Source organism: Cucurbita moschata, unplaced genomic scaffold (assembly GCF_002738365.1).
Source record: "Cucurbita moschata cultivar Rifu unplaced genomic scaffold, Cmos_1.0 Cmo_Scf00030, whole genome shotgun sequence".
In the NCBI taxonomy this organism is placed as follows: Eukaryota; Viridiplantae; Streptophyta; class Magnoliopsida; order Cucurbitales; family Cucurbitaceae; genus Cucurbita; species Cucurbita moschata.
The window spans coordinates 1856633-1913292 of record NW_019268546.1 but is presented as its reverse complement, the minus strand read 5'-3'; the positions used below and the strand labels follow the sequence as shown (position 1 = coordinate 1913292).

The window sequence follows — 56660 nt, the reverse complement described above, 5'->3', positions numbered from 1 at the left end:
CAGTTTTTTTTTTCTTCTTTTAATTAAATTCAATTTCTAAAGCATTTTGTAGTATTAGTCAAGTTTCTGATAGAAAATATATGTTTTTCGTTCCCCCTTTTGTCTGACATTTGACCCATTTTGGGCTTTGAACTTGGGAGGATGTTTTGATCTACTTATTCAACTTTTGTTTCAATCCTAAAAATGTGTACATTTGTAAATTTCGTTTCGATGGAATACCGCTCGAAAATTGGTCGAAAGTGAAATCATTTTTTGGTGTTGGGCTATTGAATCATTAAATTTGCACAATCTTCGTGACAGCAACTCAATTCTTTAGTTGGATGCTTTATATGGCCCGATTAGGGTTTCTAAATTAGGGATTCGGTTTTAAGTCTATGTATATATAGTGTTAGAGGTGTTTTTTCTTCAATAATGAAAGTCTTTGATACTGTTTGAATATCAAAAGTAGCTTTTCTTGCAGTCAAATGCAAATACGCCTCGGTGAAAATATTCGCAGAAGAATCACCATTTTTTGGTGTTGGTTATCTTATCGATGATTCTATCCAAATCATTTTTTTTTTTTGCTAGAGTTTTCAAATTATAGATTTTTTTTTTTTTTTTTTTTTTGTAATCTAAAATTGATAGTGATTGATTGTGTGGATATTAGGTGGCTGTTTTAGAATGGTCGGAAATATAATATAATATATCTATATATATATATATATATATATATATATTATTTGTTTGTTTCACATGTTTATTTTTTAAAATTTAACAATATTGTTCCATTGTCATAAATTCAATCACCACATTATTATTTCTTTACATAATACAATATAGTCCTTATACTAAAAATTATGTGGCTACCATTCTTCAATAAAATTATTATACGTTGTTCTAGGTGCTGCCTGCATTAAAAGATATGAATATCTAACCATGCTACTTTATTATTTTTTATTCTCATTTTTCACTTACAGTATAGTTTTGTGTTTAATTAAGACAAACATTTTTATTTTCTTTTTCATATTTTTTGAACTGATTTAAATTTTATTTCAAAAATAATATTAGTTTTTAATCTCAAATAATTTTAAAAAATAATATATATATATATATATATATATATATATATATATATATATATATTATATTTAGTTTCATACTAATCCAAACAATATTATCTTTACTTTTAAAAAAAAAGAATAAAAGGGCAATTTTGGTATTAAAATTAGTCATGATTGTAAGCTTGACAAGAATGCACTGAATTGTTTATTAGAAGTACTTTTTCATTTTAATTTCTGTAATATATATATATTAAAAAAAAATTCCCTATTTTATGAGTGTTTTTTACCAAACCAATTAAAAATCTTTCTTAATAATCTTAAAAATAATTGAATTTGTGTTGAGAGGGTTGCGCGTTGAGAAACTTGAATCTTAATAATCTTAAAAATAATTGAATTTGTGTTGCGAGGGTTGCGCGTTGAGAAACTTGAAGGGATTAGGAACGTTTCTATTAAGAAATAAATGACTCGGTAAAATCACGTGATTTTCGGCGAGATTAAATGTTATCTTTTTTTTTTTTTTTTTTTTTTATTCTCGAAGCGAATTGTTACATACTCGGTTTACGGGTTCTCCCTGCAGTCGCATGGCTTTGCACGCCCTTGTAGTCAAACATTGGTCTACAATCCATGTATAACACAAATAATAACAATAATGAGTGTTAAAGAAGCAACCTATAGGCTCTTATCGAAATTTCTCCTATTTAATGATTCTTAAGCTATGTGCTCAATCAGGGTCCTAGGGTTGGTCAGTTCCACGGCTCGGATTCTTTTCTAGTTCTCTCAAGCTCTTAAAGTTTATATACCCTACTCACTTCTATTTCAACGGTGTAAGTCACTCATGGGTGCATTTAGTCTTTCATTTCCATACTCTCCATGGTCCATCTAGTCATTGTGCTTCCTGCGCGTAAGTCGGGGTGCCCTCATCTATCTCGGGCTCAAGAAGAATCTAATATGTACGGAGGAGTTGTCACTCGACATAAGTAACCTCTTAGTCTTCTTATATCTCCATGTCTACTGCTAAGTGCTAGCCGAAAGCTCCCTTAATGGTGCCAAACAGTCTCTTCAATCTCTGGCCATTTGTAATGACTTGCTTTTCAAGGTTACGTACTCATTGGAATTTCTCTTGTTTTCTAAGTCTCTTGAATTGCCTGTTAATCTATTTCATTATCATCCACACAATTCTAGACCTTTGTTGTAGGTCATCGAGGTACGACTTCATACACTCTAAAGTTCAACCAACTCTCAAGGTACTACTGTGGACCCTTGTTGCTTGTGACAAGTTCACTAAGAGGAAATTAATTGAAAATTTTTCTAATAATTCCCACCGAGTACCATCGTAAATCATAAGTCAGTTTAAGTTATCCGGTCCCTCGACAATCAAGTCAGGTTTACGTTTAGAGGCTAGTTGGCAAACACCTAACATCCTCGTATATTCGTATAAGTAATCACGTGCATTAATAAACTTCATGTCAACTCTCGAGGTACTATTACAGACCCCTGCCGCTCGTGACAGGTTCACTAAGAGGAAATTAATGGGCAAGCTTCCGAATAATCCCCCACAGGGTACAATCATAAATAATATGTCATATATAGTTGTCCGGACCCCCAATGATCGAGTAAGATTTACGATTAAAGGCTAGTCGGCGAACCCTTAATCGTCCATGTATAACTGCATAAAAAATCATATACATAGACAATTGAGAAACAACATAGTGACCTAGACATGAATATCTAGTCATGGTTTCAATTTTATTCGGTTCATAGTCAGTTCATTCATTCCTCGAGAACACATGAATCGTGAAGTTTATCATGCTTTTTCGTATATCAAACCAACTCCGTTCAAGCTCAAATTCCTATGACATGCTTCTATATATACTAAAAAAATAGCTTGAGGTTTTGATGTGTCACTCGGAAGTACTCAACACTTTTTAAGTTAGTTTTTGCCGCCAAAGACTCTAAATTGCTCCGAACTCCCTAAATAGGTCGTAAAATAAGAGAAAAGATGAGTACCATTGAAATCAGATCGGAAATCGAAGCAAAAACACTCAAATTGGGCAAGTGTCAATTCTTTTCGTATATGATCAGTGTCATGGACGGCACGATGAATGGTTCATGAACAGTACCTCGATTTTCATAATTTTGCATTTTTGCTTCTTGTTCTTTCTTAGTGTTTTTCTTGTATTTTAGGTTCGGATAACTCTTGATTTCTTTTACAAATATGTAGATCTCTTCAACACGAACCCTGTGATGTTCCACGTTAATTGGGGAGGAGAACAACCCACCATTTATAAGGGTGTGTGGAAACCTTCCCCTAGCAAACGTGTTTTAAAGCCTTGAGGGGAAGCCCGAGAGGGAAAACCCAAAGAGGACGATATCTGCTAGCGGTAGATCTGGGCCGTTACAAATGGTATCAGAGCTAGACATTGGACGATGTGCCAGCCTTCTCGCTGTTCCCCGAAGGGGGGTAGACACGAGGCGGTGTGCCAGTAAGGAAGTTGAGCCCCGAAGGGGGTGGATTTGGTGGCGGTAGTCTCACATCGATTGGAGGAAGGAAAAAGTGCCAGCGAGGACGCTGACCCTGAAGGGGGTGAATTGTGATGTCCCACATTGGTTAGGGAGGAGAACAACACACCATTTACGAGGGTGTGTGAAACCTTCTCCTAGCATACATGTTTTAAAGCCCAAAAAAAACAATATCTGCTGACAGTGGATCTCGGCCGTTACAAACCTGTTGAGATAGAATTTAATTAGAGACCGAGCAGCATATCAACTTAAAAAACCCTCGCAAAAACCCAGAAACTCCTTACCTCAAATTCCAACTCCTTCTCTCTCATGTGTGATTGTTAGCCCTCGATCTCTTTTTCAAGTTTGTATGGTGTATCCTCTCGAACCTACACGTCCAAGAATCCCCTAATTCCATTAAGATTTGATGTCACATTAGTGGAACGAAACTCAAAGTAAACCCACGAGAAAAACTCACCTCAATGGAAGTTGGTTCTTCGCCTCCTCAAGTTCCTCGATCTAATTTCCTCCACCATGCTCGTGCCGAACAATTCGCAAAGAAACCCCCAGATACCGGAGGCTCAAATAATATCATATTGTGTTCTCTACTCACATCGAGCCTCAACCACCTTAAATCGTCACACCCTACTCAAAAACCTCTTCCAATAACATTATATACACAATTATTTATTTATTTTTCAATTATTGAAAAAAAAAATGTTTTTATAAGGATTGTACTCAAAGTCAAGCTACCCACCCACCTTGCCAAACACGTGCTGTCAGTACATTTTAAAAGTTCCAAATTTAATTTATGGTCACCAGACACCGGGCAGGGTAGGGACACGGGCAGGGTAAAATAGTCTTTTAACTTACATTTTAATATTTATTTGAATTTAGGTATTTAATATTAATTTCCCATAAAAAAAAATAGAAAACGTAATTGAAAGAATATAAATTATTATTATTACATATAAATAATAAAACGTGTTAATAAAGCGGCTTTGTGTGTTTGGTGGGACCCACCTCTTTTATTTATTTATTTAGGGTTATGAGTAAAAATGGCACGTGTGTAATATTTTATATAGTATATAATTTTTTATTAAAAAATAATGTTTTTATTTACTTTTGCAAATTCACGTTTTTCTCGTACCGTTCGATTCTCGATCATCACCATTTTCAATGGGTTAGTCACTCGTGCTTACGTGTAACTTCTAGATGTACAACTCATAATTACGTCACAAAATTTATTTATTTAATTTGATAAAAAAAATTCGATGAATATTTAATTGTGTGTTTCTAAAACACGCCATGCCTTAAAAATAAACATATGTGTTGCTTAAACACGAAGATTAGTTAATATTATAATTTAATAATTAAGTTAATAAATTATTAAATTCATTATACCTCACTTTTAATTAATGAAGTTGTATTTCGACATTTTATTTAAATATAAATATATTTCATAATTGCACGGTACAATTATTATTATTATTATTTTTTATATATATATCTCAATTTTTGTTTATTTTTATCGTTTGAAAAGTCAATTTTAATTATTAAACTTTAAAAATAAAAATGGAAAAGATGAAAATAAAATTTATATTTTGAAATTTAGAAATTAAAATGAGATTTAAGTAATTAATTAATTATTTATAGTCTAATAAAAATTGTGATTTATAATTTGTAATTTAAGGAATATAAAAATGGCTGAAAAGGCTTTGGCCATCAAAATTCTGAAGGCCTCCTAAAGATTTCACGTGCTTCTCACGTGCTCTAATTTCTAAATAATTCATTTTATTTGCTATATATATATATATATATATATTTATTAATTTTGAGTTAAAAAGAAAAGAAAAGAAAAGAAAAAAACAAAATATTGACCCAATTTAATAAATAAAAAAAAAGAATATTATTGTGAATTAAAGACGCCCACATGTTTGTTATTTTCACACACGCAAACGGAGAGAGACCCCATGTGCTTACCAGAATGAACGTGAAATATGGCCCACCATAAATTATTTTTAAAATAATAATAATTCCCCAAATTATTTATAATTTTTAAAATATTTATCCAAAATTTATATTTATTTACCATATATAATACATCCGGTTACTAACATCTTTATAAAACTTAAATATATTTAATTATTATAATGGTTTTTAAAGCTGGCCTGGTAGAGTTATATTGGACTGTAATCTTTCAGTTTGAATTTTTAATTTTTTTTTTAAATTTAACTGTAGAAAAAAAATCAACACGGGTTCGGGTTGAATAATCTGGATTGATTAAGCTCTTGAATCACTATCTTCGATTAAATTCGTACACACGAGAAAATATAGATTTTAAGATTAGGTTAATTATGGGGTTGTTTTTTTAATTTGTTAAAGAGGGAATAATTTAATGAATCAAAATTTTATTTAAAAAAATAATTGAAGATTATGTAAGATATTTTTTTATGCCTTTAATAATAATAATAATTATAGAATTAATAATAGAAAAAAAAAACACAAATGGTCGTAGTCATAATTCTTTTTCTTTGGACTTTTATTCTGGCAAATTCCACCTTTAATATTTAAAAATTAAATTAATTTATTAAAAAAAGAGAGAATTTCTTATTTTTAATGCTTAAAAAAAACGTGCTTCAACTATTTTTTTTCTCAAATCAACACGGAGAGAGACCAAATTCCTTTCCCATTGGGAATGTGAAGAAACTTGAACGTTCATATTGCCTGTTTTCTCCATCTCCGCCGCCTACGACCACCGGAGCGCCGGTTATCTCTCGCCAGGGGAACTATCTTCACTGCTCCTTTCACTCCTGAAATTCTGCAACTATCTTGCGGATTTTGGGGATTTTGATTCATTTCTTGTTGTTCTTTTTTTTTTTTTTGGTTATGTCGAATCCATCGGACGCCGGCGGAGGTGCGAGATTTGTCGACCGAGAGCTGTTGGCGAAACGGCTAGGGAAATCGAACTTTGCTCAGACCTGTAGCCTGTTGAGCCAGTTCCTGAAGGAGAAACGAAGTCTCGCAGATTTGAACTCCGATAAGGCTCCGAGGAAGAAGCCGAGAGGTATTGGTTTCGTTTCGAAGAAACGAATTGATTCTGTTTTTCTTACGAATTTTGAAAACCCTAGGATTTTTTTAGATCTTATCTGAGATAATTGAATTCTACTCCTCCTGGACTTACCCGAGAATTTTCCCCTCCTTTCTTTTCGGATACGTTGTAGATGAACTGGAAAAGCCCGAGCCGTCACCGCCACCACCTCCTCCGCCGCCGTCTATGACGAATACGCCTAATTCTTCCGATGCGACACGGCAGCAGAAGGATAATCAGCCGAAGTTTGTCGGATTCTCCAATAACACCATGAACAAAGGGGAGTTCAGGTGCTTAGAAGCACTCGCACACTTTTAGGGCTAATTTCCTTTTCCAATTGTGTACGGATTTTTAATTTACTTCCTTACTGCTGTTGCTCTGCTGAAAATTGCCAAAATGGGAAGGAAATTAGGGTAAATAAATTACATCTCTATGAAATGGAGTTCTGATTTCTGATTATTTTCATGGCGAATTGAATCAGGAGATCGCCCTCACCGGAGCCTGCAACCGCTCAAATGACCATATTCTACGCCGGAAAAGTTCTGGTGTACGACGATTTTCCAAACGAAAGGGCCAAAGAGATCATGGCCTTGGCCGATAAGGGAAGCCGCAGCGCCACCACCATCACCGCTCCTACAGCCATCCCCACCAAATTCGGTTCTGATTTGGAAAAACCTAACAACAACAACTCTCCGGCCATCGAGCCAAATGTTGTGGCCAAAACTCAAGCTCCTGTACCGGCCAAGCCGGCGCCGGAGCAGCAACGGAAACCGCAACCGGAAGCAAAAAACTCTTCTGGTAATGAACCACCATGAACACAGAAATTCAAAAGATAGATTCTGGTTGATTATCTTAATCTGTTGTTCCTAATTTGATTTTGTGCCCTTTTAATTCATCAAACAGATTTGCCTATTGCTAGGAGGGCTTCACTCCACAGATTTCTTGAGAAAAGAAAGGACAGGTATAGCTTTTCTATAATTCTTTTGTGAAGAAAGCCCTCTGCTCAAGTTCTTCTCTTATAAATCCTGATTTGGGTTTTCTGTTCTTTTTTTATAGCAAAAATCTTGTAAATGGCAGAAATCATGACAATATTTTTGTTATTTTTATGAGTTCATCTTATTAGATATGATTGTAGGATGGGTTTTTTTTTCTTTGTTTTTGAGGTCAGTCGAGTCGTGTTGTTTATGATCAGGGCTGTTGCAAGAGCGCCATACCAAATGAACCAGCAGCTTGAGGCTACTTTTAAAGCAAGTGGAAGCAGCTCAGCCAATGAGCCCGGACCCGAGCCCGTTCCCGTGCTCGAGGCTGAAGCTGAAGAAGGCTTCCCAAGGCATTTGGATCTCAACTTATAACGTGGTTTTGCATATCTATCCCCTTGAAGATAGCTCTCCACAATTTAGTTGCTATTTTGTGTCATATATCACTGCTCTTCCAACAATTATGCCTTTCTAACAAATATTATCTCATGTATTTCTTTTCTCTTCTAAAGAAATTTTCAATGCCATAGTGGAAAAAATAGTTCTACTAATCATCCGAGTTATTATAATTATTATTTGTTCTTGAGATATTAACAAAGAAATATTCGATATCTTAATATTCGAGTAAGTAAATATGAGACGTAGAATCAAATTTCTTGTCAAAGTTATTCCATAGTTTGCGTGTGATTCTCCAATTTTATGAACATTTGAGAAACTTCAAATTAGTTAGGAACTTTATGGTATATTTTTCATATTATATTAAAATAACACATGTGAGGATTATATTAATATACATATATTTTTTTTCAAGTGAACTAAATAAAATATTTACCAAATATGATGTCGAGACTTTTAAAAAATTTCACTAATTTTTAGAAAATGTTAATTATTTCAATTTTTTTTATAGTGCAAAATATGTCATCGATTTAGAGAATATAATTAAAACTATAATATGCTATAAATTTTAAAGATTTATTATTATTATTTTGAATTTATGGGTTATAATAGTTATAGACACAAAAAATTTAAATTTATAAATATATTAAAGATTTTATTTATTTATTTTATTTTATTAGGGAAGATAATTGATTAATTAATTAATTAATTATATGGAAATATTTAAGAAAAATAGTGAAAATAATGTATAAAAAGATTATAATTTTCTGAATTGTCCCCTAGAAATGTAAAGAAATAGGAGCTGTGACAGACGTTCATCAGGTCAGCTAGAAAACAGGCCAACCAATTTGACGATAGTTGTCAAGATTGGATTGGCTGTTGCATATTTGGGCGTAACAGGTCCGTAACTATATCTTCGCCCGTGCCCGAAACGGCATTTTATAAGTTTTGCAACTTAGTACCCGCAATCGAATCCTCTTTCCCCCCAACCCCGAAAAGCCTTTCCCTCTCTAATTTTTCTCGCCTTTGTTCGACTCTTAACCCTAACCCCTCCTCTTCCCGGTAAAATTTTTCGTTAATTTTGACGGAAAATTGATCGAGGAAATAAGAATGCAACATCAGAGATTGAAGCAACAACAACAACAAGCTTTGATGCAGCAAGCTTTGCTTCAGCAACAATCTCTTTATCATCCTGGTCTTTTAGCTCCCCCTCAGGTTCGACTTCTTCTTTGTTTTTGTTTTCGTTCACATTTTTATGATCTACACCTTTTGTTTTGTTCAATTCTGCATGTTGTTTGTGTGTTTGGGTTGTCAATCTCGGAGATGTGTCTCTGAAGTTACGGCCGATTTGGTGCTTGCTGTTGTAGCGGTGTTTCGCTAATTGTGTATGGTTTTGAGTTGTGGATGCTTGAAGTTTTGTGATGGATATTGGAGTTTTTGTTTCTTTTTAGTTGTGGGTTTCTGCTGGGAAACCTTGAGCTCGTTTGGAATTTTTGTTTTTTGTTTTTTGTTTTTTTGTTCTTAATTAATGAAGACATAGGACCCATTTGTATGCTCAAGGGCAGTCAATGATGGTAGGATGTTCCATGCAGTGGTTCACTTCTGGGGCTTAAATTTTCCATTTGGTGTATATTCTGTCGATGCAAGATGTTTGTGTTGCATTTTTTATTTTCTATTTTTCAATTCGTTCTGGGGTGCAGGTAGATTATATTATTTTATTCATCACTTCCCATCCTTGTTGATGACAGCTGACTTATAATACTAGACTTGAAGTTACATACGATGTTGTGAAGTTTTGAGTGCTTGGTCGCTGGTCTGTCTTTCCTGATACTTTGATTGTTTTCTTTTTTCATACTTGTGTGGTCTCTGTCTCTTCAATGTACTGATTGAAATTCCATCGTGGTTCAGCCGTCGTTTTGTAACAAGATTTCTTTTAATTGGCATAATTGCTTTCTTTTTGTCCTCCACTCATTTCATAAAGGCACATTAGTTTCTTTCTTCCTTTTTATATCTTTTGTTGTTTCCATTGCACAGCTTGAACCAATTCCAAGTGGAAATTTACCCCCAGGCTTTGATCCAAGCACCTGCCGCAGTGTGTAAGTGATTTTCAAGGCGCTTTATCCCCTTAATGCCATCTCCTCTTTTTTGTCTGCATTATGAATCCTATGTTTGCTTGCAGTTCTCACGTCTCTCTATCACAGATTTGTTATTGACTGTCAAGTTCTCTTGCTTTTAGTATCTATTATTCCCAAGTCACTGGATGCCCAATTGTTTGATTTTCTGAACTTTTGCTTTAACATTATTTCTCAAATATCAATCAAGTTTCTAGGTGTTTTTATTTTATTTATTTATTTTTTATTATTTTTTTTTTTTTTATGTATACGTATATGACTGTAGTTGATTACTTATGTATCTTTTGTATTTTCTTTGTTTTCTTTTCCTTTTGAAAACTTTTAGTTTCTTTAATTTCGAGGAAATGCAGGTACGTGGGAAATATACATACACAAGTAACAGAGCCACTTCTTCAAGAGGTTTTCGGGAGTACAGGCCTTGTTGAAAACTGCAAGCTTGTCAGGAAGGAGAAGGTTGGTCCAACGGAGCTCATAAAACATTTTATATACCTCTCTCTCTCTCTTTTTATATATATATATTTTTTTCTTATAATAGGTTAAATCTAATTGTTTCTTTCCTTGTCTATTAACATCCTTGTTGCCACTGCTTTATGCAGTCATCCTATGGATTTATTCACTATTTTGATCGCAGATCGGCTGCTATGGCTATTTTGTCACTTAATGGGAGGCATTTGTAAGCATAAAACTAAATTTGGTATTTTCCATGCTTTGTACCTCTGTTTCTTCCCTTGATATGTGCTTTACAGGTTTGGGCAGCCTATCAAAGTAAATTGGGCTTATGCTAGTGGTCAAAGAGAGGATACATCAGGTTTTGGATCTGTTTTGAATTAATGGTTGTGAGTTGCCACTTCTTTATTAATTCCTTCTATATTCACCCGTTTTTTTTTTTTTTTTTTTGTGCACAGGTCATTTCAACATCTTTGTGGGTGATCTTAGTCCTGAAGTTACTGATTCTACTCTGTTTGCATGCTTCTCTGTATTCCCTAGCTGTTCGTAAGCTTCAGCTCCTGAAAACTAATTTTTATTTGATTGTTTCTTTGAATTTAAGTTAAGTTAGAGGAAAAGATCATGCTCTCATCCTGGGGGTGAGTAGTTTTTTGTTAATAATTTTTTGTTTTTAACCATCAATATCTGATATTATGTATAATTGGTTTCAGCGATGCGAGAGTTATGTGGGATCAGAAGACTGGGCGTTCAAGGGGATTTGGTTTTGTTTCCTTTCGCAACCAACAGGTTCAAGCTACATCTACTTCAAATATGTTATTTTCTATTATTTCTCTTTTCGTTACTAAATTATGCTCCCTTTCCAGGATGCTCAAAGTGCAATAAATGACCTGACTGGTAAGGACTATGGTTTAAATTACCTTGTAGTAGATTGTCAATTGTAGACTAATTAGTTCACAACATTTGTAAGAAAGAATAGCTTGATGGTCTCTTCATCTGCTATTTCATTTAATTTTGTGGTATATTGTTATCGTGCATAACAACATGAAAGCAAGTAGTGTCTTGTCTTTGACCTTCGAAATTGACATCTTTCCAATAATTACTTTAATAATTGTAAGGGTCTTCTTACCATCTTTGCATCCTACTTCTCACTACATATGATCTGCTTCAGGTAAGTGGCTTGGAAGTCGACAGATTCGCTGCAACTGGGCTACCAAAGGTGCTGGATCCAATGAAGACAAGCAGAGCTCAGATGTTAAAAGCATTGCAGAACTTACGAATGGATCATCTGGTTAGTGTTCGTTCCAGAACATTAATGATGCTTTTCAATTCTTTCATTATAACCTACAAGTTTAGAATGTCTCACTTTTGTTGTTTTGTATTGAGAATTGATCCACCCCCCCCCCCCCCCCCNCCCCCCAAGCTTTTGACAATACTGCACGTATTTTGAAATTTCTGCAGAAGATGGTAAAGAGACGGTTAATAGTGATGCCCCGGAGAACAATCCTCAGTACACTACTGTTTATGTTGGCAATCTTGCTCCAGAGGCAAGATACCTCATCCTATCTAGAAGTTTAATCTTGCAGTGTTTATTTTGTTGTCTGATGTGGGTGATATTTAGGAGTTATTGCTCATCTGACAACTACTAGCTTTCTGGATTTTTGAATAATTGTTCCTTGTTTGTTTATACAGGCGACGCAGGTTGATCTTCATCGCCATTTTCATGCTCTTGGGGCTGGTGTGATTGAGGAGGTTCGCATCCAGCGCGATAAAGGTTTTGGTTTTGTTAGATATAGCACTCATGCTGAGGCAGCTTTGGCTATTCAGATGGGGAATACTCAGTCATTTCTTTGCGGAAAACAGATCAAGGTTTTGTTTTATGCTCATAATATCAAAGTTTCTATTCTTTCTATTGGAACAATAGCTGCTGCACATTTTTCATAGAGCTGCTAGCAACGACTGCATGTATGCTTGAATGTGCAAGACTAATTTATACAACGCTTGGTTGTATGTTTGCAGTGCTCTTGGGGAAGCAAACCAACTCCACCTGGAACTATCTCGAACCCACTTCCTCCGCCTGCAGCAGTTCCGATGCAGGGGCTGTCCGCAACTGACCTCTTAACATATGAGCGGCAACTGGCAATGAGCAAAATGGGGGGCGTCCATGCTCTTATGCACCACCCCCAGGCTCCACATCCTTTAAAGCAGGCAGCAGCCATGGGGATGGGTGGTGCTGCTGGCTCAAGTCAAGCCATCTATGATGGTGGGTTTCAGAACGTTGCTGCAGCTCAGCAGCTCATGTATTATCAGTAAGAGGCTGAGGAGGAGGAGAGATGTATACAAAATGGAGTGCTTGGTTGAATCTCATCTTTTTTTTCTTTTCTTTTCTTTTCTTTTCTTTTCTTTTCTTTTTTTCTTGTGGAGAGTTGTCTGATGAGCCTTAGTGTATGATCCTTTTTTACTTTTTAATTTGTGTTTGAGTTTTCAGTAGTGTTTATGGAAAGATGATATCATTGTGTACCCGAGTATCCTTGGTGGTGGTGGTGGTATTTAGGAGAGGACACACTAGTTGGGTATAGCCTTGGTATTCTAGTTTTTCTTTCTTTTTTTTTTCTTTCTTTCTCGTCTTCTCTATTTCCTCTTCCTTTTATGTGAAGATATGATGATGATGATGATTGTTTTGTGCCATTACACACAGACTGCAACAAAAGAACATGCAACTTCCTCACCCTTGCTGTTCAATGTTTATTATGCTGCCAAGTTGGTGCAGTTAAAATTGTATCTGAATTAAGGGGCGTGTATTCAACCTGACAATCTAGATTAACCCATCCCGATTTATAGGGGTTGGGTTGGATATGGGACAAAAAAAAAAAAAACTTGCAAAAATAATTTATTATATATATATATTAAGAAACTTAGAGTGTTCATTGATCGTAGTACTTCAGCTTTACTATAACTTGGGCACGACTCTACTAGAAGATATTATTTCTTTTTTATTTAATTTATTTTATATATTATTTTATTATGGTTAGTTTTTTTTATACTATTTTATTTAGTTTTTTATATATTTAAAAAAAAACACTTTAATATCTTGATCTAATACTATTTTTGAAACAAAAGTATATATTTCCATTTGAATAATTTTAAAGCATATTATTTTTATTTTATAGATTCTGAAATTAATTTTTTTTAAATTGGGAATTTCTTTTTATAATTTCTTTTACTTTTCCATCATTTTTTTTTCTCATCCGGCTGGGTAGAAAATAAATGATTTTAAATATCAAAGTTTTATAAAAAATTTCCACAATATTTTGACCTAAAATAGTATTAAATTTTAATGTATTTATTATCTCTTTATTCCAATAATATTATATTACCATTTATAATTTTTATTTTTATTTTTCTGATAACTTAGACCCTCCAACTTCGTCAATCACATATAAGTTAGTGTATTTATAAATAAAATATTTTTATTATAGTTTTTATTTTTGTATGTACAATTTCTTTAAACTAATAATTTTTATTGTTCATCCAGTTATTGATAAATTTGTTTGGTACTCCATACCTTTGGATGAGATTAACTCACCCATCCACATATATAATACCAATGCTACCAATGGCGTCTTTGGAAATGAGCTTCATATAGAAGGTTTCATCCTTATTAGTCTCGAGCTTATTTCACCTACTAATCTTGAGTTTACTTGTAAAAATGTCCTTAAAAATTAACACCCGTCTTTCAGTATACTTTTTGTCTTCATTCCCGTAACCCTAAACCCTAGAATTACTCAATGTCAAGTACATTTAGTTTTAGAAGCGATACCGTTGATAACACTATTCCGACTCAGATTCAAAGTTAAATATAAATTAAACACATGTCTTCATTTTTATTTATAGATTTACGTTAATAAATGCTCATCAATCTCGTGATGTGCGACCATAGGTTAAAAGCCCAATGCTCTACCAACGGACAAAATACACGTCGGAGCATAACCTATCTCAAACGTAAACTGCTCGTTCCGACTATCGATATAACTATAATTACTTTTATTATCCTTTCAAAAATATCTCACATGAAATTCAACTTTGAATGCGAAGAGCTATCAAGTAAGAACATAGGGATTTAAATTTTGTGAATAATAAATTTATAAATATTGTAAAAATTTTAATAAGTTGAAATTAAAATTTGAAGAGCTTGGAGTTCAATAGATTATAAACTTGTAGCCAATCGAATCGTGTTGAGCTAGAGAAAGATCGAACGTGGAGTTCAAAAGGGGAAAAAATTGGTGAAGAACCATTTCATTCTACTTCCGTTCGAAGAGGTTTGATGTTTCCGAATGAGGCTTCCGATTGAAGAAACGCGCCACAAATGAGAAGTAGAGAGGAGAGGAGTGGCGATGAAATTCCCGTTGCCCTGGAAAATTTTCCAGATCGTGTAGCCGAATTCGCGTGCTTAATTTCCATGAATTCACAGCTTGCAGTTTCTTCCTTCCTTTCTATTGGCGAGTACGAGAGCTTGGTAAGAGAGAATGTCGAATGAGAAAGACGTTATTTCGATTTGATTTTCCTCTGAAAGTGGAACTTCGAGTTTCTCTTCTTCTTCTTCCCCAAATCTTCCTTTTTCCTCGATCCCGCAGTCCGCACTGTTAGCGTTGCAAGATTGTGAATTATCGTAATTAAATCGCATCTGAGGAAAAATGGGCGTTTCCTTCAAAATCTCGCAAAAGGGTAAAAGGTTTCGTTCAAAGCCTTGTACTACCCAATCTGGATGTACTGCCCTTGGTGATGATGACTCTAAGGATGGGTTGAGGGCTCTATCGCAGAACGAATCTTCTGTAGCTCGAAAACTTAAGGTACGTTCTATTTCTTGGTTCTTTGTGGAAATCTGATTTCAGTTCATTTGTTTGTTGTTACGACGGATATTAATTTGGTGTCTTTGTAAGTAAATCAAAAGATGTATGCTGGTTACACACTCTTAGTCTCCGAGCCAGGATGGATCATTTGAAAGTATTAGTGCTAAATTGAAAATGTTTTGATTGTTCAAATACTATATTGAAATTCTAAACTTAATAATGATGATGTAGTGGATGGTTTGTTATTGTTCTTCATCTACTTTCAAGCTTGAAAGTTGTATTTGCCCAACAATTTGAAATCAGCAAAAGATTCCATTGAGTTTGTGTATAAGTCAATGATGTTAATTCTGTTTACTTGGTATTATAATACACTGAATTCTCTATGGAACAGGGTGGTGAAACTGAAAGAAGTGGGGATGTAAAAGGGTTGATTGGGTTATCTGAGTCTTCTTTAGGTCGTTCAACTCCAGGTAATTTCTATTGACTTTAGGAACTATCTCATTATATTTTGGTTTCTTGATTTTTCTTTTAAAAATTAATATTGTTCTTTCAGAGAATGGAGTTTCCTTCACATTAAACCTCTTTCAAGATGGATATTCTATTGGAAAACCATCAGAGGTCTGTTGAACATTGCATTACTTCGTTTGAGTTGTAACTAGGAAGCAAAGGGCATCGAAACTAATGCTTAGCTTTGTAATTGTGATTTTTAGATTGAGCCAACTCACCCGAGTACATTACAAGACAATTCAAAGTTGTTACTTCCTTATGACAGAAAATCTGAAAACTTGTTTTCTGTAAGTGTCGTTTGCTTTCTCTCATCTCTCTCCACATAGGTCTTCTTAGTTAGACAGTTCTTTATGATCTTGTAAATATTGACTGGTTTACTAGACTGTAGTTGATGGGTTTTTATTAATTCATCAATTTATTTAGTTTTAGATTATTTGAAATTGGATGGCTTGCTGGCTTCTATGTAATTATTAGGTTTGAGGACTCTTTGTTCCTCCTTTCTGATATTTTCTCTTTTGTTATTAATACAAAATTTCTTTTTTCTTTTCATAAAATACAAAACAAATCATATCTGGGGATTTTTTGCATTATTCTGCAATTGTTGGCCTTCATATTGGAAATTACTTAGGTCCCAATCTTAGAATTCTTTCTCATTTAGGATCGTATGGTCATCAAAATTCAGAATAGGCTGTCTTCTTGAAGGAAAGTTTATTTTTCTATGGTTGTTAAGAAATTGGCATTGAGCATATTTCTAACTTCCTTATGGTATTTTTGTTCCTACTCAAATCTAGCTAGCTAGTGTGGTGAAATTTTATTTTCAAGCATGGACTTTACATGACACTGCTCCCATTTTATCTATCTTCCAAATTCTTTGACTTTGATCTTTATTAGTTATGAGCCTGGTAGTCTCTATGGTTGTCAAAATGTACCTTTTATCGCTCTGAATTGTACCCAACTGGCATTTTCTTTTGTTGTCTATGAATATCCAGTATAATAAATATGATTTGTCTCCTGCCATTCTTTTCATCATGAGAGGTTTTTCCTTTTATTAATTTTTCTTTATTTTATGTGCTTCAAGGCTATTGAATGTGGACGATTGCCTGGAGATATTCTTGATGATATACCTTGCAAGTATGTTGATGGCACAATTGTTTGTGAGGTGAGTTTATTTAAATTATGAATTTACCTTCAGGAAGCAAAATAATGGTTAGGACGATTTACAGAATGTAAAAGAAAATTCTATGGAATTTGTAAATTAGAAAACTAAGAAATATGCATGTGTTCATATGTTGTATATTTAAGAGTCCATGGAGGGTTCACCATGTGATTTCTGCCTTTGACAATTGTTTCCCTTTGGCTTAATTCTTAAAAACTATCTACATTTTATTGGATGGGGAAGATCAGGAATAGAAGCCAAAACAAGCCAAAACACTGTGTGTATCAGTTTAGAGATATATAGTTTAGCATTAGTGAAATAAATGCCAATACTTTCATTGTGTTTGAGATTGTTTTGAAGCTTAAGTGCTCAACTGTTTTCTTATGTGGCTGGAGAATACTAAATTTTGGGCATATTGTTCTGATCCTTTTAATGTTAGTTCATGATCATGTGTCTTGTATAGGTGATGTTGAATTTCAGATTCTTAATTTAGTCTCAAACATATTTATATTTGGTTTTATTGTTGCTTTTTCCAGTTTAGATTTTTGGAATTGGGCAAATTATTTGTTTTCCACAAAAAAAATGGTCATGATTCGTTGCTGTAGGTGCGAGATTTTCGTGGAGGTCCTCCTGAACAAGGGCCTGGTGCTCAATCCACTGATGGATTGCCTATTGTCAATAAGATACATCTAAAGATGTCCTTGGAAAATGTGGTAAAAGATATTCCATTAATTTCAGATAATTCATGGACCTATGGTGATCTGATGGTATGTATGATTGGTTAATAACCTATAATCAATAGTTTTGGTAACATTTTGAGGATGTGATAAATTATTTTATCCGTTTTTGGTACGCAAGGAAGTTGAGTCTCGGATTCTGAAGGCATTGCAACCGCAACTTAATCTTAACCCTGCTCCTAAGTTCGATACGCTCTGTAACAGCCCAGCTCCTATGAAGGTGATGTAAATTTCAAATGGTCATGTTTTCTGAAAATAAGATTTCCTTCTCTTTTATATATGTTTTAACGGTTATTGTTACCGTCTGCAGCTCAACTTTTCTCTGAACAGTGTGCGGAGGAAGCGATTGCGACAACTTTCAGAAGTATCTATCACATCCAATACTAAGTTTGGGAAGAAAATTTGTATAGACAGAATACCCGAAAATTTTAATACCAGACTGGGAGATTCTGGAGCCGCTTCTGGAAATATGATATCTACTCATGTCCATGATAATGTAGTTGGTCAAAATACGAGTTTAAATGAGATGTTAGCATCAAGACCAAAGAACTTTACTTCAGATGCTTCTCTTCCAGCACAACCTACAGTATCTGTATCTCAATCTAGGTATTCTATGGGCAGTGGAACCCCAAGAGGTATACTTGAGCAAGTAGCTGGGTCAGTTCTTAATCCATCTGGCGTTTCCCCTACTGGGCAAGAAATGATCTCGTATGCGGACAATTTGAACACTAACGTCTCTCTTCTTGGAAAGAGGGAAACTCATGATGGGCAAATGTCACCCTTGTCCAGTTTTAACAAGAGACCTAGACCATCTCTTATGGGCATCGATGGAATTCAACAGCACCAATTGGCGTCTACCGAAGGCCCCCAGGGGTCTGACATGATTTGGAAGAATATGTTGCAACAGCAAGCAATAGCGAGAGGTATTCAGTACTCAAACCAAGGAGTTCAAAAATTTTCACCGCAGATGTTTGAAGGCGTCCTGAATCAGGACTCTATGCAATTACCGTTTGCTACAGGACAATCAGTTATGCAATATGGAGCCAAGGAAGAGCAGTTCGACTCAGAAAAGATTGATGGATCTGACCTCAGTCGAAGCAAAACTGATATGCAGATGATGGAAACAGAGAACCATCTAGATCCTCAGCATCCACGGTTTCAGCAAAGACCTGCGCAGCAAGCATTCGTGAGGTCTAATCTCTCTCAGCCTCCTTGGAATAATTTTGGCCAGCATAATGAGAAGGAAGCAAGAAAGGAGGACCAACTATCAAAAAGAAAATCAGCTCAAAGTCCTCGTGTGTCAGCAGGAGCTGTGCCTCAACCATCGTTGTCAAAATCAGGGGAATTCTCTGGTGGCTCTGGTGGTTCCCACTACGGAGTGCCTGGAAATATTGCACTTGTATCAGCACAAAAGGAGAAGTCTGCCATTAATCCCGTTTCTCATGTTGGTGGAACTCCATCCTTTTCTTCCAGTGCTAATGATTCAATGCAAAGACAACATCAAGCCTCAAAGCGGAGATCAAATTCCCTCCCCAAAAATCCAGTAATCAGTGGAGTTGGATCTCCTGCTAGTGTCAGTAATATGAGTGTTCCCCTGAATGCAAACAGTCCTTCAGTTGGAACCCCACCTTTTGTTGATCAAACCATGATTGAAAGATTCTCAAAGATTGAAATGGTGGCTGCAAGGTAAAGTTTGGGCATCTATCCTCTTTATTTGTCATGAATTAAAGTCATTGTGTTGCATTTTCCATTTTCAAGCAATGTCCGGCTTCTCTTAGGATGTACAGGCCTTTAATGCACATTTTTTTTGTTTAACCAAAACCTATTACAGGCATCAGCTTAACCATAAAAAGAGTAAGGCCAATGAATATTCTGTCAGAAAGTCAAATACTTACCCAACTCACAATCTTGCTACTCATCTGGCAAACTCATCAATTGTTGATGACGTAAAAGATGACGCTTGTCCAAGGAAGATGTCAAAGTCCCTAATTGGCGGCAGCTTAAATGCCTGCAAAAGAAGGGTGTTAACTTTTATGTTGCAAGACCGTCTGCCTCAAGGTGTGTAACTTTGCGAGTTTTTGGATAGTTATTGGCCTTTTGTTTAACTCTTCATTCCATTTGAAGCCTCTTTGTGTGCTTCTGCAGGAATGGCTCCATATGTTACTAGGTTACGAAGTAGGGTAATCCTGTCGGAAAAGCCCAGTGATGGAACCGTAGCCATTACCTATGAAGATATAGATGATAGCAGATTTCTCGCTATTGAGGATCGTCTTCCAACATTGCCCAATACTGTATGTTCTATTATGATTACAAGCCATTTTGTTCTTAGAGTTAAATTCAACTGTTTCATATGCATTTGTTGATTGATTGAGATTATTAGCCAATCTATCATGTTCTGCTGTCCAACAATTTTTCGAAGTTTCCATATAGTAATATACTAATGTGTTACCGAGTTTTTACTTATACACTTCTCCAAAAATAATACAAAAAGTGCTTCAAGAGGAGGCCACAAAAACCATCACATCCCAGAATTTTCAGTCTAGACCCCTCTGAACATGACCCAACAGAGTACATGGATCTTTTTTAATATTAGGATTAAATGCTCAACTACGGTACATATGATCTGCAAGTATTATTGATTCTAAGTCTAGGGAGGGCTTTGGCTTCTTATAAAAGCTAGCTTTCTATATTAGGCTTGCAAATATATGGTCTGTAAGGTCCCTCCTTGAACTATTTGCTTCCTTTAGTGCTTAGTGCCTGTTTGTTTTGTATGAACCTTCTCTTATGTACTTTGGTTCCATCAAAATTTTAAAAAGAAGATGAAGAAGAAAGAAAAGAAACAAGAGGAGTTGTGTGTAACTTATCTTCGATTTTGTTCAAATAGAGTTCCGTTATCAAATGATTACAAGTTAGAAATGTTGTGAATGCTGTCTGTATGACAATGCCATTTAGATCTCCCCTTTAGTTTTGGGCAGTGTTATTAGCATCTGAAAGCAATACAGGGAGGAAAGATGGGACAAAATATTCTAAAGGCACAGTTAATCTGGTCATTAATGTAGCTTGAGTTTATTGAATGAAGGCCTTGTTGGTAATGGTTTAGTACTTGGTTTCATGTAATTGTGTAGTTTTAATTCTTAATGATTACTCATTTGCTCAACATCTTCTGTATCATTTTCCAGTTCTGACACCAGTATATGTATGTTTTATGATACAGCTTTCGGCGGATTTGCTTGCTGAGCAATTATGTACATTGGTATGATCTAAATTTTCCTCTCATTAAATTGCAAGACTGCTCTTAATCATTTAAATTTGGTTAAGATTTTAATCCTTTTTAAAATGATTTAGCTACCAAACATGCCTGAAGTTTCTAGATGATGGTGTAATTTTGCAGATGGTTCATGAAGGGTATGATCTTATGGAAGATAATATTCAAGTTAGGCCGACCCGGACAAACCCATCCCCGATCGGTCAATCAAATGCTGGTGTTCATCCTCATATTAATCCAGCTGCGGAAATGCAGCATTATGGAGAAGCTTTTCCGAGTCAAACATCCAATGAAATTCCAAGGCCAAGTGGTGGTGGTGGTGGTAATGCCTCTCTGCTCAACTCCTCCCATAATATTCTAGGAAACACAAGGATGTTGCCTCCTGGAAACTCTCAGGCGGCCATACAGTCTCAAGGGATTTTGGCAGGGGTTTCATTGCCCACAAGACCGCAGCAGGTCGAAGCCCAAACTTCGATGCAGCAGCAACAGCAACAGCCGCAGCCATCACAGCAGCAGAATCAGCAAAACCTTATGCAACCACAGCATCAACAGTTCCAGAGATCAATGATGCTTGGGACAAACCAGCTTTCGCATTTGAACGCCATTGGCCAGAATTCTAACGTTCAATTGGGTAATAACATGGTGAACAAGTCGTCCATTCCGCTTCACCTATTGCAGCAGCAGCAATCACAAATGCAGAGGAAAATGATAATGGGAGCTGTTGGTATGGGTAACATGAACAATAACATGGTGGGGCTTGGAAACCTTGGCAGTTCAATGGGTGTAGGAACTACCAGAGGAATCGGAGGAACTGGACTCCAAGCATCCATGGGTTCTATTCCTGCCATGGGCAATACAGGTCAAAATCCGATGAACTTAACCCAGGCATCTAGTTTTAACAACACTCTCAGTCAGCAATTTCGACCAGGAACGGCAATGGCATCAGCCCAGGCACAAGCGGCTTATAAATTTCGGCTGGCGCAGAACCGAGGCATGCTTGGTGCTGCCTCTCAATCAACAATAACTGGAATCCCAGGAGCAAGACAAATGCATCCAAGCTCAGCTGGGCTTTCGATGCTTGGACAAGCTCTGAACCGTGCTGGCATGACCCCAATGCAACGAGCAGTAGTACCAATGGGTCCTCCAAAGTTGATGCCAGGAATAAATGCATACATGAACCACCAGCAGCAGCAGCAACTACAACAGCAAATGCAACAGCAACAGCAACAGCAACAGCAACAGCAAATGCAACTGCAGCAGCAACAACCTCAACAACAGCAGCTACAACAACCTCAACAACAGCAGCTACAACAACCTCAACAACAGCAGCTACAACAACCTCAGCAGCTACAACAGCATCCCGAAACAACATCACCACTTCAGGCTGTTGTTTCACCACAGCAGGTGGGTTCACCTTCGATGGGAGTCCAACAACTTAACCAACAAACCCAGCAACAACAACAGCAGCAATCAACTAGCCCGCAACCAATGAATCAGAGAACTCCAATGAGCCCTCAACCAATGAATCAGAGAACTCCAATGAGCCCTCAACCAATGAATCAGAGAACTCCAATGAGCCCACAGCAAATGAGCTCAGGGACAATCCATGGTCTGAGTGCTGGCAATCCCGAGGTTTGCCCTGCAAGCCCACAGTTGAGTTCACAAACCCTCGGTTCGGTCGGTAGTATTTCAAATTCTCCCATGGAGATGCAAGGTGTTAACAAGAGTAACTCTGTAAATAATTCATGAACTATGATGTGCTTTGAATTTCCTCTTTGTAGTTCAATAATCATTCAGGTCATTGATATGTATGAGAGTTTCTACCTGTGTGTAGGTTTGTGAGGTTAGATTTAAGATATGTACAGGGAACATGCAGAATTTCCAAGAGAGAAGTTGTCTGCTGGTCTGGAGAACTTTATTATAGCCTAGCGGTTCTTTAGCCGAGAATTTTATGAAGTTTGCAGTAAAACAAACGACATGTAAGAACACACGATCACTAGTACTTAAAACACTCCTTCCAAAGCCATTTTTTATACTATCATACAGTACGAGCTTACTCTAAACACTCATTGACGCGTTTGGATCATTTCACTAATTCTAAATTTTCTGTTAGGAAGGTTAAACCCTCAACGTTAATCTACAAAAAACAAATTTGAACGTTAACCAAATGTCTCCAATATCACGAACTTTGCATTACACTCTAATCTCTTTTTCAAAAAATGTCTTAACTAGTTGAGAGATACTCAAGTTGACCGTTCATCTTCGTACACTTCATTCCTATCATTCCAGAAACATAGTGCATAGAGTCATTCTGATTGCCAAAGGTAGAATGAAGCTCTGCAAGTACATCTGAAAATCTGAAAGATGTAAATCTCAAGGTTTCAACATGAATTAAGCCGAGGAAAGGTAGACTAATACAATAAATATAATGGTGTTATTCTTATAAAATGTATAACGAACAAAAATTGTATATTGAGAGGAAGATGTGAATAATAAACATGTTTTCTCTACTTAATCTGCTATCTTAAACTTGTACATACGGCACCGCACCCTCTTGGAGGTAACAAAAAACACTATTTTTCTGATCCCCATCTTAGCCATCATTATTATGAGTAGATCTAGAAGTCACCTCAAGCCCAGTTTCAAGTCTCTGATATTTGAACCGATTGAGCCACAGCTAAAAGCAACAGAAGCCTGAAAATGAGTTAAAGATTATCTGGAACAGCAACTGAATCACCAGATCTTTGATTTGAACCAGAATAGCAGGAATACAACTCCAAACACAATAGCAACAGGTGCCCACTTTCGGATTAATGCCTGGGTTTCCAAATTTTTAAGAAACGACAAGTTAAGCATTAGGATTGTCAACTAAAGAAAACACAAGTTCACTTGAAAATGAGGTCTTTGATGAACTTTACATAGACACGACATAAAAGAAAGCATCCTAAGAGAGACCGACAAAGTTTATGAGTTCGGTTAGCAACAAATCATGCACAGTTTTGGATTACAGTCCTAATGCTCGTGATATGTGAAATTCGAGAATCATTTGATGTTCCAAAATGATAAAAGAAAATATCTTATAAGGCCCCCAGAGACATAGTTAAAAATGGCAGTCTACAGGGAATAGACTCCATACAATGCCATCCATCGAGCTTCATCCTATAAGATTAGGCATTCGACGTGATAGAGAGATTTGAATCTTCAAAGACTTTAAAGACTGATTAGAAGGGTCAGTTTGCCGACAAAGTTAAGTTTCACATTTGATTTGAGGTGTCAAACACTCTTTAGAATTCAAATATGAAACCTCTTCCTTTGTATCTCCCTCAGATTTTTCCTAACTGCACAAGGGATGTAGAGACTAACAACCTAATTTTCATTCATTATGAGATTGTGGCTAAAGAACGACTGTCCCTTTAAAGATTTTGGGGCTCAACGACTGTTTCCAAGATGAATATTGTAGACTGGCTCAAAGAGTTTCTTTCATGATGGTGGCTAAATTGCAAAGCTAGGGTATTGTAGTTTCTGGTCTATTTGGTTAAGAAACAATGGGATTTTTAATGATGAATGTTGAAGACGAGATGATTTTTGGCTAAATCTACAGCAGATAGCTACCACTTCGAGTGCCTCACGCAAGGATTTTTCGTAACTAAAACAGTTTTTTGATTAGTTTAGATTGGAGGGAATTTTGTTCTGACCTCCTAGGCATGGGATTCCATTGCCCTCTGGCTTTTAAGTTGTATTCCCTTTAGGTTCAATGGTACTCTCTGTTTCTTACTTTCTAAAACTGATAAATGTATCAACAGAATTACTAAAAGATTATTTTTGTTCGAAGTTCACGTGCTTAAGGCAAACATTCAATTTTGACAGAATTAAAGCACACGTCGAGCAATAGTATGACACTGACCTGCCGGTTTAAATCTCTAGCCTTGTCAGCATATATGCGGGATTCTGATGTCAACCTACTTGACATTTGACTGACCTCTGCAAATTTTAAATAGTATAAAATTAGAAAATTATCATCTTTAACACTGCTGAATTTTGATTCTGCAAACCCCTTCAAGAAGGCCATAAGGATATTTATCTCTACCAACATAAATTAATATGATTCGCGCTAACCATTTCAATTAACAAAGAAACTGGTAACGATATTATTTAACTTGTAATGATAGTTGAACTACTCACACTAACAGATATTATAGCTTGTAATGATCAAGCATATAATAATAATGCATAACCACAATTGAATAACATAAGAAGAGAAGGAAAAGGAAATATCTTACGGTCTAATTTTTCACCAACACCAAGAACTTCCTGAACATTGCGAGTCATTATTTGGTGGACTTCATAAAGTTCATCGTTCAACTTTGCAATATTACGCTGAGTACGTGTATCCTGGTACAATTTCTTGGTCTTCTGTATGAATGTATCTGTTGAACATAAAAGGAGGAGGTGGGAAACAAGAATTCAAATAAAGCAAAAGGAAAGTAAAATAAAGTTCAGGTTTAAAGTCCATACGAGTTATTTGTATAAAGCCAAGTAATGCTTACCAAATTTAATGAATGCATAAGGCCTAGCAGCGGTTTCAATTTGAGCCCCATTGACACGTTCAAATTCATTCTTCAGGTCTTCAAGGTATTGAAAGGCAAGTTTCTTTGGGTAAGCACGATCACACATTGTCAAATAACAGACCCTTCCTTCAATTATATAGCTAAAAACTAAGGTTAAGGTAAAATGAAGTCTATCAAGAGCATATCTGAGTTAAAAATCTTCTAGACACTTTAGAGCGAGAACCCATAGTTCACAAAGACTTATAAAACACATTCATTTGTTGATTCCTCTCCACATTGAACTCGAGAAGTGGTAAACTTAAATAAGTTTTCATATTCAACATCAAACTCATTCGTCTAAAAAAAAAAAATTCAATAAGCTACCAACAAATTGACAAGATACCATTAGTTTGCTCCAGGGACAGTTTAACTAACATTTTTATTTCCTTTTAACAGCAAGATACAAATAGAAATGGGCATAATCTTATCTCCAATTTAGCCCGTCATAAGCCACAATAAATCAGAATGGGTGTAATGAGTAAGGGGTAAACTAGCAATGCTACTTCCTAATTTATTTAGTAACAAATACACTATGACATCATGGACATGCAGATAGAAAAGTTCAAAACACAACAAACTAGCCGGCCAATGAATACTATAATTTAAATGTAAAAAGCCAATAGCATATGGATACTGAAAAACATATTGGCCCGTCTCGATAGACATTCTTGAAGCATCATTTTGACCTCTTGATAAGTTTTTAAACAGAGCCTTCACTTGCTGCTTGTAGAATTCTGCATCGTGCATATCACGGCCATCATCCAGTCCCTCTGCTAGAGGAAGACCATCAGTAACACGAGCAACCATCGTAAGCTTCACCATCTTTAGTTTGATATGTCTCCCAACTAAGGACAAAATCATCGCACTATGTCAGCCACGGTATCTTACAGAATATGACTGAGTATGATTGGAGTGTTTCCATGTAGATAACTCAACTAAGGATCAAGCATATAATAATGATGACAAGGTCATTAATCAAAGGAGGGAAATTAGTAACCGGCGAAAAAAAAGGTAGTTTTCATGAGACATAAATTGTCCCGTAATTCCTTGAAAGTGAAATGCAAGGTTGAAAATGGCTTTATTTACAAATCCATCTTCTTCATTTCGTGTTTTTCAAGGTCTAAATATTGTTAGTTAAACCCACATTGACTACAAATTAAGTATAACTCCTTATAAACTTTATACAGTACCATTACCAGAATATTCGAAAAAGAAGTTATCATCACCATTTTCAATCAATGCTCATTTTCTCAAGCATAATTCACAAATTCCATTACTCTGATGGTACTATAACTCTTCGAATCCACAATGCAACCCCATCAACGTACAGAGATAACAATAAACGAACGCAAGAGAACAGCGACGAGATCTCGTCGTTAACACTCTAATTTGGTTAGAGATAGACATTTCACATCAAGCATACCCGATCACGAAGAAATTACCCATTTCTTTTCTTAGTACAATTGGAAAAGAAATCAAATCAAATCCCAACAATCATTCAATAGCGCATTCCAAAACAAAGGAATCAAACATTCCCTACAGATTACAAAAGAAATCGTATCTGAGATAAACTGATCAATCAATCTTCCATAGATCGTCGGGAATTTAGAACCCACAAATGTCAAATTCCCACGAGAAAACAACCAAAAAAGAGCAAATAAACAGAGAGAAAACAACGAATTTAGCGACTTTACCAGGCGGGAGGTTCTGTTTTGATTTCAAAGATCCGAGGAACCGTGATGACGATGGATGAATCTGAGAAGAAAGACGACGAAAACAGGCGAAGGTAGGGTTCGTAAAAGGACAGGAATTCGATGGAAAAACCGAAATTGAATTACTACTGTCTGCGGCGTGTGCAGCTCAGAACCGGATCGAGGTTCCTAAAATGGCGTCGTTGCGCTCGCCACAAGTCAAATATGCAAAAACTGAAAAAAAAAAAAAAAAATTTACAGATGAGTTTTTAGGACATTTTAAGGCCAAAAATGGTAAAAATTGATCCTTTATTTTATTTATTATTATTATTATTACTATCATTTTCTTTTAACCACTCTCAATATACGTTTTAATTAGTTAAATTAGATTGGCTTTATCACCTTTAATATACTTTAATTATTTAATATATAATTAAATTTAAAAATACCATATAAATTTTAAATTTTTTTTTAAAATTTATGAAAATTTTAAAAACTTTTTAAATATAACTTTTGATACTAAACTAAAATTAAACTTAAAATTTTTAAATTTTGATTTTTTTTTCTTCTAATTATTACCTTAAAATTGGGAGACTTTAAATCTCTAATATATATAAAATAAAAAATAAAAAAAATCTTGTAATTTTCTCAAATTAGGTTTAGAAAACATTAAGATAACTATTTTAGAATTAATGATTTAGAATGAAGTAAGGTATAACTTAGCAGTTAGCAGTTAATATGTTAACGAGTTTAAATATTCATTTCTTTTCATATTATCTTATAAATAAGAAAATAAAAGAGGTATAAATTAGGTGTATTCATCTGAAAATTCGATCTAACTCGAATTATTCAATTCCAATCATAAAAATTTTATTGCGCTATTATTAAGAAATTTAATTTAAGATATAAAGTTACTTATAAAATTATATTTTATACGGATGTAATCAATTAAATTTTTTCCCTTGTTTTTAGAAATTTGTGGGTAATATACCTCATTTTCAAGATTTGGTTACTAGTATATGAACATTAATAGAAATCGGACTTTCAATCCCATTTCTCATTTTAACAATTATATATATTATCTAAATTAACTGGAAAATAGAGCTTATATTTTTAAAAAGATTTAATTGAATCTCTTTTTTTTTTTCAAATAAAAAATTATGTGGGGTCACCAGATTTGAAGTTCACAAAATTTTGGGCGAAGCCATTTTGAAAACGATCAGCCTTAAAAAAGTTGGGTTCAAAATGATGGCTAAATCCTTTCCAAATAATTGTGGGCTATTTCAGATAGGTCAGTCGAAGGTTGGTGGCATTTGGTAAAGCTCATATCTACCTTTAATTGAAGCTCTCTCTTGCTTTTCTTTTCTTCCCCACCCATCATTTTGGCAGCTAGATCCACTCATGGGTTTTCAATTATTTGATGAACAAAACAAGATCATCCACTCGCCTACCCATAACATGCTTGCCATTCTCATCTTTTTGTTGGCTGATTTAAATTAGCATTCAATATATGTACTCATTTTGATGGGTGCCCAATTGTTTGCTCACTGACATTGCTGTTTAAATATGTGTGTTCTTGCAGTTCCTTTTGTATGCTTACAAGCTGTTTGTTAAAATGCCCAAGTGACAAGAACTGGAGGAGGCCAATGTGAATTAGCCTTATTCAACAGGCACAGTTGGAGGTAGGAAGAGCGAGCCATGTGGGAGAGGCAGGGTACATCCAGCAAGAAAGGGTAACTTTGTTTCTTTTTCTTTGTTTCAACTTCAATACTTGAGCTGGTGTTTAGCTTAGTCTATATTTCACCTTAATATAGCTCGTGCTGAAAATCATTGCTTCTCTAGAAGATAGGAATTGAGGTATGGTACTGCATTTTGAATTGAGGTACGGTACTACATTTTGTTCATTGGGTACGTGACTGGTTAACGGATGACTGACTTGTTGGGAGGGAGTCCCACATTGACTAATTAAGGGGATGATCATGGGTTTATATAAGTAAGGAATATATCTCCTATGAGGCTTTTTGAGGAAACCAAAAGTAAAACCATGAGTGCTTATGTTTAAAATGGACAATAGCATACAACTGTATAGAGGGTCCGTGATTCCTAACATGGTATCAGAGGTATACCTTAAGTTAGCCATGTCAATAGAATCCACAAATGTCGAACAAAGAAGTTGTGTGCCTCGAAGGTGTAATCAAAAGTGACTCAAGTGTCGAACAAAGAGTGTACTTTGTTCAAGAGCTCCAGAGAAAGAGTTGAACCTCAATTAAGGGAGGCTGTTTGAGGGCTCCATAGGCCTCAGGAGAGGCTCTATAGTGTACTTTGTTCAAGAGGAGGATTGTTGAGAATTGTTGGGAGAGAGTCCTACATTAGCTAATTAAGAAGATGATCATGAGTTTATAAGTAAAGAATACATCTTCATTGGTATGAGATCTTTTGAGGAAACCAAAAGCAAATCCATGAGAATTTATGCTCAAAATGGACAATATCATACCATTCTCGTTGGTCCGTGATTCCTAACATGACTCAACATGACTCACACCTCACACCATTGTCTATATTGTTTGAACTTTGAACACTTCTGATATGATTAAGTATGCAGCAAGATATTGATGTATCATTTATCTGCATGTTGAGTTAGAATGTATTGAACTGTGGAGGATAGGGAGTGCAGTTGACATAAACAAATAGTTTCAAATACACTATCGATTAATCTGTCAGCCCAATCGACGATAAGAACGATCTAACTCTCGAAATTAGGTGATTAAGTCACTTCAGATGCATAATTTACGTTATCATAAAATTTACAAAGTTCAGATTTGTTGTTCTAGATCAACGATGGTCGGGTCTGCTCTCAAGAGCTGATGCAGCAGACTTGGCATGTACAAGCAAACAACAATAAACTTCCTGCTTTAATCTCTCAATGGTCTCCCTTAATCCACTATCTGTTGAACTCAAGTTTCCTTTTAACTTCTCCAACCATTCATTGACTTGCTTGAGCTGTGATAATGCAACAGCAATATCGTTGTCCGCCACCGTTTGTCGCCTTGCATTGTTCCAGCCTTTGCTGTCCTGGTTTTGTATATGAAACCCAACATTCAAAGCTTCCTCCAAGAAATTCAAAAACCATGATGTTGATTCCTTTATTAAGACCTCTCGTAGTAATTTGATCTCCTTTGCACCATCTCCTCTAGCCCATTCTTGTTTTTCACTTTCTTTTAGTTCAATAGCTGCCTTTGCTGGCCTTGATGAAGCACTCTTTGAATGAAATAAAGATGTAATCTTTGTAGATTTATCTGCTTCTGGCAGAGATGAGTTTGCAGTCAAATGAAGTGACTTGTCCTTAGCTGAATCTTTGGAATTTGTTTGGGAGATTAACTCTTGAAGTGTGAAGAACTTGGCGAGAGGGAGTTTGGGATTCTCAGGTGAGGCTGATGAGCACAGATCAGCAAACACACTGAAAAAAAATGATGGAAATAAGTTCAATGTGTATGAAGCTGTGGATTATTTTAATGTTTATACCCCAAAAATATACCTGAGACACTTGACCATAGATGCTGCAGCAGTTGCCTCTTTTTGAGCTTCTATTGCTACCATGGAAGCTATATTTTTCCTCCTTAGCATGCCCTTCAAAAAGTAAAAGTTCACATGTATCTGATAGAACCCAAAGGTATTGAAATGTAAAGATAGTGGAACTATAAGATAATCTATGTAATGTGAGGTACTTGGACCCTCCGTAAATCGGTTGGAGAGTGGAACAAAGCTGTAGCAAGGACACTGGGTGTCACGGTCATGCTTGTTTAAGGCGTGTTGCCCATGGACGCATGCCCCTGACATGTCGAAACCCTTGCCTTGTATCACTTTATCGCTTTCTTGATGTATAATTTTCTTCTTGCTTTTCCTAAGTGTATGATGTTTCGACAAAATCATGTCTATGTCTAGTAGACATGAAATGTCCCAGAATGTACTATAGGGGGGTGTGACTAGTTGTCAATTTTTTCCCTGATTTTGTATGACCGTTCGGCGAAATCACATCTAGGCCTACCAGACTAGAATCGCATCAAAATGTACTATAGGGGGATGCGATTGGTTGTCAAATTCTCCCTAACCGAAACGTTATATGCTATTTAAGTCGTTGTTGTTGCCTTTTGCTTGTATAACATATTACCTCATTTTCAATCTCTCTCAACCTTGCTTTCAAACTCTCTTTCAAAATCTCTCTGTCCTCACTTTCTAAAACCTTATTCTCAAATCGAGGCCAGGGGCTTGAGCATACGTTGCCCAGCCATAGGCGATGTGATCCCAAGTTGGCTTGACTCACTCAATGCTGGGAGTAAGTGCCGCACAATCGCCAAATCCGCTACCAAGAAAATGATGATTGTGACACTAGGCTCCCAAAGAGGGTGGATTGTGAGATTTCCTTATAAGGGTGTGGAAATCTCTCTCTAGTAGACACGTTTTAAAACTTTGAGGGAAAACCCAAAGGGAAAAGTCGAAAGAGGACAATATCTACTAGCAGTGGGCTTGAGTTGTTACTCTAGAGATCACTCAAGCCCTAAACCAATGGTTAAATCCAAAATGAAGAATCGAAAAAGCTAATAACACACAGAGAAAACAAAAGGAATGAGCTAAGAGAATGCATACTTTTCCAGTCTTTAAAAGATTAGTAGGCAAGGAGGCCCATGAAACTGTCTCTGATGAATGAACTTGATCTTTTCTCTTAGGTAAACAGCTCACATTCATATTTTCCTGCTTATTTGAAGTGCCTTTTGCAGGGATGCTTTTAGATGTTGCAGAAGCCTCCTTGACACTGAACTGAAGTGCTTCTGTCTTTGAACAATCCTTACCTGCTTCACCATCCTCATTTTCATGCTTCCTTCCACCACCATTTGAATCAAATCTACCACTTCTAGTATTCAACGACAACACGCCCTGCATGTATCGTGATGAAACATTCGCCTTTTCCTCTTTGATAACGATTTTATGTCTCATGCTCTCATTTTTTGTTTCTGATATCGACTTTGATTTAGCTCCACTTTTTGCTTTCTGATTAGCCTGCATTGGACTCTTTGATGGCTCTAGCATTTGCATAAGATCCTTCGGAGTTCCAACGAAAGGTTGTCGTCCAGGAACCGGTCGGATCCCAACAAGAACAGGAACAGGAGTTCCAGCTTCCATTTTATCAACATAGAAGAATTGGCCAAGCTGTAAGTTGTTGTTCAAGATCAACTCATTATCTTGCTTGGACAATGAAACGTAAGTTGAATGTGAAGAATCTGAAACTTTTAGAAAGAAGCCTTGATTAGGCCACAGTTCTGAGCCACTCAAAGCAGGTACAATGCTGATTACTTGTAATAGCACTGATCGATATTCTCCTCTGACCTTCACATTTGAATTCATACTCTGCAGAAGTTTAAGTAATACTCCTGGTATAAGAGATGCCATTCTTGAACTTGCTCACTTTTGACTATGAAACTATAACTTTCACCTCATCTAAGCACCTAAATAGATGGGGTAAGTCCGACATGAGCAGGTAACCACCACCATCTTCCCTTGGCTTAAAAGCAAAGTAATGGATGTGGCCCATTTCCTGTGGTGAAATGTCATATCTGCCACCATGTAGCAAGGTTAGATGGTGGTTTCAGTTGGGGGTAATATGGTCATTTTATATAGGTATCTTGTTCATTGTGTTACCCATTTCAATGGTGGGAAAGCAGGCCTTGTCAAAAAGGTAAAGCCATTGAGATGTCACTTTTCTAATGGTTATGTAATCAACGTTAGAACAATTTGTCTTTAACGAACAATGGCTGCTAAACCCTACTTTTGAATCTATATTTTGTAGGGTAAATGAATGCATGATTGACATTTTTGTGCTTTCTGGTGAAGCTGTTGTCTTTATGGGCATGAAATCCTTGTCTCTGAAGCTTGAAGTACTGTGAATGGAGGCCAGATTTCTTTTGAAATGTTCCCACTTAAGCAAGCATCATAAAGAGTAGATAATAATTCATAGCTCAAAAAATGGACAAGAATAGTGTCATTTTTTTTGGCCTGAAAACCGTGTGAAGTAATAGAAGAATCCTCCTGTTCTTTCTCGTTTCAGATATAAATTTACATCTTTATCAGATCGAAAACTATGTTGGTTCGTTGATATGAACTCGATTTGAGTAAATACAAAGCTGAGAAATTAGGCTAAGAAAATGTAGTGGCTTCAGATTCAGCATGAACCATGTTTGCATACACACCGTCGAAATGAGCCTTGGCCATTAGGGTGTCGTGGCTGCCATGCTCGACGACCAAGCCGTTTCTAACGACTGCAATCATATCAGCGTCTTGGATAGTTGAAAGTCGATGTGCGACTATGATTGTAGTAGCTTGCTTTGACACCTTCCTAAGTGCATCTTGGACATGTTTTTCGGATTCCAGGTCCAGTGCACTGCTCGCCTCATCCAGCAACAACACACTTGCATCCTTTAGAATCGCCCTCGCTATCGCTATCCGTTGTTTCTGGCCTCCCGAGAGTTGAACCCCGCTCTCGCCAACCTATGATCACAGAAACCATAAAGAGGTCATTGGGCAAATTCAGTAATGTTTTATAATTCTATACATGAGTTTTTTAACCTGTGTTTCGTATCCTTGAGGGAGGCCAGTGATGAACTTGTGAATGTAAGCATCTCTAGCAGCCTCTTCAATCTCAGACCACGAGGCATTTGGACTGGCAAATGCAATGTTGTCTCTTATGCTTCCAGCAAACAGTGCAGGCTCTTGACCAACCAAAGCTGTTTGCCTCCTCAACCATTTCACGTTGATCTCCCTCAAATCCACGCCTCCCATCAGCACCTTCCCCCGAATCGGATCGTAAAATCGTTGAGTCAGCCATATCACCGTCGATTTTCCCGAGCCACTCTCACCAACCAAAGCTACTGTGCTGCATCCTTTAACCTTTAAGCAGAAGTCCCTTAGCACAATCACCTCAGGCCTAGAAGGGTATGCAAATGTCACCATTTTAAATTCGACGTCAAAATTTGTCAACCGTTCCTTCTTACTTTTTCCTTTCTCGTCGCCTATTAATGGCGTTCGATTGATGACATCCAACACAGCTGGAATTGCAGTCTCTGCCATGGAAGTATCCGGTGCTAAACCCGCAAGCTGTCCAACAGAAAAGGAGCTCAAAACAAGAATGAGGAAAATCTTATACACATCACCAAAACTTGTTTTGCCTTGTTGGACGAGGCGTGCAGCAAACCAGAGAGTAAGAGTATAAGCTCCATACATGGCACCTTGGGAGAAGCCAAATGTGAAGCCTAAGATTTGCGACCTTTTAACTGATTTCTTTTTCGGCTCGGATAACGATCGATTAAAGGCTTTAACCAGCTGTTCTTGTGCCGAAAATGTCGTCACTGTTCTTATGTTTGACACTGCACCTGAAGCAATGTTGCTAGCTTTGGCATAAGCATTTTCATCAAGTTTTGGTCCAATATTGATAATCAAGCTTATGTAACTGGCACCAAGAGTGAAAGGAGTTAGAGCAGCAGCCAACAGGGTCAATCTCCATTCAAGCCAAAATGAGATACCAAGGCCAACTGCAGCTGCACTTAATCCCATCAACAAGACCGAGATTCGATCACCGAGAAACGAACGAAAATTGATGCAGTCAATCGAAAGCCTAGAAATGAGAACTCCAGTGGAATTCTCAGGGAAATCAAACCAACCAGGCTCTTGTTTCAGTATTGATCTAAACAAATGATCTCTCACTCTCACTGTGAGCTTGGTTCCAGCCCAACCACAAAAGCCTTGCTGCCCTGTCATGAACAGAATGGAGCCAATCCCCAACCCAACCAGCACTATACACAAACGCCCAATTTTCGTTTTCATGTTTGATGAAGTTTCACTATCGAAATAAACTTGAAGGGCCTCTCCGAGAATGAAAGGAAAAATCGACAAAATGGCTCCTGCATTCAAACCCATGAGACATCCCAATAGTAGCATTGGAAGCTCTGGCTTTTGTAGTTTCAATATTTCTAAAGTTCTAACATTTCTTCGCTTCTCCTCTTTCTTCCCCTCTTGATCCTCCTCTACAGAAGATTTGAAGTACTCCGACTTCGAAAGCTCAACAACATACTCTGACTTCGAGATATCACTCAATGAAAGATCGGTGAATTTCTGAGCATCATTTTGGTTGAGAGAAGTTTCTCGAACTGCTTCGGATGCGAGCTTGACAAGGTTGTAATAAGCGCCTTGTCGTTCCACAAGCTGATGGTGGGTACCAATTTCGACGACGGAGCCATGTTCAATGACAGCAAGGGCGTGGGAGTTTCTGACAGTTGCAAGCCTGTGAGCGATAACAATTGTTGTTCGGCCTAAAGAAAGTTGATCGATGGCCTTTTGAACTACAGACTCGGATTCTGGGTCTAATGCGCTTGTTGGTTCGTCTAAGAGAAGAATTTTGGGGTCTTTGATCATTGCTCGTGCCAATGCTATTCGCTGTTTTTGACCGCCGGAAAGTAGAGTTCCCCTGTCTCCAACCTGCCCAGAACCCCATGTTACTTGAGACAGACTAAAACCAAATGAGTTGAAGAAAAGAAAATACAAAGTTTAGACTCAAAACTTCATCATAGTTTTAAAAATTCATATTAATTTTATAAAACTAAGAAATAAGCTTTTCAATATTTTTTTTTTTAAATTTTAAAATTTGACTAAGAATTCTAATATTTCGTGAAAAGATAAAATAAAGAAATTAAGAGATTTCACGTTGGTTAGAGAGGGGAATGAAACTTAGCAGACACGTTTTAAAACTTCAAAGGGAAGCACGAAAGAGAAAGCCCAAAGATAAAAAGCTAGAGGTGGACTTGTGTTGTTACAAATAGTATCAAAGCTAGACACATGGCGGCTTGCATCAAGGACGCTAGCCTCAAGAGGTGGATTGTGAGATCTCACATTGCACATCAGTTGAAGAGACATTGCACATCAGTTGAAGAGGGAACAAAACATTCCATATAAAAGCGTGGAAACCTCTCCGACTCCAATGGTGGATTGTGAGATCCCACGTAAGAGGAAAACAAATTATTCTTTATAAAGGTGTAAACCTCTCTCCAACTTTTAAAACGAAAGTCGAAAGAGGACATTATCCGCTAGAAGTAGGCGTGAACGGTCTCAAAAATTGAGAAAAAAAACAATTTCTGTTTTTGGGAGAAAAGAAAAACAAAAAAATATGAGATGAAAACAATTACCTATAAATAAAGTTTTTCCAAAAAGATGTGCAGCTCATTTTGAGCAAAGCAGAAGTTAGGTAAATGAACCTGGGTGTCGTAGCCATGTGGAAGACCAGAGATGAAGGTATCAGCATTTGCAGCAACACAGGCCCAAAGGGCCTCTTTTTCAGTAGCATTCTCCTTCCCCATCATAACGTTCTCAATAATACTTGTGGCAAAAAGGATGGGTTCTTGACCCACCATCCCAATCTGATCTCTCAGCCACTTGATTTGCAGTGTCCTTATATCACACCCATCCAAACTGATCGTCCCTGCACCAAATCCCATGAACTCTATTCTAATTTCCCTTCTTTAAGCTCACAAACAGATTTGAGACACAAGCTTGGCTTCATAAATACGTACCTTCAATGGGGTCGTAGAACCTCTCTATGAGAGCAAAGACAGTGGACTTACCACCGCCACTGGCACCAACAAGAGCGAGTGTCTTTGAAGATGGGAACACCAGATTGAATGAATTCAGAATCAGGGAGTCTGGACGAGATGGGTATGCAAAGCTGACGCCCTTGAACTCTATCCTTCCACGAACATTTGGGAGTGTTCTTCCCAATGGGCTGTAAGAATCTATCTCTGGAACTCTGTCTATGATTGTGAAAACTCTGCCTGCTGCTACTGTTCCTTGTGCAAACTGAGCGAAATATGATAGTGACAGAGCCAATCCTCTGTGTCACAATAAGAGAACATGTTCATTGCTGTGAAATCAAGGCCTACAAGTTTCTTTCCGAACTTTAAAAAGATTTCAAATACAGAAATGGCTAATGCTGTTGTTGAGGATTGTTGTTGGGAGGGACGTTGGCCAATTATATATTATATTTATAAGTTTAAATTTTTTTTTTATTTTTTTTATTTTTTATCTCTGAGCCCTTTTGAAGAAGCCCAAAGCAAAGTCACGAGAGCTTATGTTCAAAGTGGACAATATCGTACCATTGTGGAGGTTCGTGATTCTTTAACATGGTATAGAGTCGTGCCCTTAACTTAGCCATGTCAATTAGAATCCTCAAATGTCGAACAATGAAGTTGTGAGCCTAGAAGGTGTAGTCAAAAGTGACTCAAGTGTCGAACAAAGGGTGTACTTTGTTCGAGGACTCTAGAAAAGAAGTCGAGCCTCAATTAAGGAGAGGTTGTTCAAGGGCTCCATAGGCCTCAAGGGAAGCTCTATAGTGTACTTTGTTCGAGGGGAGGATTGATGGGAGGGAGTCCCACCTTGGCTAATTTAGGGAATGATCCTGGGTTTATAAGTAAATAATACATCTCCATTGGTATGAGGCCTTTTGAGAAAGCCCAAAGCAAAGCTACGAGAGCTTATGCTCAAGGTGGACAATATCATACGATTGTGGAGGTTCGTGATTCCTAACATTACCTTCCTCCAACGTTGACGCCAAAGAAACAAGCGATTGCATCGCCACCAGTGATCTCATTCCGGGCAACCAAGATAGCTCCATACCAGAAAGCCAAAGCCCACGTTGAGTAAGTGACCAGATAGATAACTCCCATTCCAGCACCCTTTGAGAATCCAATCTTCTTCCCAAACGGCACAGAGTTTTCCAAGAGCTCAGCATACTTAGCAGCCAGGTTATCTTCTGCAACAAATGAAAACACAGTTCGGATTGAACTGATGGCTTGCTCTGCCACTCCCCCAGCTTTCCTGTAGGAAGCCTTCAAAGGAATAATGGAAAAAGGCTTAAGAACACAACATATAAAGGATGGATCGTAAAGGTCATATCAAATTACCTCTTCTTTTGAAGTTAAGCCAACATAAATGGCTTTGTAAGCTATGCCACAGAACATCATAAGTGGAGTCACTGAGAAGACAACCAAAGAAACTTTCCATGACCTTAGAAAACCTACTACATACCCACATATGAAGGTGAATATATGGTGAATGAAGTGAGCCATCTGCAATAACAGAAAGATATCATTCAAAGAATCAGAATATGATATTAAAGTTAGCATAAACAATATCAGTATATTACCTTCTCCCCCATTACTTCTTGGATTTGAGCTACATCACTGGAAATTCCATGCATGATATCACCTGTGCTAATCTTCATGTCGAAAAAGCTGATATCCTGTCGTAGAATGGCTCGTAGATACTTTGTTCTAATCCGTTCAGCCGATCGATCCCCCACCAATCTCCAACAGGTTATCTCTGTCAAAATTACAGCTTAAGGATCCTATGTTCGCAGGAAAGTTACTGAAATGCTATCTTACAGGAATCTCCCTCTTACCCAAATATGCTCCAACCACCACTATTGCTGCTAATCCAGTCATGAACAGGCATATCTGCAAATTTAGGCAAGAAGTTGTAGAACACATTTTCCAGAATCATTCCAAACTAATCATAAATTGGGAAGTAAGAGGAAATTATTGGTCTCATACCCTTGCAACATCTCTCATCATCTGGCCCTTGTCAGCTTCAGACGATTCTGTAGCAATCTGGTTGACAAAATTCCCAAAAAGATAGGAATACCAAGGAAGAGATCCGCCATTGATGAGAGCTCCCAAACAGCCCAAAGTTATAAGAAGCAAATCCAACTTCGTTGAATACTTAAACAAGCTAAAGAGCCCAACTGCCTTAGCCGGCTCCACTTCATCCTCATCCTCACCATCATCCGAAACAGTATCATCAGTATAGGAAGAATACATCCCACTACGTTCAAAGCTATAAGCATGTTCAGAAACATCATGATAATTCTTGCTACGAACATCCTTGTTAGCCAAGGGATCTTTACTTTCATCTTTCCAGCCGGAAGAAGAGCTGATTTTACTGGTTTCACCGGGAATGTTACTTTCTCCCATGAATAACGAGTTCTCTGTTTCTCTTCCCACAAAGCTCTGTAACTCCATTCTGCCGGCCGGAACATAGCCGGAACCATCTCTGTACGGACTCGGAGATCTCCGGCGAACACGGCGAGAAGGAGAAAGATAGTAATCATTAGCGGTTCGGCGAAAGACTCTGCTACTGGAAAATGAAGATGGCGCAACGGAGGCGGCCCAGGGACCTAAGGCTATGCCCAAATTGCGAGAATCTCGCCATCCAGTTGGTTTGAACTGCCATGAGATTTCCCCTTGCCATGATTTATCATCGTCAGTGGCGAAGGGAGTGGCTGGAGCAGGGATTAGAGGCCGTCTTTTGGGATTGGATTTTCTTGAAATAATGGAGGAATCAATCGGGGAAAAAGAAATAGAGACGTCCGTTGAACTCGCGGGCGTCGGATGGTGGTGCCGATGACCGGAGGCGGCGGACATGGCCGAGAATGGAGATTCAGAACTAACAAAAGGATGAGATTACAAAAGTGGTGGAAAAACAAATTTGAACAAAATGTGGTTTGTTCTTGTGTACAAAAAACTTGGAAGAATTTGTCCATTAAGCGAGAATCCCAATAACACGAAGAAATTTAGAACGAAACAACAACTGTAAATCTAGAAGAACAGAACAGAAAACGAGAGGTCGGAATAAAAAAATTGGGGTTGAGGATATTACAAGGAAGATTACCGAATAGTGATTGAAAGGTGCGGAAGCTTAATCCGTTTGAACTGAGATTCCAAGGCCAAATGTGGATGCAGAGGAAGCTGCAGGCCGGCAGATTGAGAAGAAGTGGTGGGGTTGTCGTTATTGCCATTTGGTTGAGGTTGTAAAGAAAATGAAAATGGCGGTATTCTTTACATGTGAATGAGTGCAGGAAGTGCGGTTTTGGTTGGTTTCATCGCCACTGTTATTTGAGTAATTTGAGTATAGATGTCCACTGGGCAGGGTGGAGATAGGGAAACGTTTTCCATTTTTTGTCTCGGTCTCTTATCTCATTTTCATCCTCTTAAATCGGGTCTCTTATCTCATTTTCATCCTCTTAGATCGATTCGCTTCTCTTTCATCTCTACAATGATAAATATTGTTTGCTTTTGAGCCTAAGCTCTCGTGATTTTGATTTGGGCTTATTGTTCACTTTGAGCACAATCCCTCGTGATTTTGCTGAAGGTAAGCTTATGGTTCAAACTCTCATGATTTTGCTGAATGTAAGCTCTCGTGATTTTGCTTTGGGCGGGCTTCTCCAAAAGGCCTCCAATGACTCATGAGCTCATGATTTTGCTTTGGGCTTCTTCAAAAGGACTCCGAGGAGATAGTATTTCTTAATTACATTATAAACGATCATTCTCTAAATTAGCATGGACTTTCATCCAACCCTCTTTAGGGTATTCATGAATTCCTAAAAAAATAAATAAATAATTTCACAATAAGATTGAAATAAGAGACGAAAATGAGAACAAAATCGAAGAACACTTCTCCATCTCTATCCTTTGGACATCTCTGCTCAGTAACACAAAAAAAGCGCCAAAAAAATAAATGTCCACGAGTATTACATTGTTTGGTTATATTTAGACCCATAAATAGAAGTTTTATGTATCAAAAAAGTATTTATGGTGATATGTCAACAAAACCTGACGGTAATGAAAATGTAGGAAAAAAAGATAAACAGGACCATACATTATCAACGGTACAAAGCTTTAATTTTCCCACCTAAAAAAACACAACAAAGTTTTGTCTCTTGCTTGTCACTCACTATATGTCAACATAAACATAGCTCTATTAGATAATAAGATATCATCCGATCCGACTTGACATTTGAACATGGAAACATTAGAACAATAAGACTTTTCAAGTCTAATTACACTTCCAACTGCCACTTGAAGGGCATAGAAACAGAGAATTACCAAACCATCAGCTCAACTTAACAAGAGTAATCGTGCAAAAAAAAAGCTTTTATTATGCATATAATTATATCACACTCAACAATTCTGTTCTTGACATGAGCTCCTTCAGATATACACCACACAAAACTAAACCCTCAGAGCAAACGAAGAGCAGAACCAACTTTTAAAAAATGCTCCTAAGACTACCAAAATCACAATGACATTTTGCCAACAATTAACTCATATTGTTCAATACAGAATGCTTGCTTAATTAATTCAACACAACTAACAGATATATAACTACCTAATGATGTAGGTGGTCGGGTGGTCGGTCGGTTGGTCTTGTGAATCAAATTAACATGTACATGATGATCGAATTGCAGAACTCGATTCGCTATTACCTTCAAGCGCTTGTGCCTTACACTATACCAACTGTTGTATCCTATTCAGGGATAACAAGACAGTGATCTTACATGGAAATCTGCCGTGTCTATTACCTGGACGTTGCATCAGTTCCCTTGCTGCGAAACGTCGAGAGAGAGAAGAATGATCGTGGAGCTGTAAAATTTCAATCTTCCCATATTAGAAGTGCACTTTCTTCTTCATTGTTTTAAGGAAAGTAAAAACTCTTATAAACATAATGCAGAAGATGTGAAGATCCAGGAACAACTACAAAAATCATTTCCAAGTTACCCCTCTAGCTGAAAGCATAAAACTAGCAAAAAGTCCTTTTGAACTTCGTTATATTCCCCAGGCAATGCAGGATTAGAGCAAAAACAGTACAGGCATATACATTTAGGTCATTAGCAAAGTAAATGAAAACATAGCCAATAACACCAACAAGCACTCACCTTTCAGGGAACTTCCTGACATGTGATCCTCCCTTAGCTTGAACTTAGACGGTGGCGCAGGAATCGAACTTTGTAATTCTTGAACTGCAGGGGGCAGCAAAACGAAGATAGATAAGTGAATTCTAATTCTCATCATCCCTAGATAAAAAGGAGCCAATCCATAGGAGTTGATCGGAGAAAAGAAGAAGAAAAAGGTCTAGATGTGAGTAGATAACAGTAAATGGTCAATGTGATTTTTATAGATTGCTACCATCATGATTTCTAAAATAAAAACAATCAAAACACGAAATATTACGATCACGAGTCGCGACTATTCACAATGGAGCAGCTTAAACCAATTTTAGCCAATCAAAAAAGAATTTTTTTTAAAAAAAGCAAATTTTTTTCTTTTTTTTTTCTTCAAAATAAGCAAATTTCATGTTTGAATCGCTAACCCGAGGAAAACCAAAGCATAAATATTACTCTAACTTAACTCCTAAATGGGCATATTTTCAATGGATGTTCCATGCAAATTAAATAAAAGACGATATCAACAAATCAATACAACAAACGTAGGTTACCCTGTTCACAGTACAACTCGCTTTCATTAAAGCCATCATCAGGGCCCTCTGAGAATCCCATTCTTGACTTCCTCAAATCTTCTGATGACCTACAAGCAGGATCTCGCCCATCTTCAGTATCATCATCTCCCTCAGATGTTGTAGCAGAGATCCAGTCAACCATACTATCTGTCCCTCGGCTTTTCCTTCCAAATTTTAGCAACCTTTTAAACCCCTTCGCCATATCCTTGCACGACTGACTGGATGACATAGCAATAAGAGAAGGCTTCTGGGCACTTCCCCATTTCTTTCTCATTCTAGCCACATCAGTTTCTGCTTGTGTTATATTATGTGAATTCCATGATGCAGGGCTCCCAAGTGGGGAGTCCATATATGCATCAATATCAGAGGCCTCATGTGGGTAGGAGAATGGGTGATGCATGCGTGAGTTCCATGAGAGAGGGCTCTCACCTGGCGAATCCTGAAGTAACCCTGCTTTGTGAAATGAAGGCACCATGGAGGGAAGTTCAGACACTGAAGAATGATCCACCTGAGAATGAGAGTGAGATCTCATAGAATTTTCAATTTCAGACCCAGAATTACTTGATCTATCTGATTCCTGGTTTAATCTTAGTTTTCCATTATCCATATGAGCAAATTTAGTTTCCATTTTCTCAAGCTCTTCCTCTTCTTCCTCTTCTTCGTTGGCCATAATTTCAGAACCCTCAAAGGCCGCTTCATCAAATTCTTCATCATCTTTTGAAGGTCCAGATTCCATAGAAGCTTTCAACATCGTCATCCGTGTTCCAGCACCAGGGCCTATGCCATTGCCCTTCCTCAGGAAAGGCTTTGATTCTATGTTCTTCAAATATTTATCATAAATGCTATCATCGTTCTGCTCTTCATCAAATGACAATGGTGCTGAAACAACATTGTCTGCATTCAAAGGGGATATATCCTTGAATTCAATAGCACTAGCAGAGTTCTTTCTTGAAGAATGTGGACGACGATGCTTCTCCTCCTTAATGACTGGCTCTTCATTGGTAGTTTTATTACGAGAATAATTCCTCACCAGGGGGCGTGCCATTGATTTGCCAACTCCAGAAGGTTTTGTAGTTTCTTTCCTCATTTCAGAGAAATTAGGAACCGACTGTGCAAGAAGGTTTTCTGTTTGTCCTCTTCGCTTCGCAGAACTAGAGTGGGAAACTTTGGCAAGTGACCGGGGTGGAGCAGAAGTCCCAGTGGGACGAGGAGTAGATGATAATTTTCTGCCTGGCAGAGCCTTCTTGTTCTGGTTGCTTCTAGAAGCACTGTCCGATATATATGAATCACTGTGTAATCTATCATTCCCATAAAATTTCTGCTCCAAAACCTCAGGAAAGTCCCCATCATCCTCACTTTGATTTGAATTGATCATTGGCTGTTAAGCAGAAAGATTTAACATCATCACAAACAAACAAGAAATGAGAATGACAAATACGCAAGACAAGAAACAAAAAAAACAAAATTGAGCTAGAGGGAGGGAGAGAGATAGCCCAGGACTTCAGAGTCACGAGCATGCCAAATAAAAATTAAACTGAAAAGATACCTGGTCCCTTGTTTGAGAGCGATAGTTGAATGATCTGAGTTTCTCCGCACGTCTCCGAGCACTATCTACTGAATCTTGTCGGTCGACAAAACCAGAAAATTTTGCTTTCATCTCAGCTTTACTTTTCTCAAGGCTATCTTGCATGGCCTTCATCTTGGCTTCTTTCTCTGCTCTTTTGGAAGTCCATTCTTCCCTCAGCTTAGCATCTCTTTTCTGCATATACTTGTTATAAAATTTTCCTCTAGAATCATCACTGAAGTCATGGTTATTGATCATTTTTGCTGGAGTTGTGTAAATATTTTCCAATTTATTGGAACTCCTCGTTGATTCTACCGCAGATCTTTCCACCACTTCTGCAGGAGCAGTGTCCATAACTGAAGATGATCTGTGCTGCGAACTAATTGCCTCTTCTAGCTGCACATCAGCAGTACTGTTTCTCCTTGCAGAGCTGGAGTCCCCTGGAACACGGAGCTTGTGCTCTGCAAAAAGCTTTTCTAGTTCATTTGCCTTCATTTTTAGTTCATCATTGAGCTCCTGATTTCCCTTAGTCTGCCTCACTTTTTGAATTCGCTCTCCTGGTATGCTTGAGAATGTGGGAGTTCTTTCGTGGCTATCTATAACATTTTTCCCAATCATGTCCAATTTACTTCTTTCATGAAGAAAACTGCTTTCTTCTCTGCCAACTTGTGACTTATCCACTTGTTTACGGCCAGCCGAATCAGGTTTTGGCAATTTCATTTTCTGAGCTCCAAAATCATCAACTTTAAGATTATGCATATTTGATGATGCAATATTCTTGCTAGCCACTGCCTCTGGTTCAGCTTTAAGAGATCTCCGTTGTTGAGGAACTTGGCCACGATCAACTTCCATGGACTGAGTAGATGAGGATTCCAGTTTTATTCCACCACATTCAGATTGGTTAGAAAAAGAACGAGAATGACTTTGAGAACCACTAGGACGTAACAGATACCCTGAATAATCTCTTGGCCCGGAATCCTCCATCTTATTCCCTAACCTACCATCAGCTGCATCATCCCCTGCCTTCTTAACAAAAGCATTAACTTGGGACGCAGCCTGATTCTTGACTCCATCAATCTCAGCTTGATCTGAAGAACTTCTCACCTGTGTCTCAGAACCGAATCCACCTTTAAAGCCCTTACCTTTATCATCACTGCTCGATAAATTCTTTACATTTCCCTGAGAATCTCCTCGTTCGTTCAATCCAACTGGTTCAGCTCCACTAGAGAATGACCTGATTGGCAGAGAAGATGATTGGTCCTTCCAACCAATCGGTACCTTCGATGCGCCAGCCTCTTTACCTGTATAAGCCTCAACTGTAATTTGTTCCTCAGCTTGCTGTGTGGGCTCATCATCACCAGGTCGAACAAAACTTCCCCTTCTTTCGAGCCTAGTCCTACTATCCAAATCAGGCAAGCTCTTCTCACTTTGAATTTCTGTTGCACCAGAAAATATATTAGACTTAGTATCAGAAATTGAAGATGAGGAAGGGGTGCATAATGGGCTCTCTGTGTCCTTTTTTTCATTACTGAAATCAATGCTCATATCACTGATACCACTCCATCTCCTCAAAACCGACTTCTCCACCACCGAAGGTGCTGATGACACATCCGACGAGAGCCTTCTCAATTCCAGAGGTTTCCCAGAAACGGGCTTGCCCCCTCCACTGCCACCAGTATTTTCCTTCTGTTTGTTCTCAAAAAGGTTAATGCGATCTTGGACACTAAGACGCCTGGCCAGGGGACCCACAGGAGTTGATGATTTTGCCGGAGTCTCTTCTTCATTCTTCTCTTTCTCCAAGTTTTCAGGTAATGTCTCAACCCCTGTGTCGCCTTTCGAGTTTATGTTGCATTGACTTGGGAAGGTGGCAGAAGATTTGGCTGGTTGACACGCGGTATGCCTTGATTCGTCCACGTGGGAATGCTGTTCTTCAATTCGTGAAGCTGTACCAGATTGTGGATTGTGCTTATTATGTGTTTGGTATTGTGGATTGATGTGGGTTCCAACAGAGTCTTCAGTGGGGTCATCGATGGACATGTCTGACTCGCATGATGATCTGACAGCTCTGTCATCGACTCCAGGGGCCCATGTGTTGATATGTTCTGCCCTCCTCCGACAAAGAGAGATGAAACTAGAGCATGCTTCGCTGCAAAAATTGAAATGCTACATTAAACCACAGTGAAACAGTTATTTGAGCAAAACCGAGATTAGAAGTGGAGAACGCACATCATGCAATGTCTTGGAAATGACCCAATAAATGTCGTCACTAATATATCTGCTATAACTGGGAATATTACTTTCATCTTTGTAACTGTTTGTCAATTATTCACTGCCCCCAATCTATGTTTTCCAAAGGAGGAATATAATTTCCATCCCAATCAGAGCTCGGTAACTAACATGGACAAGTTCTGGTTTTTGGTGCCACAATCCCACAAATAATCAGAAACTAACTAATGTGGCTGTTTTAAGACAGGACAAAAATGACAAATCACTAAATTGACTTTTTTATTTTTCTAATCTTGTGGGCAGGGGGAATTTGAACCTCTAACCTCTTTCTTGAGGGCAGGGAATGCGCCCTAATCAGCGACTTAGGACAAGAGAGGTGTGAGTTAATCAAATGAGTGTGCAAATACAATAGTACACGATGATGATTTTAGAAAAGCCAAGGTAATCCTGTGATGATTGAACATTAAAATGGTTATTTAATCTATAAAAGAGACAATAATATACCCCATTCACATTCAATAGTTTTTAGCAAACATTTAGACATTAATAAGAGCAATGAATGAAATGTCAAAAGTGAAGAAGCTTTCCCGTTCCTTCTTTTAATGTTTAAATGATAAGTTGGAATAAAAATTATACTTTGGAGACCATAAAAATGCTTGGATTTTTTTTATAAGTAGAAATTTAAAATAAAATAAAAAAAGGAGAGAGAAACTGTCAATACAAGGGAAGGATTGAGAAGGAAGAATAAAGAAAACCTTAATTTTAGTCACTACAAACATCAGAATAGAATCTGCAAAATCTGAATTTTAGTAACTGCAAACTCAGAATAGAGTTTTCTTTCTTTGATAGAGTGCAAAATCAAAGGCTGCTTCTTGGTTTGCTTCTCCTTCTTACCCCACTTTGTGGAAAATTTTCCAAGAAAATAGGGGGGAAAAAAATACTGGATCTAAATGCCAGATATTGCCTCTCTTCACCGGCCACTAGCCACATTAGTCTTCCACGGCGGCGACACACAACAACAATGGTGGCATAGGCAAACACCATGGTGAAGGTGTTCGCCAGTACATTATGCAGGGTGAGAAATGCTCAACTAGTTTGATGCTGCTTTAATAACAATAAGCAATAAGCTAAATTGATCCCACTAATCAAAGCCAACCATAATGGGAGACATAAGGTTCAGATAACCTACCTTTTCATGGATGAAACTCTTTTTTTTTCATTTTTCTTTGTGGAAGAAATTAGTTGGACTGTAATTCGAGTTCGTTCTGAATCCCTTTTGGAGCTCAGGACTCAAAATAATCAAGGACTAGCATACAGTAGCAGAATTAAATGTAAATCTTCTAAACTTGGTAGAAGCTTAGGTCCCAAATTGCAGGTGGTTAAATTACCTTTTATTTATTTTTTTCAGGTTTCCCGCTGAACCATATGATCATAGATCTCCTTTCCCTATAGGATCTCATTGCTATAAAGGTCAAAAACATACGAAAACAAGAACACACTTCTCTCTTTTAAAGTTGCCCAGTGGGTAGATTCGCCTTGATTCAGTCAATTTGAAGTGGCATTCTTCCATACTTTCTACCCATTTTTAAAATCCCAAGTTTTATTTCTACTGGGTTGGAGATACAGATGAGGGACTTTTTATGAAAAAAAAGGGATGGGAGAGGTCACTGGCTCACATTCGATATTTGGTGGGAGGTGCAGATGTTTTGGAGATATAGAATTCAACTTCAAAAAATAGAAGCGCCCTTTTCAAAATGGATGAGGAGTTTCCAGTAGAACTTAACATTTTGTAGGTAAGCACACATAGTATTTACCCTCCTAATGGATGAGATACTATAATAGCATTCTGATAACCTCGCGAGGATCAGATTTTTATTCAGTTCGGAGGATCATATGATTGACAATGCCTCCTGTTCCCTTTTTCCTCGTCTCTTCAGTGGTCTTTGCTAATTATCCACTGTACTTTTATTGGGGGCTCTCTTCTACTTTTTTCCATTAGGAGCACCACCAAAAGGAGGATTCAATGATTTGGCTTCTCTTCCAGCTATATACAAGTTGTGAGAGTGAGTCTATCCCCAAATTGAATGATGGTCAGATCCCATTGCCTTCCCCTTACCCCCCTGCTCCCAAGGTCTGATAGATAAACATCTAGAAAGTCAATTTTTTTTTAGTGAGACTAGAATGTCTTCTTTGATACTACGCCGCTGTTGGTGAGTCCCTTTCAAACAGATACCAGAGGATTTGAATCATATTTCCTCGGAGATATAACTTTGGAATCTCTGGTTCCATAATTTGTGATCTTTTGGCATGTTGTGAATTCCTATTTGCTAATAAAGTCAACCGGTTATGATGGCAGAGATTCTCTTGCAACCCTTACTTCGTGGAAGAGGAAAACTTTGTGGAAAATTATTTTTTCGTTGCTCTTTGGAGTCTATATCTAGAGAAAAATAGCAGAATTTTCACAAATTGAGTGACGAGTTTTAGGGTGCCGACACTTCAAATGACTGTATTTCTGCAAGTAGGACCTTATGTCATTATCCCTTTTTTTTACCCTCGGGGTTTTCACTAGATTATAGTGTGAAACCAACCATAACACAAATTCTTGAAATGAAAAGAGTGGCATTCTCTCACTATATGAGTTATCCAACCTCCTATAACCAAATTCTAGAAAGGAACAAGTAAAACACAAATTTCTGATATGGCAAGGAAATCACAGTCTCTTGCTAAGATACATGTATGTTGGAAGGACAATCCACCCAAGTGCCATTCCAAAGACTAGAGTTCAACATTTTCCTCTGCACATTTCCCATGTTTGACACTCCAGCATGGAAGAGAAAATCCTTTTCTTATCCACTTCCTCAGAAGTTGAAACACAATCCTAGATTACTGCCAAATATGTGGTTCAGACTCTATCTCATCCATGTACACTACCCAGAGGCAGAAAGATCAAGATCTAGATATGTGGTATTAGTAGGCACTAAAACACGAGTCAAATAGAAGATTTTTTAAGAGTACTTACGTTAGGCGATGGGCACCAAATTGATCAGCAAAGAGTTTAAGGTCAGACACTGTATTAGGATTAAAACCAGCAGCTGATGCACGAGCAGAAGCTGTGACTAAGTCCTGCTTAACTGCAAGAAGGCGTACATCGATAGCTTTCAAAAGCTCCTTCCTGAAAGTTTTGATGAAATACAATAAAAATGAGATACCTTCCCACACACACATAATTCAGAAAACTTGAACTATCAGTCATTTGAAACTTGTTATAATTAATGCCCTGTAAATAACAATAAAAAGATTATAACATCAACCTGATTAATATATTGGCTACCCCAACCTTACTATCAAAGTAACACAAGCATTCTGACCATTTACCAATTCAATACCTGTAATATCTCCCCACCTAGAAGACACAATATCATCAAATACTAAGTTTTTGTCATCCCGATCAAAACATACTAAACCCAAGTATACGTACAAAAGATATCTTGAGAGAGGAGATTTTTATGACTATAAACATATCTCTATTGGCACTAATTACAATTTTTACCAACAACCGGACAAATTGAGGAAGAAAGTTAGGACTTAAAAAAAAAAAAAAATTGAGAAGAAAAGGGATTACTTGGTTTCATCTGTTGAGCATGTACCTGTTCCATCCCCACCTAGGGTAAATTATAAAAATAAATAAATAAACATGGTAATAGCATCATAATTTAATCTTCAAAATAAAAGTACAGGGACGAATAACTGCTTTCATATGAGACAACTCACAAGCATTTATTGAAAATTTTCTCAGATAAACGTATTGTCCTAGTTCAGGAAGAAGTGGCAGCTGAACATTGTTATAACACTAGGAGTTTTTTCTTAAACAACATGAAGACTAGATCATCTCTCTCTCACTCATTCACAAATTCTGCTGACCTGTTTACATTTCTACTTACATGTTTAACAAGTCAGGTAGGAGTTCAACTATCTCTAAATAACAAATCAAATAACTTTAGAAGTTTCAAAGAACTGTCAACCTAATGAACTTGCATACGAAAAAACTAAATTTTACAAGATCCAAATGCACTGGTTGTACTTGCAGACAAACAAAAATCTGACTACAACAAAATTCTAGGCAAATAAAAGGAATTTAAACATACCTGATGCACCAGAATGCTGATTTCCTTCACCCTAATGCAAGAGAATTGTTGATTTAGCAAAACAAAGAAAGAATTGTGTTCATCCTAAATAGCGCTGACTAATGGCAATACCTGAGAATATATTCTTCTAGCTGCTTCCAATTGTGACATCTCTGCATCAAATGTATTGACCATCTCCAAGATCTCAGGTGTGCTAACAAAACGCACAAACCTGGAAATATTTCAAGCACGTCAACAAGAAGATCCAAGAGAACCTGGCCAGCTGGCTTAAAAAATGCTGAATCGTCGAAATCAAGTAGGAAAATTTTTAACCTTTCAAGGGTCCCTTTCGTGAACCATGCATCAGCATTTCCACCCCTCTCAACTTCAAGCTTAATTGTCTGGACTGCATGAGCAAACTGCTCTTCTGCAGCCTTTAATTGAGTTACAAATGGCTTCACAGAGCCTGATGCTAGTTTCTCAGAGTTTCCATGACTAGAAACAAACAATTCGCAGCTGCCCAATGGGGGAGAGAACAATAAAATTAGTAAATAGAAGATTGTGGTATGAAATCTGAACAACCAACGAATACTATCCACACCGTGAACGCCTAGGTGAAAGTTGAAATATGGCAAAATCCAACGGCGTCTCAGGTTTCATTTCCCTTTCACTTCACAGAAACTTCAAGTTTCACTTTATTTTTTCCCCACAAAGCACTTCATCAAAGTTAACTTACTTCCGGTCAAAAAATATAATAGCTGTTGACAATGTTTGACAGGCCTGTAGAATTTTGAAGAAATACGGCAAGAAACATCCCTGCTATAATGCAGGTTGATAGAGAACAAACGAAATAACCCGTCAGAAAGCATTTAAATCATAAGTTCGTCATTTCAACTAGATTAAACTTACATAAAAATTCCAAAAAAACATAATTCAAACTGTAGAAGAGGTTGCAACAGTTCCATAGTAAGAGAGGACAATAAAATCCGGACGTTAATAATAGAATCCGGATTCCAGCAGGCAACATAATGAGTAAAAGTAAAATTATCCAAGAAGATATCATTCCATAGAAGAACCCCAGCAGAAGAAATCTCCAAGCTTCGGTCCTAAATGTCCACTCAACATACATCACAGATCACTCCAAAAGCCCTTCAGAAAAACCAAATACTAATAAATTCACTCGCCTCCTCCTCCCCCCACCCCAAAATAGAAACCCAAGCTTCACGAAAAGAAGGCAGATAAGCTTAGATCTGATTCAAGAATTAAACAAAATCAAATGGCCAAACCGAAGCAAACCCAACACGGAATTCAATCCCACGAACCCAAATTCAAATACCAAACTCCCCCCCCCCCCCCCCCNCCCCCCCCCCCCCCAAAGGGAAAAAAAACACAAACTATTTCAAACACAACAAACAATCTGGATATTGCATGAACGCAGCCAAAGAAAACCAAATGCACAAAACCAAAAGAAACAAAACAATGTTCAAAAAATATAAACAAGTAAACAAACCGTATGCCGAAATGCGCGACCGATCGTCTATTTCAGAAGCATACCTGCAAAGTCCACATTCAAGATCTCAAAAAATGCAATCGGATCCTCCGATTCAAGCCGAAGCCAAGATGATTAGCCACATTTCACTTGCCGATATTATGTGAGATACTCTTTGCTTTCCTCTGTGAAAACAAAAAAAAAAAAAAAAAAATTGGAAAACAATATCCGGGTTTTAAGAAAACCCTAACAATGGGAAGATGGTTCGTGCTTGCTTTAATGGTGGCTCCGTGAAAGAATGTATGTCGCCATCTCTCTTCTTCTCTTTGTCTTCTCTCTCTAAACTCTCAGGATATACAGTAGAGAGAGAGGAAGAGATGTGAACTGGAGAGAGGACTGTGCTTCGGACAATGCCTTTTTGTTCGCAAATTTGGAAATCAACAAACTTTAAAACTCCAAACACAAACAAAATACCTTTCTTTTCTCTTTGATTACTGAAATCCGGCTGACTCTTCACTCTTCCTACCCCCTAAATTACCATTTTACCCTCCCCCATTTATTTCATTTAATTTTTCTTTTTTTTTCTTTTTTTTTTCTCCCGTAAAATCACATCATCGACCTCTCAAATGGTAATAGATTATCTACTAACTCGTGCTCAAATAGATGACTAAAATTTAAACGTCTTTTCTTTTGTTTGTTCGTCAAACTATAAATCTTTAAAATGATAATGGGTATTGCACTAACCCATGTTAAAAAAAATTAATTTTTAATACTCTAGCATCTTTAGTGGTTGTTTTTCTATCTACTGAAGTTAGATGTGATTGATAGTATATTAAATTACGAAAAAAATTTAAACAAACTAAAAATAAGAATATATTTTTTTTCAATTTAATTAAGAATGTACACGTGTTGGTTCAGATGAAAAACCTTTTTGACCCGCTCGATAGTTTCGAGTTAGTTGGGATGGGTTGTCGGGTTGTTCTCTTTAAAATTACATGTTACCGTTCATCAGTAACATTAAATATTCTTAATCTTTTAAAAATAATATCATATTAAATTGTAATCCTATTTTAAAATTGACGGGTAAAAAATAATATAAGTTTAATATAAGACAGTAGAAAATTAAAACTACAATACAATATTAGAATATTTTGAGGGTAGATATGTAATTGTGCAGTAGGGGGACTTGCCACTGTACGAATTGAGAGGGTATTTTGGTAATTGAGACGATTAATCTGGTATTCTAATTTTTAACGGTTTTATACATTTGAAAGTTAATGGAGGGAACAATTTACATCTGAGATCACGCTCTTTCTCTCTCTCTCTCTTTAATTTTTTTTAATTTTTTTTTCTCTATATTAATTGTAAATTAGCAATAAAAATAATTAATTAATTAAAAAGGGACTAATTTTCTTTCACATTTATAGATATTCAATTAATATATATTTTTTATTTGGTATAAAGAATATTAAATGAATGAATAGATGCTTTTTGTTGTATTCTAATTTTAGATCAATTATTTATACCAACACCATTCCAAATATTAAAAATTAATTAAAATTTTATTCATTTTTTAATTAAACTAAATATATTGGATTAAAAATAAAAATTAATTTAATTTAATTTAATGTAATATAAAATAAATAAATAAAAATAGACCGAATAAAAAAAAGGGATAAGAACATATTTTTGAACTTTTAATACAAAAATTCCACGCGGAGTGAGATATGAGAGGGAAATATTAAATAATATAATATTGTGGGGCCCAGAGGAAGGTGAATGTACAATACTACCCCTCCACGAAACACTTCCACAGATTTTGTTTTGTCCTTACTCCACTTCATCCCTCGAGTGCCACTCGTTGGGAAAAGATAAAAAGTGCTCATTTTTTCTATTATTTTGCGTCTATTCCCTTTTTAACCCCCCACCCTTTTTTCAGCTCATTATGTGTTTTTACGTGAGAATTTGATCGGAGGTGTACACGAGTTCGTTAGTTACGATGTCGGGTCGAGGGGTTTGATTGACGGGAAAGAAAGTACTCACTCTAATGTCGTGTTACGGTTTTAAAATTATTCGTTGTGCTACGGTTGTCTCGAGATTTCCATTTGTGCCTTACATGGCACTGAGTCAATAGACTTCTGTTGTTATTTGTCCTACGTGTCATGCCCTATCAGCTCGGTAAGCTCAATAGTAATGTAAAGTCAAGTGATTTTTAGTTAGAGATGTCGGCGAGATGGGGACGGGGAGCCTTCTTTATCTCCATCTCTACTACCTATTTCATTCCTCGTCCCCACGAAGTTTCCCGTTTATTTTTGCACGGATTCTCCACGAAAAATTTGTGGAGATCCAATTCACACTAATAATTGTCTTCCATTTATTATTCTTTTTAAAATATATAGAGTTATATTTAAGTCTTCATTTTTAATATATTATTTATTAAAAAAAAGGTAGAAAAAATCATAATAAATGGATATTTTTCATAAGCAAACACTCAAAATTTAATATTACCAACGCTTAAATATGTCCAAAAATTAACTAATTTATTTTTTTAATATAGTAAAAAAAAAACATATATATTAATATTAATATGGATTTAAAATATATTTATATTAAGTAATAATTCTGTTCCCGTCCCCATTTATCAACGAGAAAAAAACATTTCTCACTCTCTCCCCCATTACCTGTCTAAACGAGAAATCCTCTCCTCATTCAAGCTGAGTCTCCACGTGGTCCGATCCCGAGTAAAATGGACATCTCTATTTTTAGATACTTGACTGGATCGTTCTAATAACAGTCGAAGATAATTTTAAAAGAACGGAATTTAAGTCATGATTTTATATTAGGAAAAAGACATCATTTTTGTTCTTAAAATTCAAATATAAAATCAAATCAATGAGAAAAATGCATTATAAACGCATTATTTTTCAAACACTAAATTTTTTTTTTTCACGTCCCTAGGTTGTCTATCACACCTAATTGAGGTTGAAATAATTGAAGCCGCCGCATCTTAGAAGTCTACTTGTTTGAATCCCTTGATCGGTCTTTTACGATATTTGTCGAGTCTCTCCTCTCTTCTCTTTCCGACTCTGCTTTCTAGGTTAAATTACAAGTTTAATCTATTATCGATGGGTCTCTTAATTTCCAAACGTCTTTTAATTTTGTGTTTAATATGATTGATAATTTAAATTTATTTAGTAATTTATTAATTTTTATTTTTATTTTTTATATTGCATCAAATAAATAAATTTTATAGAAATGTTCATTATATAAAATAAAAAATGTAGAGATTTTTATTAAATAATTTTAAAAGTTTATAAATCAAATATCCAAAACTATAAATTTTGGGTTGTGTTAGAATTTTTTTCTCGGTTTGGGTTAGGTTTGGTTGAACTTTTGAAAAACTAAAATTTCAGGTCGGTTGACAGATTGACATTTTTTTTTGTTGGGTTAACCGGACTCAGATTAACTCAAAAATAGGGTTACAGTCCAACTTTACCTTACCTGCTTGATGTTTGTAACCGATGTTAGTGATACATTGTGACTTATGAATGTTTGATATTTGAATTTTATGGGACGTTAGTTATTAATGTAATATGTACTGTGAATAATTTTGATTTTTTAAAATAATTAAACAAGAAGTACAACCCGAAAATCCAACCCGAAAAATAGATGGTTATGTTGGTTGTGAACTCTGTTCGAATTGATATTAACGTAATAGATTTATTTTCTACAATTTTTAAAATTACATAATAGATTTGTCATTATTATTATTTATTATCATTATTATTATTATTTTGTAGTTTACAATAATCAATTCATAGGCTAAAAAGTCCTATTAATTAATAAATATTTTATAGGACAAAAATAGAGGTCTAATTCTTAAAATAAAAAAAAAAAAAAAATCTTTTATTTATTTTTATGTTTTAATTAATTGAAATAAAGTCCAACCATCAACCGGTTGAGATGAATTAAAGTTTAACAACAATATTAAAAGACAGGATTCGAACCTTGAACCTGAAGGATAGGAAATGTAGTAGTAATTTGCTCTAGGAAGTGCATTAATAAGATACAATATATAATATAAAATAAAATAAAAATAATGTAATTGAATTATTTGTTTCCCTTTCATTATTGAGTTGAATTATTTAGAATAGTTTGCTTTTTATTAATGAGTAACTTAGAGATCGGAAAAAAAAAAACTCTTTTGACACCAATTATGTCGTAACATATCATTTTAAAAAAAGATTAAGTAGTGTGCACGAGTTGGGTTGTAACGATTTAAAATTTCTACATGTTCAAAGTCGCTACTAACGTCGCATGCTATGTTAAAATGTGGAATATAACTCTTAAAAGAAAACCTCATCTCTAGAATAAATGTCGAAAGCATTTAAAACATAATTTTCTCTAGTATAAATGTTGAAAACGTTTAAACACGTAAGACAATGACTGTGTTTTCTAGAGAAAATGATGTTTTAAAT

At 36.7% G+C, this 56660-nt stretch overlaps 7 protein-coding genes and 3 long non-coding RNA genes across 13 annotated transcripts; 5 read left to right on the top strand and 5 right to left on the bottom strand.

Annotated features, from left to right (window-relative positions):
* Window positions 1-3644: 3644 nt before the first annotated feature.
* LOC111464558 lies at window positions 3645-4174 on the bottom strand. Of its 2 annotated transcripts, none has more exons than XR_002714056.1 (3): window positions 4018-4174; window positions 3845-3947; window positions 3645-3765 (listed from the first exon to the last, which is right to left on the bottom strand). It is a non-coding gene; the product is annotated as an uncharacterized LOC111464558 (long non-coding RNA). The 2 variants fall into 2 exon arrangements; XR_002714057.1 differs by having other exon boundaries at window positions 3845-3928; window positions 4018-4168.
* A 2031-nt stretch (window positions 4175-6205) lies between these two features.
* On the top strand, window positions 6206-8136 carry LOC111464571 (protein TIFY 10B-like). The gene is made up of 5 exons (XM_023108841.1): window positions 6206-6606; window positions 6764-6920; window positions 7112-7428; window positions 7534-7591; window positions 7823-8136. The coding sequence occupies exons 1-5, from the start codon at window positions 6429-6431 to the stop codon at window positions 7980-7982; spliced, it is 870 nt and encodes a 289-aa protein (XP_022964609.1). The 5' UTR covers window positions 6206-6428; the 3' UTR covers window positions 7983-8136.
* An 825-nt stretch (window positions 8137-8961) lies between these two features.
* LOC111464510 (oligouridylate-binding protein 1B-like) lies at window positions 8962-13193 on the top strand. The gene is made up of 12 exons (XM_023108738.1): window positions 8962-9218; window positions 10038-10099; window positions 10486-10588; window positions 10732-10808; window positions 10882-10943; window positions 11041-11128; window positions 11293-11368; window positions 11446-11476; window positions 11751-11870; window positions 12041-12126; window positions 12272-12448; window positions 12599-13193. The coding sequence occupies exons 1-12, from the start codon at window positions 9114-9116 to the stop codon at window positions 12890-12892; spliced, it is 1281 nt and encodes a 426-aa protein (XP_022964506.1). The 5' UTR covers window positions 8962-9113; the 3' UTR covers window positions 12893-13193.
* A 1619-nt stretch (window positions 13194-14812) lies between these two features.
* Window positions 14813-23096, top strand: LOC111464340. Of its 2 annotated transcripts, none has more exons than XM_023108506.1 (12): window positions 14813-15429; window positions 15821-15899; window positions 15983-16047; window positions 16140-16223; window positions 17015-17095; window positions 17698-17859; window positions 17951-18049; window positions 18140-19515; window positions 19661-19887; window positions 19975-20120; window positions 21044-21082; window positions 21221-23096. In XM_023108506.1, the coding sequence occupies exons 1-12, from the start codon at window positions 15274-15276 to the stop codon at window positions 22841-22843; spliced, it is 4137 nt and encodes a 1378-aa protein (XP_022964274.1). In that variant the 5' UTR covers window positions 14813-15273; the 3' UTR covers window positions 22844-23096. The 2 variants fall into 2 exon arrangements, with proteins under 2 accessions (XP_022964274.1, XP_022964273.1); XM_023108505.1 differs by having other exon boundaries at window positions 15818-15899.
* A 365-nt stretch (window positions 23097-23461) lies between these two features.
* LOC111464554 (25.3 kDa vesicle transport protein-like) lies at window positions 23462-27640 on the bottom strand. Its single transcript, XM_023108803.1, has 6 exons — window positions 27396-27640; window positions 26336-26546; window positions 25642-25802; window positions 25375-25521; window positions 24999-25075; window positions 23462-23911 (listed from the first exon to the last, which is right to left on the bottom strand). The coding sequence occupies exons 2-6, from the start codon at window positions 26521-26523 to the stop codon at window positions 23828-23830; spliced, it is 657 nt and encodes a 218-aa protein (XP_022964571.1). The 5' UTR covers window positions 26524-26546; window positions 27396-27640; the 3' UTR covers window positions 23462-23827.
* Window positions 27641-28714: 1074 nt separating this feature from the next.
* On the top strand, window positions 28715-32586 carry LOC111464456. Its single transcript, XR_002714042.1, has 3 exons — window positions 28715-29125; window positions 32168-32330; window positions 32447-32586. It is a non-coding gene; the product is annotated as an uncharacterized LOC111464456 (long non-coding RNA).
* On the bottom strand, window positions 30073-32844 carry LOC111464455. The gene is made up of 3 exons (XM_023108663.1): window positions 32037-32844; window positions 30928-31019; window positions 30073-30849 (listed from the first exon to the last, which is right to left on the bottom strand). Exons 1-3 carry the CDS (start codon window positions 32835-32837, stop codon window positions 30225-30227), a joined length of 1518 nt encoding a protein of 505 aa, XP_022964431.1. The 5' UTR covers window positions 32838-32844; the 3' UTR covers window positions 30073-30224.
* Window positions 32700-33523, top strand: LOC111464457. Its single transcript, XR_002714043.1, has 2 exons — window positions 32700-33123; window positions 33235-33523. It is a non-coding gene; the product is annotated as an uncharacterized LOC111464457 (long non-coding RNA).
* A 26-nt stretch (window positions 33524-33549) lies between these two features.
* LOC111464454 (ABC transporter B family member 19-like) lies at window positions 33550-39907 on the bottom strand. The gene is made up of 9 exons (XM_023108661.1): window positions 39038-39907; window positions 38887-38941; window positions 38632-38807; window positions 38390-38554; window positions 38019-38314; window positions 37004-37320; window positions 36689-36912; window positions 34011-35915; window positions 33550-33932 (listed from the first exon to the last, which is right to left on the bottom strand). The coding sequence occupies exons 1-9, from the start codon at window positions 39905-39907 to the stop codon at window positions 33582-33584; spliced, it is 4359 nt and encodes a 1452-aa protein (XP_022964429.1). The 3' UTR covers window positions 33550-33581.
* Window positions 39908-41398: 1491 nt separating this feature from the next.
* LOC111464313 lies at window positions 41399-52624 on the bottom strand. Of its 2 annotated transcripts, none has more exons than XM_023108460.1 (11): window positions 52248-52624; window positions 51295-51512; window positions 51027-51209; window positions 50826-50925; window positions 50715-50745; window positions 50192-50231; window positions 49589-49741; window positions 44326-46489; window positions 42759-44157; window positions 42199-42282; window positions 41399-41905 (listed from the first exon to the last, which is right to left on the bottom strand). In XM_023108460.1, exons 2-11 carry the CDS (start codon window positions 51351-51353, stop codon window positions 41841-41843), a joined length of 4278 nt encoding a protein of 1425 aa, XP_022964228.1. In that variant the 5' UTR covers window positions 51354-51512; window positions 52248-52624; the 3' UTR covers window positions 41399-41840. The 2 variants fall into 2 exon arrangements, with proteins under 2 accessions (XP_022964228.1, XP_022964227.1); XM_023108459.1 differs by having other exon boundaries at window positions 51295-51509.
* Between the last annotated feature and the right edge of the window lie 4036 nt (window positions 52625-56660).

Excerpts from the sequence above, each read along its gene's own strand:
- LOC111464554 (XM_023108803.1), bottom strand. The coding sequence starts at position 26,523 with ATGGTGAAGCTTACGATGGTTGCTCGTGTTACTGATGGTCTTCCTCTA. Across the intron at positions 25,803-26,335 it reads ACGGGCCAATATGTTTTTCA|CTATATAATTGAAGGAAGGG; the intron begins GTATCCATATGC and ends CTTAGTTTTTAG. Across the intron at positions 25,076-25,374 it reads TGTTGGTGAAAAATTAGACC|AGGTCAGTCAAATGTCAAGT; the intron begins GTAAGATATTTC and ends TAAAATTTGCAG.
- LOC111464455 (XM_023108663.1), bottom strand. The coding sequence starts at position 32,837 with ATGGCATCTCTTATACCAGGAGTATTACTTAAACTTCTGCAGAGTATG. Across the intron at positions 31,020-32,036 it reads ATCTTTTAAAGACTGGAAAA|GGCATGCTAAGGAGGAAAAA; the intron begins GTATGCATTCTC and ends TACTTTTTGAAG. Across the intron at positions 30,850-30,927 it reads TCTATGGTCAAGTGTCTCAG|TGTGTTTGCTGATCTGTGCT; the intron begins GTATATTTTTGG and ends ATTTTTTTTCAG.
- LOC111464313 (XM_023108460.1), bottom strand. The coding sequence starts at position 51,353 with ATGAAACCTGAGACGCCGTTGGATTTTGCCATATTTCAACTTTCACCT. Across the intron at positions 50,746-50,825 it reads CTAGAAGAATATATTCTCAG|GGTGAAGGAAATCAGCATTC; the intron begins GTATTGCCATTA and ends CTCTTGCATTAG. Across the intron at positions 46,490-49,588 it reads TTTGGTGCCCATCGCCTAAC|CGAAGCATGCTCTAGTTTCA; the intron begins GTAAGTACTCTT and ends CAATTTTTGCAG.
- LOC111464571 (XM_023108841.1), top strand. The coding sequence starts at position 6,429 with ATGTCGAATCCATCGGACGCCGGCGGAGGTGCGAGATTTGTCGACCGA. Across the intron at positions 6,607-6,763 it reads TCCGAGGAAGAAGCCGAGAG|ATGAACTGGAAAAGCCCGAG; the intron begins GTATTGGTTTCG and ends GATACGTTGTAG. Across the intron at positions 7,592-7,822 it reads CTTGAGAAAAGAAAGGACAG|GGCTGTTGCAAGAGCGCCAT; the intron begins GTATAGCTTTTC and ends GTTTATGATCAG.
- LOC111464454 (XM_023108661.1), bottom strand. The coding sequence starts at position 39,907 with ATGTCCGCCGCCTCCGGTCATCGGCACCACCATCCGACGCCCGCGAGT. Across the intron at positions 38,942-39,037 it reads TGATGAGAGATGTTGCAAGG|ATATGCCTGTTCATGACTGG; the intron begins GTATGAGACCAA and ends CTAAATTTGCAG. Across the intron at positions 37,321-38,018 it reads GGCGTCAACGTTGGAGGAAG|AGGATTGGCTCTGTCACTAT; the intron begins GTAATGTTAGGA and ends ATTGTGACACAG.
- LOC111464340 (XM_023108505.1), top strand. The coding sequence starts at position 15,274 with ATGGGCGTTTCCTTCAAAATCTCGCAAAAGGGTAAAAGGTTTCGTTCA. Across the intron at positions 17,096-17,697 it reads ATGGCACAATTGTTTGTGAG|GTGCGAGATTTTCGTGGAGG; the intron begins GTGAGTTTATTT and ends TCGTTGCTGTAG. Across the intron at positions 19,888-19,974 it reads GCAAGACCGTCTGCCTCAAG|GAATGGCTCCATATGTTACT; the intron begins GTGTGTAACTTT and ends GTGCTTCTGCAG.
- LOC111464510 (XM_023108738.1), top strand. The coding sequence starts at position 9,114 with ATGCAACATCAGAGATTGAAGCAACAACAACAACAAGCTTTGATGCAG. Across the intron at positions 12,127-12,271 it reads TTGGCAATCTTGCTCCAGAG|GCGACGCAGGTTGATCTTCA; the intron begins GCAAGATACCTC and ends TTGTTTATACAG. Across the intron at positions 12,449-12,598 it reads TTTGCGGAAAACAGATCAAG|TGCTCTTGGGGAAGCAAACC; the intron begins GTTTTGTTTTAT and ends GTATGTTTGCAG.